This window comes from Miniopterus schreibersii (genome assembly GCF_964146895.1).
Source record: "Miniopterus schreibersii genome assembly, chromosome: 10".
NCBI classification, from domain to species: domain Eukaryota; kingdom Metazoa; phylum Chordata; class Mammalia; order Chiroptera; family Miniopteridae; genus Miniopterus; species Miniopterus schreibersii.
The window spans coordinates 50330325-50396484 of NC_138110.1; the positions used below are offsets into that span (position 1 = coordinate 50330325).

The following is a 66160-nucleotide window of genomic DNA, read 5'->3' on the forward strand; positions in this document are numbered from 1 at the left end:
GCTCAGTCCCTTGAGGCTAAATAATGCACGTGTGCATGTGGGCCTGTGGCAGCTGGAGACTGGGGCACAGGCCCTCTCTCTTAATGTGATTCCAAGTGAAAATAGCACTGATGTGTGAAGTCCTGCAAGGTCTGACTTCTTCCGTAATGAGGACTACTAAATCCATTCTCTAAAAAACGCCTATTGTATTAGAACCCTTTGAGGAGCTCTGGCTTTGCGGGTGCCCTAGGCCTGGGCTGTGGGCAGCTGGTGGAGAAGACGTTCCAGGTGCCTTTCCCAGTCCCCCTGCAGAGCTGGGGCCCTGCACCTCCTTTAACCCCCACTCCCACCTGGGCAGGAGCCACCCTCCAAGCTGGACCTCTGGGAACTGCGTTGTAGCCCAGTCCCTACTTTTCCTATCCTCTCAGCAATAACCCCGTAGATCTTTTGATCTCTGGCCCTTCCGCCTCCTTTAGACCCTCAGGCCCCTCAGCTCACCACCTGGCCTCAGGGCATGGGGCCAAAGCCCCCAACTACTTTCCCATTCAAGGCTCCACAATACATATTAATCTTAAGGCAATCTTCCAGTTGTCCATTTCTCTTCTTTGTCTCCCCTTAAATGCTAAAAGCACTAAATTCCTACTTACATTTTAAATCCCAAACAGGGACCTGCTACCCTCCCTCCCAGCCCAGGCACAAGCTGGAGCTAACTTCTTGATTTAAAACACATTTTGGGGAGAGAGCCTCTGGCCCTCAACTGTTACCTTCAGCAGCCTGGCCCAAGACAACTGGGCCTTCCCTGGCCCACGGCCCTCAGGCAGCAGGGCCCCTGAATCCATCCCCAGGGTTGGTGACTCCTGCACCACCTCTCAGCGCCCCCTACCGCAGGCTCCAGCCCAGGCTTTCAGAAACCTTCCCAGGTGGAGGTGCCTCTGTGAGCTCGTGTGCTCCTTTCACAGATGAAAACGCTGAGGCCAGAGACACAGGAGCCCACACAGAGCCCACAGCTGTGCAATCGGAGTCCCGGACTTTCCACCATATCCCGCAGACAACTCCCTGGACACCTGGGCCTCTGGTTTGTGCCCCATTCTCCAGCCAGGCTGTATTCTTCTGGGTCTGTCCTCTCAAGGCCATCTAGCTCTGTTCAGAAGTCCAGAATCAGACTGTCAAAGCTGGATGGGTCATTCAAACTCCAGCACCTTTTCACAAACTGGGGAACTCAGGCTGGGCAGTGTGGGTGGGAATAGTGGGTCACACATGGAGTTTGTGGGAGAGCCACAGTCCCAGCCAAACTAGGGACTTGACTCCAGCCCACCTTCCTGATGCCACTGCTCAGGCAAACCTGCGTAGTTCCCAGGCTCAGAAAACAGTGAGCAGGTACTGTATCAGCCAGGCAAGGTGTGCCCAGGGTTGGGGCCTGGCAGGGAGCAAGGCAGACCCAGCTTAGCTCTTAGCTCCCAATACTCAAGTAAACAGGCAAAATAGGGTCAGATGATGATAAGTGCTATGAAGAAAATAAAGTAGGAATTCTGGGGAGGTATTTTAGAACAGCTGACTGGAGGCTGCTCTGATAAGGTATTTATGTGTGGACGAAAAGGGGCCACACACTACACCTGACAAGCTCAGGGGAGGCCTGAGTGGCAGCCTTGCAAAATGAGACCTGAAGTAACCACAAAGGATGGTCTGAAGTTAAAACTTTTTAAAACTAAAAGCAGCTTATGGTGGGTAGCCGTGTACTAAGGCAGTATTTTTCCCTAACAAAGGTTAATTTTCACCTTAACTAAGGCTATGGGGTTGTCTTTTTGAATGAGGTAACACACCTGATTAACATGCCTTTGCAAAACAAAGTAATCTCCCCTTTTTCTGGGCCCTCAAAGCACAGAGCTGAGACCACAACCCCCCTCATTATCACGTTAATTGTTGACTGTTGACGATCCTGCACCTACCGAAGTAAAAGAAGTCCGTGTCCGTCATTTTACTTTTCATTCAATCCCAAAGGTTGCTCCCCCCCCCCACCCGCTTTGCTTTCTCCCGCCTCCCTAATCTATCACCAAAGGTTCCGTGTAACCCCCTTACCTCTCCTCCTCTGATTGTAATCTATAAAGCAAGGTGCAAAACGCCATTCTCTGGAGCATTATCTGAATCCGTTGAGATTCTGCTTCCCAGCATCTGTCGACAGTTTGGCTCAAATAAACTCACAAAAATTCTCCACAGGTTGGAATATTTCTTACGTTAACATGGATTGAAGTCTGAAAGAAGCCAGCCACCCAGCAAGTGCAAAGGCCCTGAGGTGGGTGCCCCCTGGGTATGTGTAAGGAACAAAAAGGCCAGTGTAGCTGAATGCAGATTTAACCTAAGTTTGATGAGAATTCATTGAAGGCCTTTTAGCAGAGAGAGGACACACAGGATTGGATTTCCAACCACTCCCTCTGATGCTGTGTGGAGAGGACTCCAGAAACCAGAGTGGAAGGGTGGAGAGCACGCCCCCGGCTGGGGATCATGCCCACAACCAGAGAGCATGTGCCTGACAGGGAATTGGACTATCTCCTGGATCACAGGTCAATGCTCAACCGCTGAGCCATGCCGGCCGGGCTAAATTCTTTATAACTTTTGTTCTAAGCTTTACAGGTTTGAAAAAATGCTGATAAAGACACCTCCTTAGTACATGTGCCGGGCTGTCTCCTGGAAAGCAAGCAAACTAGCTTTTCAAAGACAGCTCTTGTCACAGCAGAACCTCTTAACACAATTTCCTCCCTTGTCGCCTAGCAACAGCAACTGCTTGCTCTTTAAAAATGCAAGGCATGCCCTAGCTGGTTTTGCTTAGTGGTTAGAGCATCAGCCTGTGTAGACTGAAGGGTCCTGGGTTCGATTCCTGCCAAGGGTAGGTGCCTTGGTTGCAGGCTCCATCCCCAGCCCTGGTCAGGGCATGTGTGGGAGGCAACTAAAGGATGTGTCTCTTTCACATCGATGTTTCTCTCTCTCTCTCCCCCCACCCTTCCACTCTGAAAAGCAATGGAAATATATCCTCAGGTGAGGATTAAAAATTAAAAATAAAAATAAAAATGCAAGGCACTCTTTCTTCCCTGCCCTGTATTGCCTATCAACCAATACTTGGCCCTTTTCCACTTTGGAAAGTAAAATAAATTTCCTGGCTATATATATTTCTTCTTCTAGTTGTGAATTCTTTCACAAGCGTGCACCACAAGCCCAGACCCTAACAAGGAGGACTCATCCCCTCAGCTTCCTCTAGATTGGCAAGCCCTGGCCACTTCCAGATGCTCCTTTTTCATATTCTGTCATTTTTCATTGTCCACTTGAGGCCCTCTGCCCATGGTTTCCTTAGAAGGGTGGCTGGGGAGTTACCTACCTGGGAGTGCAGGGTTTGAGATATCCCCGAAGGCTGGCAAGACCCCATCCCTATCCACTAAGTCCCGCTTCCTCCAGGCCTATTCCCTCATTTGTATAATGAGGCCAGTGGGATAAAACTACTTGGTCCCTGCCAGCTCCCAAAGCCCAGAATTAGTCTTCCTGAGCCCAGGTCCACAGTTCCACAGGCGGCCAGTCCACCTCTTGGCAAAATCGCCCCCTCCACTGGCAAGCCAAGCAAACTATCAGGGCTGGAAAGGACTCTGAACAGTACTGACCTGGACCGCACTGCCTGCCTGCTGTGCCTTCTCTCCTCCACTTATGGCCAGGGCTCAAGAACCTTCCCTCTGCCCCACACTGGCTGTACTCCCTCACTGACCAGGTTCTGGGAGTCTGGCTCATCTAGAGGGGGCCCTACCCCTTTTCTCTCCCACCCAGGTCAGATCAGTTTTTTCTTTTTTTAGGGAAATCTGAAATCTGGACTGCATTTTTATCTGAAAACGCCTGATTTTCTAAAATCCTGGAACTAATTAAATTTTTTTTTTTTTAAAAAAACACTGGGTAAAATGAAGTGTCCAGCCAGGGAGTCTTGGGAGTGGTGAGCTTGGCCTCCACTCTGATGATAAGTCCACTTGCTGAGTGGGCTGCTCTGTGATGGACCAGCCCTTCCTTCTTGAAACTCCCTCCGCCTTTGCCTCTGTGACACTGGCCATACCTGGTTTCTTCCTTCCTCTTTGACCATTCTTCCTCTGACTCCAAAGGACTAGCTTACCTTTTCTACCATTGCCATGTCCTCCCTTTCCCTGGCCCAGCGTGCTCCTGCCACCAGATCCAGATTCACATTTCCAGTGACCTTCTCTCAAGTGATGGTGGCACAGATGTCTTTCTGGGAGATGCCCTTGTTGCCCACAATGGGATTCTATCAGGGACATTACCCTCTGCTTTCCCTTTGACCTTTCAGAGACCTAAGCTCAAGCCCCTCTCAACCAGTCACTTGGCCACCTCCTCTCCACACCTGGTTTCCTCTGGCCAGCTCTCTTCTGGGTGTCCCTGTTCCCATCCCACCCCCAGGCACTCTGGTCCACCCAGAGAGGGCCACCATGCACCTCCCCAGCAAGCCCTCTGCTTATTCTTGGAAGGCTCCTGCTCCCCAGCAGACACTTGTACATGGGTCGTGTCATCTGTATCTTGCCAATTCTCTCATCTCTATGAATCCTGACCCCCAAACTCCTGCCAGCACACACCTTGAATTTCAGAACTCGAGGTCTTTGTTCAAGTAGTACAGTCTCTGCAAGATCCATCCCACTCTCCAGTGTCGCTTCCAGGGCTCCGCTCTGTGGCACTTTCCGAAACCCTGGCAGATAGTTCCATTTAGGGAGTCCTTTCTGGGAGGGAGTTGGCCTGCTTTGCAGGGACCTGGACTACAATCTATTGTCCCTCTCCTAATGGCATGTACTCACTGCCCTGGGGGGCAGAAGTCCTTTCCTGGCTCCATGTTCCTGAACCACAACCACCACCACCACCCCAAAAAACAATCTTTTCACCTTTCCCAGCTTCAATTTCTTCCTTTCCTGGGGCAGTATTATTTACTAGCTCTTTCCCGGGGCAAATGGGGTCTGTGCAAGCGCTATGAAAGGGGTGAGAGCCGACAATAAAGGAGGAAACCACTATGCCCGCTCAGAGGAGCCTGCTGGGGCAGAAGGCCCCGAAACGTGCCCCGCCTTTTAGACACCTCATAGCCTCCAGCTCTCTGCACCCTGGAACCCTAATTCTCTAGCCTCCCATCCATCCAACCCTCCTCCATGCTTGGGTCTCAAGGGGCTTGCTGTTGTTTAAACCTCTGCAGCGGCGACTTGGTCCCGGGGCTAAAATCACTTACTCCAAATGGATCAGCTCTCCTCGGAGTCTCCCCATCGTCTCAGCTTCCCCAAACTGGGGGCTTCTTTGGCTTCAAGACTGTCCCGCATGCCTCCAAAGCGCCCCAGTACTGGGTCCAGCAAAGCTGACGACGGCCACCACCCTTGGTGGAGGTCTTCACCTGGTACCCAGAGAGGTCGCTCTAGGGCCCACTCGCAGAAAGGGGGGAGGGGGAAACTAAAAGCAGCCACCCAGCGGCCTTACACCCCCCCACTCGCCCCACCCAGGAGCAGCTAGTTGGATTGTGGGGGGCGGTGGTCGCTACCCACGAAATGGGAGCATCAACGGTGTGTGTGTGCGGGGGTGGGCAAGGAAATGTCCTCAGAGAGGCACTGGCGTCTTCCTCCGCTTCCTCAGGCCCCGCGGGGCATAACGAGACCGCGCGTTTACCGATGGAGGCGCGCAGAAGCCCCCCTCGAAGAAGTCCTAGCTTACGTCACAGCGCCCCCGCAGACCACGTGAGGGCGTGCCCTGTGTTAGTTCTGACAAATTAAAGCTGGACCTTCGAGCAGGCCCGGGGTTCCCGGGACGCGGCAGGGCCTGGGCGCACGTGGCGCGCTCTTGGCTGCGGGCCGCAAAGCTCAGGGCCGCGGGACCTCCCCCGGGACCTGCGCTATTCGTCCCCAAAGCCGGTGCCCCCCTCCTCTCGCTCTCTGCAGCCTAGGGTGCACCCCTCCGTTCCCCAATGCCGGGCCCTTCCCAGGCACAGGCCGTCTCTTCGCTGCCCCTTGGGCTCGGGCTCTGTCCGGGGCGCAAGACTGAGAGCGCGACGGGGCCGGGCCGGCGCGGTGCGGGAAGCCAGCGGCCGAGGAAAGGGCTCCAAAAAGCACAAGTTGGAGCTGGCTGCGGACCAGGCTGTTGTTGTTCTCAACGTGGTCCGCCGCGGAGCCATAAAAGGGAGCAGAGGCGCCCTCCGCGGCAGAGCGCAGCGCGCACGCCCGGAGAGCTCTGGCGGCTGTAGCGGTAGCGGCGGCAGCAGCTCCCTCGGGCGGCTTCTCCGCTCCGGCCCGACCCCCGCTCCGGTTTCCTCCGTCCTCTCCGGCCCAGGCCCGGCCTGGGACGCCAGCCGGCCCGGCCCCCGCCTCAGCCCTGCCGCCTGGCTCCAGGCCCGGCCGCGGCCGCTCCCGCCTGGAGCCGCCGCGCGCCCCCAGCTCCCCGGCGTCCCCTCAGCCCCTCGCTTTCCTCTTCCCGGCGCGGCCACCTGGCTTCCGCGTCCGGCCCGCCGCCAACCCGCTCGCCACTATGTCTGTGGAGCTCGAGGAGGCCCTGCCGCTGACGACCGCCGACGGAGCGGCCAAGAAGGCGACCAAGGCTAGCGGCTCGGCGGCGCTGTCTCCATCCAAGAAGAGGAAGAACAAGAAGAAAAACCAGCCGGGCAAGTACAGCCAGCTGGTGGTGGAGACCATTCGCAGGCTGGGCGAGCGCAACGGCTCGTCGCTCGCCAAGATCTACACGGAGGCCAAGAAGGTGGCGTGGTTCGACCAGCAGAATGGGCGCACCTACCTGAAGTATTCCATCAAGGCCCTGGTGCAAAACGACACGCTCCTGCAGGTGAAGGGCACCGGCGCCAACGGCTCCTTCAAGCTCAACCGCAAGAAGGTGGAAGGCGGCGGCGAGCGGCGCGGAGCCTCGGCGGCCGCCACCGTCCCCGCCGCCGCCGTGCACAAGGCCAAGAAGGCGGCCCCGGGCGCGGCGGGACCCCGGCGCCCGGAACAGAAGCCTGAGAAGCGCTCGCACAAGAAGGGCGCCGCCTCCAAGAAGCACAAAGGCGGCAAGGCTAAGAAGGCGGCGGCTGCGGGCAAGGTGAAGAAGGCCGCCAAGCCCAGCGTCCCCAAAGTGCCGAAGGGCCGCAAGTGAGCGCGCCGGTGTGCCGGTGGGGCGGGTGGTGTTTTTTTGTATCCCAGTGTATGTAGTTTTATACGGTTACTTTGGCCCAGGCCGTAGCGCCCGCTCTGAGCGCAGCGAGGGGCCCGGGGCCCGTCCGTCCCTCCCTTCCCCCCCTCCCCCCGACCGCGGTGGTAGTGGGTTTTTTTGTTTGTTTGCTTTGGATTTTGAAATGGCCCTGGCGACGCCCCCATTGGCTCTTCGCCCTTGGCAACGGCTGTCGCTATGGTTACCCGCGCGTAGGCGCCACTGGCCTGAGCCGCCGTGCCGCCCTTTCCGTCTCCCCACTCTTCCCGCCTCTGGGTGCGCGACAAACAATCGCGCGGTACTGCGTGGCGCTTCCCTTCATCCCGTCAGCATTTCGGGGGCACAATAAATTGTTTAAACCTCTCAACCGCTTTCATTTTCTTATGAGTGGAATAGGGATGGGCGCGGTCGGCTCGCCGTTTGGATGGGATGATGGGCCCCAGGGGACAGATATCCTGTGAACAAAGATGAAAAGATGCTGGAGATGGTCTCGCCCGGTCCCAGACAAGGGTCCCGGCCTTGGGATGGGGGGGGGGGGGGCGGCAGGCGGTCCTTTTCTAGGGTTTAGCTCTTACAAGGGCACATCAGTCTGGGCTTTTATGGAGGTAAATTATTCTCAATTCTGGGTGACTTGGTGTTGATGTGACATTGATACTGGAGATGTGGAGGCCCTGGGCTCCGGCGCCTCGTACACATCCCGAGGTGCGGCCTGGATGGGAGGGTTACTGTGTGCCTTAGGAAGAATGGCCCTCAGCCCTGAGACACTGGTGTCCAGCATATGGAATAATTGTTTCTCAAGTTGGGCAGCAGATTGAGGCCTATTCTGCCATGTTCCTATGAAAAGACAACCCTAAAACCCAGGGAATGTTCTAGAACAGTGAGTATTACATGTACCAAATTGGGCAGGCCTAGGCTGGGGTTAGGTGAGAGAAAAGCAGGATCTTCTGATCCCTATGTAGACTCTAGGTGGTGGTGGGGAAGGGCAATAGATTGGGAGAGGGGAGAGAGCACCACTGGAGAAGGGCCTCTGGCCTGCTGGTACCTGACCCTGGTGGGGCAGCCACTACCCTCCCCTGGCACACATGGTGGGGTCACATGGCAGACCTCTCAACCACTTACCGCACTGCAGAACCTCACAAGGGCAAGTGGCCACACCACTTTTAAAGTCTTCATATTCCTCTGGGGACTCCTCCACACTGCTTCCTTCCTCAGGGAACTGTAGGACCAGGTGCCAGTGTGAGTCTTACCTGCCTTGTCCTGTGTTGGGCCAGGAGGACACAGCAGTGGGCAAAACCAGTATAAGTGCCTTCCTTACCTGATTTTTCTGTCACACACTGCTGAGCACATTACTGCTCTAAGCAGAAGTTCCAAGCGCAAGATGGGGTCCTGACCTGAGTGTGGAGACTTGAGGTTGATGGCTGCAGGAAGCACTGTCTTTGGGGCAGAATAGGAAATGTGATTCTAGACTTGGCTGTGGCTGTTTGGTTCTGGGGAACTGTGGGCATCCAGGAAACAGGCAGGAGGCCTCAGCCTAAGACTGGGACAGTAATGGGCCAGGGCTGACAGCTCCACCCACCCTGCCAGCCAGTGCCCTGGTCACTTGTTGATCAGAACTCCATCTACTTTGCAATTTTGACTGGGGGAGAATGTGCCCTGTGCCCTGCTGGGTTATTGTACTAGCCTAGGTACTGCCTGCAGGGCCAGTGAGTAGGACAATTAGAGGCCAAGAAAGGCGCCTGGCTACCCAGGATTCTGGGGCATGGTGCTCCTGATCAGTTAAATGTGATCCTCCTTCCCTAAACCAGAAACCAGCCTAAATGCCTCCTGGACTCACCCCAAATGTCCAAATTGGAATCGGGCTGGGGCCTGGAACTTGGCTTTCTGACCAGGTTTGGGTGGCTTTGAGATTCCGAGAGTTGGGAAGGGCTCTGGCACTTGCATTGCATATTGCTCCTTCCTGCCCATCAATTCACCCAGAGCTTCATCCCCTTCTTGGAGCCCTCCTTAACCAAAGCTCCCACCCCCCCACCCAGCTGACTGTCTTTCGAGGACATCCTGTTGAGCACTAGGGTACCCCAAATGTCCTTCAGGTCATCCTTAACCTGTACTGCCTTTCCATATTTCCCACCAAAATTCCTTTGCTGTTCGCACCTCCTGGCTCTCCCGGTGGTCTCCCTCTATGGGGTATTCCTCTCTCCTGTCTCCACCTCTCCGTTCCTCGATGACTTGGGCCCCTGGCTTGCTGTCTACTCCACCCTAAGCTGCTTCCTCCAGGAGCACTGGAGCACCCAGTAGACCAGTGCTCAGGGCAGGCCTACTCTTCTGATAATAAAGAACACTTTAATTTTCCTCTGGGGACCCAACCCATCCTGCTCTCAGGCCACATGGTTCTGGGAGCCTTACCCTTTCAGTCCTGGGGATTGTTGCATGACCCAAAGATATAGCAAATGAGGGTTGATTCAATTGTTCACTTTGCCACGATGACTGGGTCAGAAAATGGTTCCTTGATACCAGTGGCTTCATTGAGAGTCAGTGTTCTCTCCCATAGGATCATTAAGGGTAGGGACATGGGGCCAGAGTGGCCATCCTTGTCAACCCATAGAAAGAGCCCACCAGAAAAAAGAGCCAAGACAGAACGTTGGAACCAAAAAATGGAGAAATGCCTGAGGATATGAATGGAGCCTCCGCCATCTGAGCTGAGACATTTCTTTTTAAATAAGCTAGTTTGAATTGAGTTTCTATCATTTGAGATCTGGTCTCTCTGACTCACTTTACCCTCCCATGATCACTTCCTGGACCTTGTTAACCCTTCAAATTGCCCTTCCCCAGAAACCACTTGTCAGTGTCCCAGTCTCTACCCACAGGCCCCTCCTTTCCTGTCTGCAGCTTGCTCACTTAGGCCCTTCAACTGAGCTGCACCTCAGTGGGTGGATCCCACATCTCTGACATGTACCCTAAGTTGAAGGATGGATGGCAGTAATCAGCCCCACGTGAACACTCAATGTGTGCCAGACACTTTGAAGAAGGCAGTACAGGCCTCATCTTAGCCTCATGACACCCCCAGTGAGGAGGTGTTCAAAACTCATCTTACTGGTGTGGGTGCTGAGGCTTATTTTCTGCCCTGACACCACACTGAGCTCCTGTATGGAGCTGGGGAGCCCAGGACACACTATTTACCTACTGTAAATAAGCCAGACACAAAAAGACAAATACTGTATGATTCTATTTTATATGAAATATTGATTCATAAAGATAGAAAGTCGAATGGTGGTTGCCAGGGCTGGAGAGAGGGAGAAAGAGGGAGTTGCTGTTTAATGGGTAAAGTTTCAGTTTTGCAAGATGAAAAAGTTCTGGAAGTCCTGGCCTGGATAGCTCAGTTGGTTAGAGCACTGTCCCAATACGCTGAGGTTGTGGGTTCGATCCCCAGTCAGGATACATACGTGAATCAACCAATGAATGCATAAAATAAGTGGAACAACAAATTGATGTTTCTCTCTCTCTCCCCTTCCTCTCTAAAATCAATAAATAAAAATTAAAAAAAAAAAGTCTTGGAGATTGGTTACACAACAATGTGAATACACTTAACACTACTGAATTGTACACTTAAAAATGATTAAGAGCTTCCTCACTCTCAAGCACCAAGGGCCCTTCCTTTGCCTCTATAACTTGTTTCCTAAGTCCATTTCTTCTAGGACTTTTTCTACCTCTCTGATTTACCAAATATTCTCTTATAAAAAAATGGTTAAGATGGTAAAGTTTGTGTATATTTTACCACAATTAAAAATAGTGTGTGGACCAAACAAAATCATGTGTGAGCTCAATGTGACCTGCAGTCTCCCCTTTGAGATCGGTCAACTTGATCTATGAGGGCCCTTCTGGCTGCTTCACAAGACAAGAAGCCCTAGATAGTGGCAGTTCTTAAGGACTGAGACAAAGAAAGCCATATAGTGAAAGCCAGTAACCCAGCCTTCCGGTCCTGAGGTTCTGCACCAAAGAGAACCACCTCTCCATACAGGGTTGTCATTAGGATCCCAGAGCCCTGCGCAACGCACCCTGCATATGTGTGCTTCCAGAAGCCCCTTTTCTCGCCCACCTTCTCTTGCCTCTCTCCCAGCTTGTCTTTCTTGTGGCTGCCTCCATTATGGGCTAGGAGTGTGGCACAGGGGCCCTGGCTGCCCTTTAAAACTTTTTGTTCAGCTTGATTGTCCAACCCCTTTCACTGATGCCACCAGCTCTTCCGAACAGTCCTCTAGCTTCTGCCTCCCACTGGGAGTTTTGCCCACAGAGCCTGCTGCATGCTTCTCCTCCCTGGAGTCCTGGACATAAGGGGGGGGGTGTGGGGGGTGTGGGTGTGTGTGTGTGTGTGTATGTCTGTCCTCAATCCATCTCCACATGAGGGACGCCAGCCCAAAGGTAGGTTTGGGGTCTCCAAAAACCAGCATCTGTTCCTCTGGGTTCCTGGGAGAGTTCAATTGTGGGCACCCACTCTCCTGATTCAGAGACGGGTAAGTCTCAGAACAAAGGACTTTGGTCAGTTTTGCACGTACTGGGAACCCTCCCATACAGCCTGAGCCAAAGCTCCTTTCCCCAATGAAGGAGTTTCCACCTTTCCCGTCCCTTGCTCCTGGCTCTTGTTGAGGGGAGGATGGGTGTACAGGCCCAAGACAGAAGTTTGAGGCTACCCATTACTCTCCCTGGTTCCCACCACCAACCTGCCCTCTGGGCTTTCCTAGCATCAAGTGGGATCTTGTCCAAACTCTAAGCTTAAACACCCCTCCCAGACCAGGAACCCCTTCAATTTGTCTTCAGCTTACCTATGCCAAACTGTGTGCCCTTGCCCAAACCTCTCCCTTGCCTGTTCTGCCTTTGTACAAAGCAGGGTTTGGCTTTAGGCACACAAGCTTTGCACCAGGAGATAGATCCAGATGTGCTGTAGACAGGAGTGGAGGACAGACACCTCCTGTCTTTTAGGACCTGGATTCCTAGGGAGCTTCTGCCTCCTCTGAGGCTACAGAGCAGGAAAGAACCCCCTAAATTAGGCCTGGAATCAAGCCTGGTCACTACACCCATTCAGTGGGGGGGGAAGAGGGGCTGTCATCAGGGAGCCCAGCACAGGGGCCAGAAAGCCATATCCTAGCTCTGTCCCAATTACCACAGAAAATCTGGGGCCCAGCCTTACTTGGCTATACCCAGACAAGGCTACCCTGTTTGTCCCTGAGATTTGTTCTTTAAAAACAAAGGACAGGATTAGATGCTCCATTGCTTTAGCAAGATTAAGTATCAGCAAAAGGTGAGAAAATGGGGATCCACGTGCTCATGAAATAGTGAAAATTTGGAGAACAATTTGTCAATACCTAGTAAAGCTGATGACCCAGATCTGGGGGAGGGGGGGAATCATAGGATGAAATGTCATTTATGTAAACCTGAAATCACAAAATATGTTCTCAGATACAAGAATGTGCTTTTAACACCCCATTTATTATGTGAAAGTATAAAAATCTAAAACAAAAAAATGTGCTCCTGAGGACATTTTACTCTTTCATATTAAAACGTAAAGACCTGTCCTGGCCAAGTAGCTCAGCTAGTTAGTGTCCTCCCCATATGCTAAGTTTATGGGTTGGATACTCAGGACACATACAAGATTTAACCAACAAATCAATCTCTCTCTCAAAAAGAAATTTAAAAAGATCCTACCAAACTGATTTACAACCCTGAGATAGTAATGAAAATAAGGGGAATTTCATTTTTGTTGCTTACTAAACCCGAAGCAAATATGACGAGTCATAACAGTTAACCTTCTGATAAGTTATATGGTTTTGTTTTTTTAAGATTTTTAATTGATTTTTAGAGAGTGGGAGGAAGGGAGGGGGAGAAACATTGATGTGAGAGCAAAACATTGATTGGCTGTCTCCTGCATGCCCCCTACCAGGGATCCAGTCTGCAACATGGGCATGTGCCCTGACCTGGAATCAAACCAGCAACATTTTGGTGCACAAGACACCACCCGACCAACTGAGCTACACTGGCCAGGGTTAGTTATGTGTATTTTTTTTTTAAGCCTCATCCAAGGATATATTTTTTTTTCCACTGCTTTTCAGAGAGTGGAAGGGAGGGAGAGAGAGAAACATCAGTGTAAGAGAGACACACTGATTGGTTGCCTCTTACACACTCCCCGACTGGGCCCTGGGATAGAACCTACAACCAAGGTACTTGCCCTTGGCCATAATCAAACCCAGGACTTTCAGTCCACTGGCTGACACTCTAAGCACCGAGCCAAACTGACTAGGACAGTTGTGTGTACTTTCAAAGTCTCTCAGTAAAACCAAAACTCCAAGCAAATCAGCTCAAACAAAACTGGAGGCCACAATGAAAACACTCCTGGCCTTCAGTGAAGGGTTGCTGAGTACTAACGACCACCGGCCAACCTTGCCTTCTCAGCTGGAATGGTGATCTAAAGATAAATTTACAGACAAGGCAGAGTCATGGAGGTCACCCCAATGGTTGGAGTCAGAGACCACCCTCCCCACCCCCTTCCAAGAGGCATCAGAGCAGCTGATTGGTGAAAATCTCAATCCCTGATTTGCATAGGGCCTGGGCCAGCGTCTCAACAGGGGTTCAGTGGTAGTGGTGGTGGTGGTGGTAGAAGGTGGCCTACACTCCAGTCTGCTCAGGGCACAGTTCCTTTCCATACAGCTGTTGGGACAGCATTTTGTGGGGTCTTGTCTCCTGGATGCCCCAAAGTGTTAAAAGCAGACTAGCCCTGGTGCTTCTGGAGATTCATTGGTTCTTCCCCCAGGATCCCTGGGAAGGCCCTCTCCTGGCACACCACAGCCTCATGTGGGGCACACGTGCATGCACACACAAATGCTTATTAACTGCCAGGTTGACATGTGATTAATGCCTGTGGCTCCTTGCCTAGCAGGGCAGGGCATGTAGTAAATGCTCACATTCATCTAACAAATATTTGCACACCTACCGTTAACACTGGGAGAACAAAACAGTGAAAAAGAGGTCTCTGCTTTCATAGAATTAATGATCTGGGTGGATAGAGGGACAATAGATAACTACCCCAAATAAATATCTAACTATAAAGCGATTCAGTGCCAAGAAGGGGCCTGCAGAGCAAATCACAGGGGCTCTGACCAGGCTAGGGCAGGCAGATGGTCAGCTCCCACCCTCACCCCAAGCCCAAGTCATCCCTCTCTGCTCTGCTCTACCCACAGGCTGGGGATCTGCAGAGGACTCGGAGGGCTGTGACTGGGATTTCTCCTTACCCAGGCTCTATGCTCCCTGTGTAACGACAGGGTCTTGGCCTCTGTACCCCGTCCTCCCCCCAGTCCCTTGTGTTTGGCAGGCAGTCAGGCTGGTTTTAAGCTAAAGGATTTGGACAACTTCCAAGACTGAGAGAAAAGAGACTCAACAAAAAAAACCCCACCAAGCCTTTTTACTGTTTCCAAAAAAGCAGTTTTGTCCAGAAAAAGCCCAAAATAGTAAGATTCAAAACTCCCCCAACCAGTAGGAGCATTTTCTGGAATGTAGACAGTTTATCAAATATAATTTATTCAGAAAAAAATACATGTTAAGAACTTAATTCCAAAAGACTGAAAGAACCCAAAGGCTGAACAGAAAACAGCCTTTTGCTAGCAGCACCAGGTCAGGTGCTGAGAACTGCCAGCAGGGTCAGGCTTTGAGGGAAGGCTCCACCAGTCCTACTAAGAAAGGGTTACAGGCATAATGAACCCCTAAGAGTTGATGGAGGTGGACCCTCCCCTTCCCAGCTGTCCATATCTCCACTGTGAATTCCTGGTCACAGCCAGGATAGCCACTCCCCCACGAACCCACAACTGTTAACTAATACTGTGCTACCTCCTCCCAAAACAAGTCTATATACACACAATGAAAGAATCTGTTATCAGCAACAGTATTTAGTGCAGCAAACCATGACCTTGGTCTCTCAAAGTCCTGCTTTACTGGCTGTGAGGGCGCTTGGCCACTGGCTCCTCCTCCTTCTCCTGTTTGAGCCACTGCTCCAGGAGTCTAGCACCACCTCTCTTGGTAGGAAATGGGCTCTTCTGCAGGAACTGGCTGGACCACTGGGGCACATCTGATTCTGCCTTTTGGGGTATTTTGGGGTCTTCCTTTTTGGGTGACTTTGTGGTAAGCCATTGCAACATCATCTGGCTGCTGCCACTTGCCTTGAGTTCCTAGGAAAAAGATAAAAAAACTCAAAACTGTTCAACTCAAGCTTCTGGGGAAAGGACAACTCCAAGGGAAAAAATAGGGGAAGAGGCATGAGGTACTGACCCAGATTTATAAAATGTTACTAAGGGCCAGACAGCACCCACTAGTCAGGAGTAGGAAGAGAGGAGCGACTGAGTATGCTCCAAGAGGTGTAAGGGGTAGAGAGTAGCTCTTAGAGAGGGCTTCATGGAGGTGTGCGGGGCCATTCAAAGAGCACTGACAGACATTCAAACATGCAGAGAATGAAGCATTCTCAGGGAAAAGAATGTAATTTAGCGAGATTAGGCAGAGTTGGGAAATGAAGCTGGGTAGATATCGCTTTAAATAGCCTCCATGAGTAGGGATTCAGCCTAAGGCTGAACAGGCTATTTCCCTCCTTGCCCAGCACTGCTCTTCTGCTTCCCTTACCTCTATCCCATCCCTGAATTGAAGGTTCTGAGTTCACATAATGCTACCTCTCCAGAATGTGAATTCTGGAGTAAAGACCATGGCAGAAACAGGGCAGTGCCTGGTGCAAAATGAATCATTTTTAGAGACATCTAATAAATAAAAAAAGTATCAGGGTTTCAGGAGTTTGCAGAGAATTAAGACAAAAGAAAAAAGGTGACACTGACTGTGGGTATGGAAAACGTTAAAAACTTAAAGAAAAATGGGGGGTAGCTGCTCTTGCAATCATTGTCCTTAACACTTCTTGGGCATTCTAGAAGCCTATTCTTGGAACACTCACAACCATGTCCTACTTCAGATCCCTCTATGCCACCTAAAAACAGTTGCGACTCCTAAGCCTTTATCCCCAAATGTCAGTGGGGGCTGGTTTTTTGCTTTGGAGCTCCCTTCCCCACTGCAGGCCATTTGCTTGTTCAACTTCCCTTCAAAATACACCTTCAGGATCCTGACCAATTCTAAGAAGTTAAAGCTTATAGCAGGAATGTTCTCAAATAGTCCTGAAGGGGAACAAGGATTAAAATTCCTCCAACTTGTGGTTGGGAAAGCAGAGGTACAGCAAAAAGATATCAGAAATCACTTGGTTATGGACAGAGATACAATTATGGTCAAAGGCTCCTTTGTCTTTCTCACAACACCATCTAGAGAAAGAGCCCTCAAATTTAGCTTATTACCACACTCACCGAAGAGATTCTCAATGATACAGAAGTCCAAGCTCAGTCCTAAACAGTGACTGACTCAGTAGGTCCAGATAGGGCCTAGCATTTAAGTTTTGAAAGAGCCCTCCTGAGGAGTCTGAATTACAGCCAGCTTTGAATCACTGCTCTGCTCACCCTTGCCATGAATAAGGAATATGAGTTTTGGGTGGTTTAAAGCCATATCCTAAAAGAAAATGCTAAACTGACAGAAGACAGAAAGCTCAAAAAGAACTGTCAGAGTCACAGACCCACCTTTTTGACCTGTAAGTCGACAGGAGCCAGACACTCAGGAGTGTTGTTTCGGGAGTTGTTCACCACGGGAGAGACAGGATGGAAAGTGATGTTTTCTGTGGGATGGATTAACTTCAGAGCTTCCTGAGTTGAGACCTCACCAAAGTCAAGCCATTTAGAGACTGCTTCCTCTCCATCTAAAATGGCAGGCATCCTAGCCAGTGAGGTTAAGACATTGGTTAGAAGAGGCAGAGTGAGGGTAGGGAGAGAAGGGAGAGAGACTTGAGTTAGTTGAGAGCACAAATCATCACAAGGAGAAGCTCGCCCTCCCCCTGTGACTCACATGCTGATTGTTGCCATGTGCTCCCTGACCACAACTTGACAGGGCATGAAATTCAACACTAGGAGAGCCAGCTTATAAAATTTTATGGCAAAGACAATGAATAGTAATTATGACTGGACCCAGTGCACCCCAGTGTACACATTAGCAAACTAGTGACTTTTCTATGATGCCCCAGCCTAGAATTAAAGGAGAAATAGATCGTGGAAAACTTGTCTATCAACAATAATCTCCAAACTTACAATCTATGATAGATTTACAGTAAAAAAGACCTATTCACATAATTGTGAACAAAAGGAAATGCCTCAGAAAGCAGAGAGGCTAAGAGTCATGATTCCTGGTACCCAGGAAGATGTTAGGAAAAGATCCTTTGTTTAGCTTCCACTTTTATGCCCTAGGCAAATGCAAAGCACGGTACACACATCATTGGTGGGTGGGGCAGTTGATTTTAGGAGATAAGTGCATAAACATCTATTTTAATAATTATTCTCATTTCAACAGATCAAACTTACTTTAAAAATATATACTTTTAAAGTTTTTGTTCTTTTTTCACTTAGCACAATACCTTCTAAGTCCATCCATATGGACTTATGATCTCACTTATGTAAAAAAATACTTCAATTTTGCCCGGCCTGGCATGGCTCAGTGGTTGAGCATTGACCTAGGATCCAGGCAGATCTCGGTTCAATTCCCAGTCAGGGCACATGCCCGGATTGCAGGCTCGGTCCCCAGCTGGGGGCATGCAGGAAGCACCTGATCAATGACGACTCCCTCATCATTGATGTTTCTATCTCTTCCTCTCCCTTCCCCTCTCTGAAATCAATAGATTTAAAAAAAACACACACAAAAACCCTTCAATTTGATATAATATACATGTATATGTATATTATAAATGTATGTCTCAACGGAACATATTTCAAATGGAGGAAAAACATGCCCAGGATTTAAGCCACAAAAGATCGTAAATTTTGCATAATCTTCCTTCTGCCTTTTCACAACTTATAAACTGCAACTCTTCTGAAAACTCATTTCCACAGGCAAACTTTGGGGTTTTTTTAAAATATGCTTTTATTGATTTTAGAGAGAGGAAGGGAGAAAGAGAGAGAGAAACATCAATTGGCTGCCTTCTGCATGCCCCCTACTGGGGGTCAAGCCTGCAACCCAGGTATGTGCCCTGACCGGGAATCGAACCACTGACCTCCTGGTTCATGGGTCCAGACTCAACCATAAAGCCACATCGGTTGGGCAAACTTTGGGTTTTTTAAAGGTAAGTGAACATATTTATTGTAGTATTTATGTATTTCTTAACCACCTAATGTACATAACTGTGGTGGTTTTTAATAGAGTTCTAATTTTTTTAATGTGTCACTGACAAAGTTTTTAAATGTAATTTTTTTTTTTTTTAATATATCTTTATTGATTTCAGAGAGGAAAGGAGAGGGAGAGAGAGAGATAGAAACATCAGTGATGAGAGAGTCATTGATTGGCTGCCTCCTGGGGATAGAACCCGCAACCTGGGCATGTGCCCTGACCGGGAATCGAACCCCAATCGTCTGGATCCTAGGTTGATGCTCACCCGCTGAGCCACGCCTGGCCGGGCTAAGTGTAGTCTTCTTAACTCCACTTTTCCCATAAGGTTTGTGGTTTCCATTGTACAATTTTTCATAATGTGGTGATTTTTAGGAATGCATGTCATGTTATAGCCAAACTGACTGTAACAGCATTTTATGAAGCAACTGTCTTAGTTTCCCACTGTCTAAATTTATGCATAGAGACTTTAAATTCCAGAAGCTATCTATCTAAAAGCAAAGAGAACAAACCCTCCCCTGAATCCTTTTGGACCCAAGGATAAGAAATATGACTTGCCTATGGTGGATGTCATTTAAGCCTTTGCAGGAATCCACTGTGATGATGCTGTAGGAATATAGGCAGTCTCCTCCCTCTGGTGGCTCCCAGCAGTCAAAGATCCCTGCCATTGTTAGTAGCCTCCAGTTGTCCCAAACTTTCTCCCAGTCCTCAGGATTATTTGCAGCACCAATGCTGCCAGACTGGAAGCAAAATACATGGGCAGATTAGATACTCAGCGGCCTTCTTCTACATGCAAGTTGGGTACTACTACAGACTTAAGAGCATTGCAATCATTTTAGAAGTAATTTAGCCCATACCTTATTAACTTCTCTTTCAAAGGAAAGAGGATTGATGGTAAATACCCACCACAGCTATAGATTTATGGCTATTTCAATGCTTTCAGAATACAATTTAATACCTTCACCAGGCATTCAGGCCTTCTATGATCTGGCCCATCATTCCAGCTTTCACTTAATGTTAACCTGAACCAAACCAAGCTGAATGTAATTGAAGCTATCATGCAGTTTCGTTCCCACTGTCTTGCTCAAACTACCTTCCTTGCCCGAAGTGTACTTCCCACCCTTTCTTATCATGCCACCTCCTACTTGCCATTTAAGATTCAGTGTAAGCAACCCAAGGACATGGACAATGATGGGGAGAGGGACTGGGGAGGGGGAAGGAACGGGGTGGAATGGGTCATTGGGGAGAAAAAGGGACATCTGTAATATTTTAAACAAAACAAAACAAAAAAAAGATTCAGTGCAAGGCCTAGAATACAGAAAGCCAGAAAGGTGTCACTTTCGTCTTAAACAATTAAGAAAATAAGCTAGGCCGTCTATCAAATCGTAAGTTTTCTTAAATTCATTAGAAAGCTGAGGTCACAGAGCAACCAATTAGTCTAAACTTCATAGAAAGACAGGGGCCTCCATGGGGAGATGAGATATAAGCACTGCTTACCAGTGGCAACAGGAGGAAGGCAAGTCCTTCATACAGCATATAAGAATTCAGATAAAATTATTATCAAATTACTATATGCAGAGTGTGGGCTAGCCGAAGAGTACAGAATCCCTGGAGGCTACAGACATCAGAGTGTTTGCATCAGTTTGCATATTCTTCTCCACAGACCTCCCAGGGTGCTCACAGGAAAGACTGGGGGCAGGGCAGGAGACTGGAGAAAGCCTTCCTTGCTGGCGTATGCCTGAAGGAGGGGAGCTCTCTTGCTTCAGGAAAGGCATGAAGCTTCACCTGATCACTTTTCCTCTAAGAAATAAAAGCTTTAAGGGGTCAGGGGAAGAGTAATAAACCCTATCACCTCTAAGATACAGGTAAAGACTCATCGAAGCTAGTAAAGAGTAAAAGAAAAAAACCCTCTACTCCCCTTGGGAGGGAACAAGATCACTGAAAAAGGCTGAGCCTGAGAGCTAGTGGTACAGTTCAGCATAAGACTGAGACTCAGTGAAGACAACAGAGAACATGCTGTACTCCCCCCCTTCAGATTAATGGCACCAAGTGACAAGTAACAGCAGTCTAATTCTGGATAAGGGGCAAGAGCATGGGAAGGTCCTCTCTACGGCAGAGGCTCAAAGGGCAATACTACAAGTGAAGGGAGCAGGGGTACTGAGAAAAACCCTCCAGAAAATCAACACTTACTCTAAACACAAGGTCACATCAGAGAAATTTAAAACCAGTGGTGAACAAAGGTAATTATAACAACTGTTAGGTGGGGCAGGTATAGAAATCCAGGCATAAAAACTCAGGTACAGAAACACATCAGGGCAGGAAGCCCCGAATGCCTATCAAGGGGCAAAACTGGGAAAACAAGAACTTTGTCCCCAGGGTAACCCCTCCTCCCCTAGCATGTCACTGGTCTTACAGTTTAGATCTCCTAAGCATTCCTCCCTAAAGATAACATCTAGGCATCAGTTGTACTTCAGCTCCAGGCCCAGATAAGCAGCAAAATCAGACAAGTGGTGCTATAGCTGACTCAGGACCAGATACACTGACTAATGACCCCCTTCCCTAGCACCAACCAATCAGTGGAGACCATGACTCTCAAAGGGTGCACCTGGAAGGCTGATGAATATTCTATTAAGACCCTCCCCTGAGACCTCCCCTAAGACTCCCACCTGCAAGAAAGAGATAAATATGCTCAGGACAAAGGACCCAGTGCGGTGGGGAACACACCAGTGCCATCTCCAGCCCTCTGAGGGGACCCCACAAGACTTGCAAGCAGGAGAGCAATGGGCAGTGGCAGCTCCTCCTGGGCTTACCCCCCTGAACCTGTCTTCAAGGCCTACTTCTCTCTCTCTGACTTCTCAGTGAGCCAAAGCAGCCCAGCCTAGGTTCTCCTGTTGATTATTCTACGCTCTTTCTTGTTTCACTGTCTCAAGTATAGTTTTCTGCCATTATGGACCCAATACTTTTGGCTCAGTGCTGTGTAGCCCTTCCCCTTGGGTATCCCCATCCCCTTTAAATAAATTTAATTTTTCTTTATTTGCCCGTTTGAGATGGCTATTTAGTATATTTAAAGTTGTGCAACCATCACCACTATCTGATTTTTAGAAAATACTTATCATCCCCAAAAGAAACCCAATATCCATTAGCAGTTACTCTTCATTCCCTACTTCTCCAGCCCTGGAAACCACTAATCTACTTTCTGTCTCTATTGATTTGCCTATTTGGGACATTTCATATACATATATGGGATCATACAATATGTGGTCTTCTGTGTCTGGCTTCTTTTACTAAGCATATTGACTTCCATAATTTAAAAAGGTCAATTATACCTCAATAAAGTTATTATTTAAAAAAAATCCATGAGGGCCCTGTCTGGGTAGCTCAGTTGGTTAGACCGTCATCCTGGTACACCAAGGCTGCAGGTTTAATCCCGTCAGGGCATATACAGGAGTCAACCAACGAATGCATAAATAAGTGGAACAATAAATCTATGTTTCTCTCTCTCTAAAAATCAATTAAAAAAAAACCTCTATGAGGGAAGGAAAGAATGCCCTTCTTTGGATTAGTTCTCTGTATTTGAGTAAATTTACTGATGATACCTTTTCTGTTTTGATTTGGGGAAAGTAGATGAAGTATGGCTGCCTCTGGTTTCCCTGACATCGCTGCCACTCATAGAATCCATCTGCTAGAACAACACAGCGTCTTCCCTTTCCAAGAGGCACCTGAGGGAAAATGAGAGCAAGACATAGTCTTAGTTTTAGAATTAAGTTTCATGGACTTGGGTTAAAATCTTAGATCTGCCAATGTGTGACCTTAAAAGCAGTTATTTAATTTTCTCTGTACCTCAGTTTTCATATGTATAAAGTCACCATTCAACAGATGTTGAAAAGATTAAATAATGTAAGCAAAAGCAACAGCTCTCTAACAAATAGGCACTTGTGGTAGCTAGTCTCCAAAGTTGGCTTCTCAATGAGCCATGCATCCCAGTATTCACAACCATGTAGTTCCCTCCTACACTGATTTTGCGCTGGGCCAATAGAATGCTATAGAAGTGATGTTGTATGACTTCCAAGGTTAGGTCACAAAACCTTGCAGTTTCTTCCCTGGTGTCTTGCATGAGCTTTGGGTAAGCCAGATACTATGTAAGAAGCCTGACTACCCTGACAACCCCCAGCTACGCACCTGGAAAAGTTTCGAGTTGTTCTACCCATCCCAGCTGGGGTGTCAGACAAGTGGGTGAAGAAGCCATCTTAGACATCCAGTCCCAGTTGTCATCTGATTATAACTACACAAGAATTTCCAAGTGAAACTGTCCATTTGAGCCCAGTCAACCCACTGAATATAAGAAATAGTACAAATAGGTGATTTGTTTTAAACCACCACCATGGTTTGTTACACAGTAATAAATAAAACAGTACTCAACACTTTGGGACTTTTAAGGGAGGTTCCAAAGAAAACCTTATTTTATTTTTCTGGCATATAAGGCACATATAGCTCTGTTCATAAAAAGAACAGAATATGTACCTTTTCCCTAGATAAGCTACCTACCTTGAAGGACCGTTTCTCCATTATGGTATCACTACGACAGTTGCTAGTGTTGAACTGCAGCTTGGAAGGATCACCTTCTTTGAACCAAGATGGAACCAAGCCCCATCGCATAGGAGCAATGATACGCTCAGATGAGTCTGCACCCTGCCATGGAAAAAGGTTAAGATCCAGTGAGGAGATCATAATGAAGTTTTTAAAATCAAGTTTAGCACATGCATTATATTACTAGTAGTACCAAAATACAAAGAATAGATTATTATTAAAAAGGAAAGATTCTATCTGAAAACAATTTTAGTGATTTATCATGATGTAACTTGTGTTCTTTAGCAATCTTTTTTTTTTAATCCGCACCCGAGTATATTTTTTCCACTGCTTTTCAGAGAGTGGAAGGGAGAGAAAGAAAGAGTGAGAAACATCGATGTGAGAGAGACACATCCTTACATCAATTGGTTGCCTCCCACACATGCTCTGACTGGGGATCAAGCCTGTGACTGAGGTACATGCATTGGCCGAAATCGAACCCAGGAACCCTTCAGTGCTCGGGCTGATGCTCTAACCATTGTGCAAAGCTACCTAGGGCAGCAATCATGTTGATTGGAATGTAAGACATTCTGCTTGGGTAGAGTAGGGGCTATGAAGAGTTTCGGTTCCTGCAAACATTTAATTAGTGCTTACTAAGGAAGGTGCTTAGTTTGTCCCCTCACGAGAAGAAAACATAAGGAGGCACGTATGCAAAATTTCCAGGTTTCTACTTGGGTCTTTTTCCCTTAGTGATTCTATTGTGTATCCTTTCACTGTTATAAGGCGTAGTCACTATATATCTTATATGTTGAGTCCTCCTAATGACTCTCCAAATGTGAGGGTAGTCTTGGGGTCCCCCAACACACAGTTGTTAAATTTTTTTGCATTTGGCCCTTGAGAATTTGATGAAATCTACATATTAAAATTCACATACACACTATTCTGCATGGCACAGTATGCTACAGGTTGGAAGAAGCCAGTGGTAGAGAGTGCATAATGGATGCTACTACAATAGTTCAGGGGTCTGATGATAAGGATACAGTAGCTCTGGTAACAGTAGTGAGAATAAAAGACATCCAAAAGACAGAAAAATGAAATTGTGGTGCAAGTGGAAAAAGAAAACAGGAATGATTAAATTTTCAGGCCCAAAAGACTGAAATAATGATGCACTATGGAACAAAAAATCTTAAGAAGGGTTTGATTTGGGGAAAGATCACATGTTGAATTTCTGATAACAGTGGGAAGTCTGTGGCAGTTTAAAGAAATGGTTGAAAAATCTTTACCATTTTCCCCCTTGAGAGCTGGGATCTGTGTTCTCTTCCCTTGAATTTGAATGGACTGACTCGCAGAATCTGGCACAAGCGACACTATGATTTCTAAGGCTAAGTCAGAAAAGGTTTTTCAGCTTCCTTCTTATTTGCTGAGACATTGCTTTTGGAACTCCGAGCTGCCATGCAAGAAATTCAACTATCCTAAGATTGCCATGCTGTGAAAAAGCCCAGGCTGTGTAGAGAGACCACATGTAGGTACTCTGGCTAACAGCCGAGGTTAAGACCCAACATCAACTGTCAGACAAGTCACTAAAGATGCCTCTAGATCAGATGTTTGCAAACTTTTTAAAATAAAATGCCAGATACTAAATACTTGTCAGGCCATACAGTCTCTGCTGCAACTGTAACTACTGTTACAGGGACAAAGCATCCATAGGTGATAAATGGATACTTCTGTATTCCATATAATTTCATTAAAAAAATGGTCAGTGGCCCCTAGTTTTCTGACTCCTGCTCTAGATGATTCTAGCCCCAGATGTCAAGTCTTTTCAGCTGAGACCCCAGACTTCAGGGAAGAGACAAACCATTATCTGCAATGTTTTGTCTTAATTCCTCAGTGGTGAACATAATAAAGGTTATTTAGTCCCTGGCTGAGTAGCTCAGTTTAGAGTGTTGTACCGATATGCCAAGGTTGCAAGTCCAATCCCTGATCAGGGCACATACAAGAAGCAACCGATAAATGCATAAATAAGTGGAACAACAAATCGATGTTTCTCTCTCTCAAATCAATTTTTAAAAATAATTAAAAATTATTTTAAGTCACTAGAATAAAGTCCAAATAGTGCTGTTTACTATGTCCAAAAAGCACGTGTAATTAAAACTTAGGAGGCAGCATGGTAGAGAGAATGGGTTACAAAACGTTTTCTGTAATGCGCCACATATTAAATATTTTTGGCTTTGTGAGTCTATATCGTCTGTTGCAATGACTCAAGCAACTAAACTGTCACCACTGGTAGTGTGAAAATAGCCAAAGAACAAACAAATGATAGTGGCTGTGTTCTAATAAAACTTTATTTGCAAAAACATAGTGAGCCAGATTTAGTCTGAGGACCATAGTTTGCAAACCTCAGGTACAGAGTTAAAAATAAGGCCTTTGTAAGACTCTGATTTAAAAACCTCTTCACTGCTACTTATGAAGTTGGACTAGTTTCAACTTTGTGGACCCTCAACTTTCCTTTTCTGTCAAAATAAAGCAAACAATGCCCAGCCGGTGTGGCTCAGAGGTTGAGCATCAGCACATATATGACCCAGGAGACAGAGGCTTGATTCCCGGTCAGGGCACATGCTCCGGTTGCAAGGCTTGATCCCCAGTAGGGGGTGTGCTGGAGGCAGCCAATCAATGACTCTCATCATTGATGTTTCTCTCTCTCTCCCCCCCTCCTTTCCACTCTCTGAAATCAATAAAGATTTTTTTTTAAAAAAGAGTGAACAATACCTACCTTGCGGAATCATTAAAATATGTGGCATGGAATACACATACAAGTTGTAATTCAGTATTTTTCTTTAGGTTAGAATTATAAAGGTGACTGTTAAAGCCATTAGCATAAAGTTTCTTAGGGAGTAAATCAAGCACAGGATTTAACTTGGGGGGTACAAAAAAAGAAAAGGAGAAACAAGGGAAAAGTAGAGTCCAAGAAAAAGTACCTAGAAAAAAAAAGTAGAAATGAGAAAAGTCAAGAAAGGAATCATCAGCAGTAGTGTCTCAGAAAGGCTTCCCTTTTATTTAAAGCTAATCCTTCCACTATGTTCTTGATAAGATCCTGTCTTCTTTCTTTCAAAATCTTGTCTGTACAATCCCCTTTTTCTACACACACAGGTCCATTCTCATTATTCACCACAGGTTCTACAATGTTGCTGCAAACACTGAATTAGTGAACACTGAACTGCTGCTCATAGGGGAAATGCAGGGCTTGTGTCCCATGAGCCTATGGTGACATTTTCATCAACTGATTAGTATGTCACCTTGTTTTATGTGTATTTCTGTTTAAAGACACTTTATTTCATATGTACTGTTGATTCATTAATGTTGAATTCATGAGCAACAGCACGGTAACTTATGCTGGAATGAAGCTTATCTAACACATGTATTTTCTCTGTAAGGCACACTACAACCTTCTTACACTTAGGAATACTAGCCAGAAAGCACTCCAGGACTATGCTTGGGACAGTTTTAAACAGTGAAATCACAAATGCATAAATCGTAACACTAAATAGACTGCAAAAGGGACACTTGTTTATAGTATAAGAGCTGGAACAAGAAGATAGAGATTCTTTATTTTTGGTTTTTTAAGAGCTTTGTTTTATTCAATCAGGTGACTCAAATTTTCACCACCTGTATTGTCCACAAACATGGACAAGAGTAACATGGGTATATTTTGAGGGTTACAAATACATTTTAACAAGTAGGCAAATTTACAAACACAGAATCTATAAATGAGGACCAACTGTGCGTGTGTGTTTTTCCCCCTTAAAGACAGAGGCAGCCTAGGTATATTGTGTGGACCCCAAGAAAGAAGATACCTACTAAGAAGGGCTCCCAGTGGCTAATTGAGCTCAAATTTAAAAAACAGAGTCTAGTAGCCATTTCTATACAAGAGCCTCTCACTCAAACTTCACTTGAGGGAGAAGCCTGCACTAAGCTGCCTTCCTCCTGCACTGAACTCCCTACCTGCACTGTTTCTGCCCTCTGAGCCAATCCTTATAAAGGAGTTCCTCCTATTTCAACCAATAGGACTGAGGATTTCCTCATCCAATCAGGGTTGTGCAGCTATATCCCCCATCAGCTTCTTCACTGCCTAATCAGAGCAGTTCCATTCTAACCAATCAGGACAGTATCTTTTGGACCAACTGATCTTGGAAGACTTGGCATCCTCATTTGCATGAAGATAGACCAATCAGGGACTAGGAGCCAGGACTTCTGTCTACATTGAGTTAGCTCCCCTCTGGCTCTGAGAGCACTTACCCTTTCCATCAAAGACTGAAGACTGTGTTTCCCTGCCTGGAGCTGAAACACCTCCCTGTCTAGAGCAGAAACACCAAACATGAAACACTGAAGATCTCTTGCTGGAGCAGACCAGTGAAGACAGAACAGAGCTGTCCAGCTAAAGAGGAGCCTGGCCCCAGGGCCACCAAACAGCCATTCGTTTTCACTGCTGTGCTGAGTCATAGTTGAGCTGTTTGTACTGAATCAAGTTTCCTTCTTCCCCCACTCCAAATTGGGGATTCCTGTTTGTGTTTAATTGACATCAACAACATTTGGTTGACAATTCTATGCCAAAAGAAAGAACACACACAAAAACAGTAAGTGTGCAGGATAACTAAAAAAAGAAAACCCTGGAAGAAATGGTAGGGCAGAGGACATAAACTCAAGTGTTAACTCTCATCAGGGAGAGGAAGAAGAAAAAATATGTGGAAACACAGAACCTTTATAAACCTAACCCTAACCCTAACCCTCTCTTCCAGAATCAAACGTGCCTTCCAAGCAGAAGGGACCCCTGCTTAAAGCAGAAATGAGAATAAGAAAGATAACATTATATTTGGCCAACTAAATGATGTCTCATCAGAAATTTGCAAGACAATACTCTTACATCTGAGGTTCTCAACATGGGGCAATTCTGACATCCTCCCCCCAACCAAAACCTGATGCAGGTGGGGAGGGTGATGTGCAACATCTAGTGGGTATATCTGGCAACATCAGTTGTTGTTTTTGGTTGTTAGGACCTGGGTGATACAAATGGCATCTAATGGGTAGAGGAGAGTAATATAAACATGTTACAACGCACAGGACAGCTTCTCACAACAAAGAATTATCCCACACAAAATGTGAATAGTGCTGAGGCTGAGAAATCCTACTCTTAAAAAATTCCAGTGGTCACCTTTAACTTGAGTGTGTTCACTGGACAACTGTAAATCACACCCAAACATGAGGGTTCGCTCTACTGGGAAAAATGAATAAAAAGTGGCAGCAGCCCAGCCGCTGTGGCTCAGTGGTTGGGCACTGACTCACAGACCTGGTGGTCACAGTTCGATTCCTGGTCAGGGCACATGCCTGGCTTTTGGGCTTGATCCCTGGTAGGGGGCGTGCAGGAGGCAGCCAATCAATGTTTCTGCCTCTCTCTACCTCTCCCTTCCTCTCTCTGAAATCAATAAAAACATTAAAGAAAAAAAAGTGGCTGCAAAGCCAAAATACTGAAAATATTGCTCGATATTAGTCATCTTTTCCCCTACCTTTTTGGACTTATGACTAGAACAGCTAGTAGCTATGAGGGAGACAAATGAAAGAGGAAGTAATTTGCAAACCAGTGGTTTCAAATGTAAATGTTGCAGTCTATACATATGTGCTGGCCGTTAATGATATGGATTAAATTAACTGCCGAAATGGTTCTAATTTTGCTTTACAGTTTACGTGTTTGATAAAAATAAAACCTCAACTATTTATCAAAATTAGGGAACCATAGCAATCTTAATAAAATTTATTAAAGATGTGGGGTCAAAACACTACCATCAATCAGCAAATTCATACCGCTGACAGAAAAAGAGGGCTATACTTGCTAGGGTCTCCACCTCCCTCATTCCTAGTTCCAGGAAGCATCTACTAGAGCAGGGACAGTGGTCTGGACCTCAGTCCCAGTTCTATCCATCACTGATTGGGTAACCTAGGACAAGTCACAATCTTTCTACACTTCTGCCTTTTCATCTGTTTAACAAATTTTTCTTCCAGCTAACATTCATTCTATAATTCTAAAGAGGTAGTACAATAAGAACCAAAGCTAAAAAAGAATAAGTCCCATACACTTAATTCTTCTCTTTTCACTTCAAATTATACCTTCTTTTAAAACATGTTTTATTGTCTCCTTTCCAAGTCAAGGTTCCCCTTGATATTCGTTTTATTTTCATTATCCTCTCATTTAAAAAAGCTTTCTTGCCCAGCCGGGCATGGCTCAGCGGTTGTGCTTTGGCCTAGGATCCAGGTGATCGGGGTTCGATTCCCGGTTATGGCACATGCCCAGGTTGCGGGCTGCAGCCGATTAATGACTCTCTCATCACTGATGTTTCTATCTCTCCCTCTCCCTCTCCTTTTGTCTCTCTGAAATCAATAAAGATATATTAAAAAAAAAGAAAAAAAAAAAAGGCTTTCTTAAATGGCTCAAGAATAAACTATTTTATATAAATGGTTTCATTCAACCAAAAAGATCAATGTTATCAGGTTTGTTTATTTCAAAATAATGTGATCCCTGTAATGTAGAAATGAGTCTTTTTTTGCTACCATATTTTCACAAGAGTTCTAAAGATTATGTAGCAATGGTATAATCAGCTTTATAAAGTGATTTAAGCATTATGGTTCAAAGAGAAAATCCAGCATGGAAATAATCATGTTTTTAAAAATATATCATAGATATTTAATATTTGAATTTAAAAAAAAAGACATGGAGAAACTATTAACTTCTAGAATGAAGTTATTCATTCATCCAGAATGAAGTTATTTATTACAACCATGTTTATAATAAAAATAAAGCAAAGAACCAAAACATGATTATAAATTATTGGTCACTCCAACACTATAATCGGTGAATACTATAAACACAATGAATGCAATTAAACTTCAAATAACCAAACCAAATACATCTATTTCTAGCTTCAGTAAAAGATAAACATAAAAAAATTGAAAAACAAAAAGAACAGAAACTTCAATGTTCAAGAAACATCAGAGATGTTTTAGATTAGCTAGTCTTAATCCTGCTTTAGGCCTAGAGAGTCTGATTCAGCATGACTGGTAAAGGGCATGGAAATCTTACTATTATTTTTTTTTAAAAAGTTTTTAAAATCCTTATCTACAGATATGTTTATTGATTTTAGAGAGAGAGGAAGAGAGGTATGGAGAGGGAGGGGGAGGGAGAGGAGAGGAAGGGAGCGAGAAAGAGAGAGAACAAACACTGATGTGAGAGAGAAACATTGATGTGAGAGAGACACATTTATCAGTTGCCTGCCATAAGTGCCCCTACCAGGGATTGAACCCTCAACCTAGGTACGTGCCCTGACTGGGAGTGGAACCTGCAACCTTTCCAGTGTATGGGACGATGCTCCAACTGAGTCACTTGGCCAGGTGTGAGTATTTTTTTAAAGATACTCAAATGACCCTGATGATCAGTGTAGTTGGAAAGATGCTGTCTTAAAAAAAGTATCCAAATACAAGGCTGATATAAATTTGACATGCATTAAGGGTAGTATGCCTTGTATAAAGAAGACACTTAAATTGAGCCTGAAGAATATGAATTACCTCGAAAGATTAAAAGATACCAATAAAAGTACCTGCAGTGGGGCCCAGAGTAGTTCTCAACTGGGGGTCAAATAAAGGCTGGTGTGTTTTTTTTAACATGTCTTTACTGATTTGAAAGAGAGGGAGATAGAAACATGAATGATGAGAATCATTGATCGGCTGCCTCCTGCATGCCCCCTGCTGGGGATGGAGCCCGAAACCTGGGCACATGCCCTGACCAGGAATCAAAAGTCCATCTCCTGGATCACAGGTCCATGCTCAAGGGCTGAGCCACGCTGACAGGGCTAAAGCTGGTTTTTAAATGTCATCTCAGAGGCTGAGCATACACCAAACCAAATACAGTTGACCCTGAACACGGGTTTGAACTGCATGGGTCCACTTATATGCAGATTTTTTTTCAATAAATACTGTAAATGTACTTTCTTTATGATTTTCTTAATATTTTATTTTCTCTAGCTTACTGTATTGTAAGAATACAGTTTATAATATATGTAATATGCAAAATATGTGTTAATCTACTGTTTATGTTACAGGTAAGGCTTCTGGTCAACTGTAGGCTATTAGTAAAGGTTTTGGAGAGTCAGAAGTTATGTTATATGTAGATTTTTAGACTTTTGCGGGGAGGGGGGGGATTGTTGGGGACCCTACCTCCACCCGCCCTCGAATTGTTCAAAGGTCAACTGCAGAAGTAGATGACCATTACCATTCTGGGCCAGAAGCTACTCTAATGCAGATAAAGTGGTTGGTTACCTTCTCAAAGTGTAGTCGAGACAGAAGCACTGGGCTGTTTGACTGAGGGCTCTTGTTGTAGGACGGGCAGTACTTGTCAGGGTCTCTCCATTCCGGGAGCCGCTGCTGGCCCTGCCGATCCTGATAGGCGCAGGCTCTGGTGAGAACATCTCTAGGTAAATGGCAGGACGTTCGCCCACACATTCTTCAACGCTGCCTCTCACCACCTTTGGGTTACAAAACATTAGGAGGAGGTCTGAGCCACGAGCTCCTTCCTCTCTTTGTCCTCACTACTTTTCCTTCTCTCCCTTCCTGGGATTAATTAGGGCCTCACATCAGCGAGCAGCCGGCTCGCCTCAGTGATGAGGTAAGGGTGCCAGCCCTCGGCAGTATCCAACTCAGCCTCTTCCCCGTCCGCGGCTCCTCTGCTCCGCAGTACCGGGGACCCCCAGGCCACACCCAGTCCCCGGCGCCAAGTCTCGTCGTCGAGGTGGCCCCAGGCCACCTGTTGGCGCGACCTGGCCCCTCCGCGCCAGGGCTAGGGTCCCGCCGCACGCCCCCTCCGCCCCGCCGGCCGCCCGCGCCGCCTCACCCCGCACCTCAGCCCGCGCCGCCTCACCCCGCACCTCAGCCCGCGCCCGCCGCCCGCGCCGCCTCACCCCGCACCTCAGCCCGCGCCCGCCGCCCGCGCCGCCTCACCCCGCACCTCAGCCCGCGCCCGCCGCCCGCGCCGCCTCACTCGAACGCGGCCTGGCCGCCCGCGTCGTCTCCCGCTACCTCCACCCCGCCCGCCGGCCCGCGTCGCCCTCCTGCCGCGGGGTCACGCTCGGCGGGCTCACGCTCCCAGCCCCGGCCCCGCCCAGCGACGCGGCCTAGCCCCACCCCAAGCAGACGGCGGCTCCCGTGACCTCCCGCCCGCCGGCAGTCCGGGCTTGTTTCCTCCCCCGCTGTGACGGGAAGTGGCTCCGGGAGTCTGAATCTTCTAGAAGTGGCCCCGGAGACCAAGGATGCCTATGGGGACTCCGCGACCTTGCGGTTCTTGGAGTGCGCTTTCCTCCATGTCTGTGAGGTCCCCTGCGGGGCTAACTGCCCTTCCAGGGCGGACCGCAGGAATGAGGCTACGGAAGGAGTCGCGAGGGCACGGCTCGGCCCAGCGGGGCTGGCAGAGGTCCTAGCACCGTCCCAGGGCCCCTGAAGTGCCCCTTTGTGTGGCGGGAACCATAACTCTAGGGCACCAGGTCTTTGTAGGGGTGAAATCAGGAAATGTGTCTTGAGGATATTACTATTTTTTAAACCTCACCCAAAGATATTTTTTCCATTGCTTTTCAGAGTGGGAGAGAAACATGGATGTGAGAGACACATCATTTGGTTGCCTCCTCCCAGCCAGAGCCTGCAACTGAGGTACATGCCCTAGACCCTTCAAACTGCAGGCTGCTGCTCTAATCACTGAGCAAAACCGGCTAGAGCAGGAAATATTTACTTCACAGTCCTAATAACTGCCTCAAAGTTTGGGGCAAAAAGTGGACCATCGGGAAAACTTTAATGAATCACACAAGTCACTCTAACTTCAGTGGGCACCAGAATGGGCCTTTCCAAGGCCCTCACCTTCATGGCACAGCCCCTCCTCCCCCCATTAAGAGTGAGGGCCTGGGGGTTTTTGATTTAAAAACTGATCCTTAGAAAGGGAGAGGGAAACATTGATATGAGAGTGAAACATGGATGGGCTGCCTCTGGCACACCCCATTACCAGGGGTGGAACCTGGGCATGTGCCCTGACCAGGAATCAACCTGATAATCTTTCAGTGCACAGGATGATGCCCAACCAACTGCGCCACACTGGCTAGGGCTGGCCTGGATTTTTAAACATGGGCGTTGCAAGTGGATTTGTCACAGGTTGGTATACCACCTAGCTTGAGTTTGCAAATGCAGCTGAAGTGGCCTCTGAGCCTGCTCCCTTGGGACATAAGCCAGGGATTTCCGCATCTAGAGCTAATAAAGTGTGCTCTCTAAAGTTTGTTTTTCCTGTGTATTTCCTGAATTGGACTGATGCTAGGGGTACCCAGGTTATTGATCCAAAACCCTCAGGGGCCTCCATCTATCACCTAGAAAGGAAGGTGATTGTGGAAGTGCAAGACTAACTGCAAAAACTCAGTCTGTCAACTGCTGTCATTCCCTCAGCAAACCTGCACTGCTCCTGTTCCTGGGTATGGGGCTTGGACAGAGATGAGTAGGAGAGGGTCCTGCCTCATGGTAAGTACAGCAGCGAAAGGTCTATGGATGCAAAGGGGATAGAGTAGGTGTTCTTGGTGGTGGGGAGGCCTAGAAAGGGAAGGTGGAGCCCCTAAGCATGAGTCAGCAGACATAGCAGTCATTCAATAAATACATGCTGATTTATTTATAGGGATAAACTGGTTTCTTTGGGGATAATTTCAAGAGGAGATGCAAGCATTTTATTAATTTGTGATGTCCTTCCCTGGCAGGCAGGGCAGCAAGTTCTAGGATAAAATAAAATGATCCTTAAAGAAAAAAAAAAGTATCCCCCCCTAACAGTCCTGCGGCAAAGGCAAAATAAAAAAAAATAAAAATCCCCGATTATTCCTAATTGTTTTTGAATCCAGAGGCGTAGGAAGGAATTTCCACTGGGTACATGAGGAAGGTGAGACTTCTGTGTAGTGTTGGGGGGAAAGGGTAGGAGTAGGGCCTATGCAGGCTAGCTTCAGCCAACAGAGGCTAAGATGATGTCTACTGGCAACTCCTCTGAACTTCTCGCTGTCACCTGCATTGTAACTGTGTCCAAAAGCAGCAGCCGAGACCGCACCAGGATGTCATGACCACCCCGGAACACACCTAGAAGGGAAGAGAGAAGTACACGTACATAAGGCAGAAGGGGGCTGCAGAGGCTATGCTGAAGTGGCATTTGCAGCAACTGATCAAGGCAGCTCTGGGATAGTTAAGTGGGAATAGGCCCAGAACCAGGAAAACTGGGCTGAAATCCCTGAGTGAGGCCTTGCACAAGTCACTTACTCTCTCTGAGCTAAAGTGGAGATAACACTAAACATATTTTAAGCTTCTGCCAAGATCAAATGAATTAACGTACATATAACAGTGTACCTGGTATCACAGAGGCTTTCACACATGTTGGCTGAATCTAATAGCACAGATGAAGGGACAGCCCCACCATGACAAAACCGCAGAGCAGGTGTCTGCAAGACCCAGGGGACTGGGTTGCTTCACTGTGGCCGGAAACATGGGTTTGGGGGTTGTCAGCTGTGTTCAGGGCACTGAAGCAGAGCTACTGTTTATAAACACTCAGAAAAAAACAAAACCCTCCCATTTCCTTTTGTTCCCTGTTTTAGGAGTGATAATTATATTGCCCCCAACTCCTTGTTTTTTTTTAAAAAAAGGGTCATTATCTCTTAGAGGAACATACAGATACAGGAAGATTTACACATATGCTATATTTGTAATTGGCTTTTAAAATACTTGGGCACACCCAGTCAGGCATGGCTCAGTGGCTGATCATTGACCTAGGATCCAGGAGATTTCGATTCCCAGTCAGGGCACATGCCTGGTTGCAGGCTTGATCCCCAGTCAGGAGTGTGCAGGAGATAGCTGATCAATGATAACTCTCTCATCATTGATGTTTCTATCTCTCTCCCCCCTCCCTTCCTCTCTCTGAAACCAATAAAGATATATTTAAAAATAAAATAAAATACTTGGGCGAGAAAGACAACGGTGGGGATATAGATGCTGTAGTTGTTGAATCAGGAAGATGAGAACATGGGTGTTTATTACACTATTCAATTTTTTTTGTTTAAATATTTCCATGATACTTAAAATCCCATTCCCATTAGGAAATTAGACAAAGACTATGAAAATGATTCACAAAACAGGAAATAAATACAAATGGTACTTCACATTTGACAAGATGCTTAATGTCTTTCAGTATACAACAAATGTAAAATAAAACTACACCAAGATACCATTTTCCACCCAGACTGGCAAAGGTCATAAAGTCTGATAACACATTGCATTATCCAGGGTGTAGGAAGGCATACAATTTCTATGAAAGGCGGCTGGAAATATGTATCAAAATGAGAAATGCACTTTGATTTCAGTGCATTTAAGGTGTGATTATTCACCTTAGCACTGTAATAGCAAATGACTAGAACAATCTAAATGTTCATCAATACAGGCTGGTTCTAATAAAATATGGTATGTCCACACAATGGAATTCGAGGCAGCTACAAAAAAGAATGAGGATTCAGTTTGGAAAGATAAAAAAGTTCTGAAAATGGATGATGGTGATAATTGCACAATAATATGAATGTACTTAATGCCACTGAACTGTACACCTAAAAATGGGTAAAATGGTAAATTTTATGTTATGTATAATTTTACTACCACAATTTGAAAAACAAATGAAACTGCTGATAGGGAAGATTTCCAAAATGTACTGTTAAGTAAAAAGTAAAACCATTTGTACATAAACATTTGAATTAAAAAAGGAAAATATGTACTTATTAGCTTTTATATCCATAAAATCACTGAAAGGACATACTGGCATTGTTAGTAACAGTAACAATGGTTGCCTGTTGGGAGGGATCTGGAAGACTGGCAACAAAGGTCGGGAGGGAGACTTTCACTGCAGGTCTTTTTTTACTTTGTGAATTTTCAACACCTGTGTTCCCAGTGGGATCCTGCAGTCCAGAATGCAGTAGCATCCAGGCTACAAGCTACCCAGGCCCTTCCCAAGAAATGCTGCTTACCGGCCAGGAGTAATGTGTGGGTGTTTTTGTTATCCGGGACTTTGTCTGACCTCTCACAAGGGTGCATTCCCAGGAATTTCACAATATTTCCCACAGCCTCTGTAGAAAGAAATCTTAGTATCATTAAGCCATATATCTTTTTTTTTCTCATTTCATTTTCAATTAGCTTACATTTAATATTATTTTGTATTAGTTAAGCCACATAACTTGTCTCCCCTTTGTGCCACCACAACTCCCCAATCCCTAATGATGCTCTGAAGGGCTTTTAATGAAGTGGCATCTGAAGTATGTGCTGTAGACATGGCCCTGGATCCTAGGGGGGCAGGGGCAGGGAGTAAATATGAGGAGTAGTTCAACAGTAGCCAAGGATTTTACCTTCAAGTGTCTTGGTGGTAGACAAGGTGAATGTTTCCTCCTTCTCAAACTCATCCCCTACCTCATCCCAGGCTGCTTCAAAGTTCAGCTTCATGACCTTTTGGATGTGATCAGCTATAGTGACTTCCAGATCTTCTAGCTGGGGAGATGGAGGTTAAAAGTTAGGTTCACACCTCCAGTGGAGAGAGTCCTTGCTCCGCACACATCTGGGCCTCTGCTCTGAATGCACTACTCACCCTTTCCTGCAACACACTGAGCAGTTACTTCCTAGGTGCTGAACACTGCTAGGCTCTGGAGACACACAGCAACTTGACCGGGTACCTGTCCTCAAGGTGCTCACAGCCAAGTAGTCCCTTGGAAAATGCCCTGACCCAAGTACTTACCTGAGGGTGTTAGCTGTAAGATCACATCCCCTCTGAAACCTTCCTAGAATCAGTGCCTCAAAGATCCAGGGACTGTACAGGAGAGCACTCACAGAGGTCCGACTCCTCTGGCTCTGTCACTCCTATGACCCAGGAGGCCCTCCCCTTTACCTCAGCTGTCTTCTTGGCCTCACATATACTTGATCCACACCTCCATCTTAGCTGTGTCCTCCCTGAACATGACACATAATTACCCCCCTCATCTTGGACTAAGTATACATAAAGATTTCCCATTCATTCACCCAACAGATCTTCACCCAGCCCCTACTCTTGCAGATGTTTAAGGTGTGCATAAGTAGGATTCAGCTCCTATAGTAAAAGCAATGTGTCAGACCCAGTTCTCCCAAGGAGCTCATTTGGTCCTAGGACAGTTCCTGCTCACTGGGTCATTGCAGGCTCAGGGAAGGCCTTCCTCTACAATGGTTTTAAGATGACATAACACAACAGTGATGTCAGTTGTATTCCATAGCGACTGACTGTCTAGTTACGAGGAGCTCTAACAATCTCCATTCCCAAACTGAGCATCATGGTCTACACTCAGGTGGCACTGAGCCACTGCCCCATGGTCAAACCCCAGAAACATTCTATCCAAGCTCAGAAAGGTAGAATTGGAAGGGCTGTTTCTGAGTAAAAAAGGACTGGCTGGCAAATGCAAACTCATCTAATTTCTCTAGAAAGCAATTTGACAATATGAAAAGTCAAGTCTTAAAATCATGCTTACCCTTTGACTCACTTATTCTACTTCTAGGAATCTATCCTAAGAAAATATTCTGAAAATTTGTACCCAAAGGAATGTTTAATACAGCATCTATAAATAGTAAAAATGTGGAATCCCAAGTACCCAACATTAAAGGAATCAAGTGAGTTATGATATAGCTATATAAGAATATTTTAGTCATTAAAAGCTGTGTTTATGAAGTATTTGTAATGATATGGGAAACTACACTATGGTTTTAAGTAAAAACAGCAAGATCTATAATGTACAGAATGACCTCAATTATATAATACCCCACCCCCACCCCAAAATAACTCCCAAGGGACTATGGGTAATGTTTTATACTTTGTTTTTATATTTTCCAAGTTTTCTTTTTATACATGAGCATGCATTTTTTCCATTTCTTTCAAAGAGAGCCATAAAGCTCAAAACAGCAAGAAAATGCTTCAAGTCTGGTTGTCACTTTCTGGAGGGAGTTATTCTCAGCTTCAGGCACAAAACTGAGCCTCCTGACACCAGTTTCTTACCACATATTCATCCTCATAGCCTTCATCGTCAGTCTCCCCAGTGGTGGGGTCACAGTCCTTGACAGTGAACTTCATCATGCAGCTGAATGTGCAGGCCACTGAGAGAAAGAAAGGCTGGGTGGTCAGGATGTTCCTAGCCACTACAGGGAATGCTCTCCTCCATAGGACAGGTGGCCACAGCAGGCTCTCTAGGCCTTTGCCTCGTTATAAGTAGTGGCAACATGCCATCCAACCCCACAAATCTGGACAGAAGGCACCACCTTGTTGAAGGGCAGGAGAGTTAGTCATGAGTTTAAGGAGTCCCCTTGTGGGGAAGGAAGAAGAAAGCAGAAATGACTCAGAATGGCTACGTCCACACAACAGTAATAGGCCACCTAGAAAAAGAAGCTGGTGGTTTCCTTGGGAGGAGTAGACCTGGGACGTTTCAGTGTTTGTGCCTTTGTACTCTTTCATGGTATAATAAAAGGATACTGGTTTGAAGACCAGACAGACCTGGGTTAGGCCTCTTACCACCTATTTGAGCTTAGGTAAGCCGTTTAACCCAAGTCTGTTTCCTCACCTATGAATAGGGATGGCAGTACTTATCCCATAGGTCTTCTATGAGGAGGAAATGAAAAGTACCCAGATTAGCCATCTTCCTTCTCCTCAGGACTAAAATCAAGGAGTTGAAGCTCTAATAAGAGATAAATGGCCAGTGTACAAGCTGCCCACCCCATTTTGATTCTGAGGGCTACCATGAGGTGAGGTTGGTATCTAGAGAAGGGCTCACCAGCTGTGGGGTCTTCCTTGGGTAGTGCCACCAGCGTGTAGCAGGTCCCAGGCTGGTTGTAGGGTAGGCTCCAGGCAGGCACATAACAAAGCACCTCATAGCCCTCAGTGGGCTCCATCTGCACTGTGACATTCTCCAAGGTCTGGTCGTTGAGTGTGTTTGTGCAGTCAAACTGGACCGGGGGGGGGGGGGGTAGGCAGTTACTTAGACAGTGCTCTAGGTCAAAGCCCTGTTGCAGTAGAAGAGCCAGGAGATTCTACCTCTCGCTGCAAGGCCCAAGCTGACTCCCATCCCAGTCACCCTGCTTAGGTTCCTTGTCTCCATGCTAACACTCAGGAGCCAAAAAGGTCCTGGATCAAGGATGCAGGAGACGTACCAGCTGGTGACAGACCCAGTCATCAAGTTGGGCTTGATGACCAGCTCAGTATGGGGGAAGCCATTACCCTAGAGGACCCATCAGATCTGGTCCCAGAAGGTTTAGCAGGGCCTCAGCCCTCCCTGCTCACCTGGAACACCATGTGGTCAGTGAAGGTGTGTTTGGTGCAGTGGATGACATACTCTGTCTCTGACTCAGTGAGGGCCACGGGCTCAGGCGAGGACTTGAAGAGGGGCCCCAGCCCATGGAACTCTGGCACTGCTGCCAACTGCTCTGAAAAACACAGGCCACACATTTACTCAGCTTCTCAACTCCCAGACCAACTTGTGATGGTTTCTAACACATGCTCATGCCCAATTCTTAAGGTCTTTCATCCTACCGAGATGGGTGGATGTGTACATATAACTATTTCCTACTTCCTAAATATACTGATACATTTTCTCATCTCCCTAATTTTGCTCAAGTTGTACTACCCACCATAAATACTCTCCTCCCCTTGGTCCCACAAAAGACCTCAGAAGAAACAAACTGACTGGAGACCTCAATGCTCTAGGCATGATCCATTTGGAGACCGCCCCTCAACTTTAGAAGCTCAAGTAGGAAAATACTAAGAGGATAAGAGGATTAAATGAATGCTGTTATAGCTACAGAATCTGGTTCTATACCTCTGTCACTTAAGACAAATGCTCAATAAAAAAAATGTTTCATTGTATACCTGAAACTAATATTGTGTGTTAACAATAATTGAAAAATACATTTTAAAAAAAGAGCAATGTTTCAGATTCAGAGTGTTGCAGAAAACCCAATTTAGAGTAAGTCTATGGGTATCTGGTAAAGCCTAGCCCCTCGGACCCCCACCCAGGCCTATCCAGGTGAAAGGCATCTGGCAGGTACCTGTACATGGTGTCTGCCTACAATGGCTAAAGCTGCCGCTCTCTTTCCTATTCTATAGCAGGGGCAGGATTTCTCAAACTACGGTCATGGATCACCTATGTCAAAATTACCTGGGGGTGGGGGCTTGTTAAAAACTCCAATTCCTGCCTGGTTGGTGTGGCTCGGTGGTTGAGCATTGATCTATGAACCAAGAGGTCACGCGGTTCGATTCCTGGTCAGGGCACATGCCCAGGTTTCGGGCTCAATCCCCAGTGGGGGGCATGCAGGAGGCAGCTGATCAATGATTCTCATCTCTCTCTCTTTACCTTCCTCTCTCTCTGAAATCAATAAAAACATATATATTTTTTTTAATGCAGAAGCTTCTAGCACTTTTTATTTATTTTTATTTTTTTAAGTATGTTTTTATTGATTTCAGAGAGAGGAAAAGAGAGGGAGAGAGAGAGAAAGAAACATCAATGATGAGTCATTGATTGGCTGCCTCCTGCACACCCCCGACTGGGGATGGAGCCTGCAACCTGGGCATGTGCCCTGACCAGGAATTGAACCCCGATCGCCTGGATCCTAGGTCGACACTCAACTGCTGAGCCACGCTCAGCCGGGCAAAACGTATTTTAAAAATACCACTCAAATATGCTTTATCAGAATCTCTGGGTTTGAGATCCAGAAATCTGAGGTTTCTAACAAGTTTCTCAGATGACTGATAGCTACTGATATTTGAAGACCACTGCTCTAAGACTTCAACTTGTCTTCCCAATTAAACTAACTCCTTAAGGACAGGAATTGTACCCTGAGGCCAGGGATCTAGTACTTAGTAGGTACTCAATTCATATTTCAGGGAGAGACAGAAAGTAGGCATTACTGTTATTTTGGTTTCCACCTCACCATAAAGAGCCTACATGATTGCTTCAGCCCTCTGCAGCCTGAAGGACCATTACCTTTAACTAATGTGCAGGCAACAAGACCTAGCTCACCGCTGGAACCTGGTTGTAGGGTACAGGGACAGGCCTTACCAGATGCCCAGAAAGAGCCAACTTACATATTAGGAGGAACTTTCAGGCTACCATGATCATCAGCCACCAGAATGTTTTTCTATGGGAATTGATTTCACTGGGCCTCAAGTTTCTGGACCTGATGCTTACTTAACTGCCTGGGGGATTTTGCTACTAGCTATCAATTAATGCCTCTGAGTTTGAGTCTTCATCAGTAAAATAGATACAACAATCTTGTTCACAGAGTTGTTGTACAGATAAATGAGGCAATAAATGTCAAGATCTAGTGAAGTTCCTGGAACTTAACATGTGATTAATAAATGTTAGGTTTTGGAAGACTGTTTAAAATGGAATTGATAACCTCTAAGAGGCTTAGAGGCAATCTTCCTAGGAAGGTGTGGCAGAATGATCACCCCCAAGATATTAACATGCTAATTCCCAGAACCTATGAATATATTTTATCACACGGCAAAAGGAACTTTGCAGATAAAATTAAGTTGGATCTTGAGTTGGGGAGATTATCTTGGATTACCTGGGTGGGCCCAAATGTAATCACAAGGGTGCTTATGAGAGGGAGGTAGGGGGTGGTCAGAGTCAGATTTGAAGAGATTGTGCTGCTGACTTTGAAGATGGAGGAAAGGGTCACTATGCAAGGAATGTAGGAGGCCTCCAGAAAGTAGAAACATCAAGGAAACTGTTTTCCACTATAGTGTCAGAGGGAGCTCAGCACTGCCAATACAACAAAACCCATTTTGGACTTCTGACCTTAGAACTGCCAGATAATAAATTTGTGTTGTATTAAGCCACTAAGATTGTGGTGATTTGTGACAGCAGCATGAGGGAACTAATACAGAAGGAAATGTTTTAGGTTAAAAGTGATTCCAGCCCTGGCGGGGTGGCTCAGTTGGTTGGAGTGTCGTCCCATACACCAAAAGGTCGCCAGTTTGATTCCTGGTCAGGGAACATACCTGGATTACAGGTTTGATGCCCAGTAGGGCGCATACGAGAGGCAACCAATCAGTGTTTCTCTCTCTCCCTTCTTCTCTAAAAAATCAATGAAAACATATCCTTGGGTGAAGATTTAAAAAAAAAAAAAAGTGATCCCAGTTAGCTCAGGATCCTAGTTTTCCTGAATCTGAAAGGTAACATATTGACAGGATTCTGCAATGGAATGGAAAAGGGGGGATTTAATTCAGTTCAACAATAACTGGGCCTACTCTAAGGAAGGCACTATGCTAAGTGCTATGATAGAGAAAATAAAAGACAGAACACGTGGACAACCACACAGAACTATTTAAGAGAAGACAGAAGAGATGGAATAGAAGCGATCAGACAGAAGAGCTTAGGAGATCAGGGAGGGAATGGAAGAGAGATATGTGCTAGTCCTTGAAGGTAGCAATTCAATGGATAAAATGGTCTGGCAATTAGATACACAGCCTTGTCCCTTAAAAATGCAAGACCAGAGGAACAGATAAATACTTAACCAAAATGTTGTATTATAATGTGGACTGAACACATCTGGAACCCAAGAAAATGTACCTGTGTCTTTGGACCCCAACTGTGCCAAATCAAACATCCTGAACTAGCCTGGGTTCCAGGAGTTTGAGCCTTTAGAACCAAGGTTGAGAGGTAGCTCTAAGCCAGTTTTATTTGCATTTTAATTCCAGCCTCTTCACTTTCTTGCTGTGCATCCTTGGGCAAATTACTCTCTCTGAACTTCCAATTCCTCAGATCCCAAATGGACCTAATATCCTCCACATGAAGATCAAATGTACTATCTAAAGTACTCTCAGGGCCTAGCATCCAGGACAGACACAATAAACAACAGTTCTTGCTCTGAATTCCCCTGAGGAAAGCAACTACTCCAAAGCTGAGGAGACTGAGCCCTGCTCCTAAGAGCCCCACCGAGTACTGTTACTCACCCTGGAAGATCTCCTGCCGGGTAGCTGCCACTTTCTCAGGTTGCTTAGCTGCTGTGATGGGGGTGCTTTCTGTAGAAGCAAATACACATGCTGATCAACAACTCCAGTAATGGGCAGTGTGGTGTTGAGCACAGCGCTGTTATTTAGGGATTACAATTTCCTACGAGTCTGTAGTATACAACATGTAAGAAAGAGAGCAAGTATTTGTGTATGTATGTCTCCATTTCCTGGAGCCGGAAACAAAAAGGATTATTCCCTCCTCCCAGCACAACCCCATCCATCCTGGTTAGGTTTAATAGCTTCATTGCCAATGGAGGCCTGAACCTGAGGGCCTCTGAAAGGAGCACAAGTGTTACTTACCTGTCCTTTGCTCTGCCATGGGTGCGGTGGCCAGGGGCACAGACTTGAGGTCAAAAGGTTTTTCCGATGGTTCTAGAGTATACTGCTGTAGAGCCCTCTCCAAACCAGGGATGGACACGGTCAAACCTAGAGGAAAGTGGGAAAGAGGTCACTCTGCTTGGAACGCATGACAGAATGAGCACCAGGAATCCTTCATGGAAAACTGAGGCCCTAGGGTCTAGGCTGTACAACCCTGAAAAAGCCACTTAACTCGCTGAGCCTCTACTTCCTCATCCAAACCCTCCTTGATAGGATTGGTGTGGGGAATAAACATACATACTAGAGTGCCTGATAAAGGATAAAGCACTATGCAAATAGAGGGGTTTTTTTATAATTAATTACTAGTGTTCCAATTCACTGGGCTGTTTCCACCCACACTAGTGTGAACCACATGACCTGAGGTCTCCTGGGGTCACAGGGATGCTATGAAGCTGCCATGAAAGTCCAGGAAAGAGTCTTGACTCAGATTACCCCTGCCCAGCTCCAGAGTGATGAGTAGAGTCACAGCTCTGGAAGAAAGTGAAAGACAGAGAGGGAAAAGCTCACCATTTAGGATATAGCCTGCGTTGAGGGCCTTCTGCTTCTGCTCCAGGACATTGAGATAGAAGGTGGCTCGGTCCCTGACTTCATTGTCATCATCCATCACACACCTACAGCGAGAACACAAGGTACTTCTGATTAGGGCCCCATAGCGGTGAAAGGAGGGGTCCTACAGGGCTTCATCAAAGAATGGTGAGAGAAAGCTGGTCTCTTAAAGCTCTGAGAACACAGTCCCCAGATGTGGTATCCAGCCACCAAATCCACAAAGGGACCCATAAGACTCTAACTAATTAACAGGAGGTGACGATATTCATATTCCCTGGATCCTCCCTAAAGCCCACCCAGTGAGGGAGGCAATCAATCTCCTGTATCCAATGGCATATGTAAAATAAAAAAAATTTTAATATGACCCTGCAATTTCGCTTCTAGTTAGTTACATCTTCAAGAGAACTGAAAACATATGTCCATACCAAAAACTGTATAGGAATGTTCATAGCAGCATATTCACAAGAGCCAAAAAGTAGAAACAACTCAAATGTCCACAAACTGACGAATGAATAAATAAAATGTGGTATAGCCAAACAATGAAATATTAGTCAATAAAAGGAGTAAAGTACATAGGAGTAAAGTACATGAAAACATTTTGAAGAATCGAGACACACAAAAGGCCACACAAATTGTATGACGGCATTTATAAGAAATATCCAGAACAGGCAAATTCATAGATAGAAAGTAGATTAGTGGTTGTCCAGGGCTGGTGGTGGTGGGGTGTTAAGGAAAATGAGGAATGACTACTAATGGACATAGGATTTATTTTGAGGGAGGTAAAAATCTTTAAACTTAGATTGTGATGATGGTTATACAACTCTGTGAATAAAAACCATCATATTATACATTTTAAAAGGGTGAATTGTAAGGTTCACAAATTATATCTCAGTAAAGTTCTTTTTTTTAAAAAAACACAAACCTCAAATGAACAACGCTCACATCTGGGTGAAGGCATTTTTGTATACTGCCTCTTTCATGTTCTTCTATGCCTTCTATTTTCCCCCTTCAATCCATAGTTGTATAATTCACTGCCCCTCCCCTTTATAGTTAAAAAGAGACAAAGGAAAGTTGTCTGAGCCTGAGAGAACTCTGCCGTCTACCAGGGTCCTTAGGCATACACTCACCTCTTCAGCAACACCAAGATACTGGGTAACATCTCTTCATTCTGGGCTCCAAACTTGGCCAGAGCACTCACAGCACCTGTGTTTATGAAACACATTATACCTGATTCACCAGAACCAACACAACAAGTGGCTCTGGGTGGATCTTGGCACCACCCGGCCTCAATTTCCTCATCCATTTCATGGAGAAGGCAGCCTCAATCCAGGGCTCCAGGAGCCATTTTCAGCATTAACTATGATGAGGCCCCAGAAGCTGGCCACAACGTCAGGCTTCTCAGCTTATATATCCAAATGGCCTTAATTCACAGTTAAGCATTAGATTAACATCAATAAGAAAATGAACTATTACTTCATGATTATCAACTGCTGAAAGAGGAAAATCTGTCAGTGGGCATGAGGAGAAAAGAAAAGTAAATTAAAAATAAAATTAGTATGTTTGGATGGCGTGGCTGGGTGGCTGAGCATCAACCTATAATCCAGGAGATGGTGGTTCCATTCCCAGTCAGGGCACATGCCCAGGTTGTGGGCTTGATCCTCAGTGAGGGGGGCGTGCAGGAGGCAGCTGATCAATAACTCTCTCATCATTAATGTTTCTCTCTCCCTCCCTTCCTCTCTCTGAAATCAATAAAGATATATTTATAAAAATAAATAATATGATGGTTGCACAATAAATTGCACTTATTTAAAAGAGTGAATTTTACGGTATGTGAATTACATCTCAAAGCTACTGTTTTAAAAAAGAAATAAAGTTAAACACTAATATAAAGTGGGGGAAAAATCAATAAAACAGAGAGGTTAAGAAACCATTCAACTAGATGACCTCTAAGCATCTAAGGTCCTTCTGCAATATTATAAAAAACTGAGCCTGTGAGGCAAGAACACCAAGTGCCCTGTCCCCATTGGGGGTTCAGTCCCCTTTGCCAGGGCAGTCTACTTAAGAATAAGCAAAGAACCCAAGTTCAGCCTTGGCTCACACCCACCTGCCCGGACCTCTTCATGCTCCAAGACCACTCGGTTATAGATAAAGCGAATGTACTTGGAGGGGTTGTTGGTCTTGGGCCCCTCCTGGCCCAGGAGATGTAGGATGCGGGTGGCCAACACAGTGAATTCGCAGTCCTCAATGAATTCGCACAAGTGTGACAGTCCTGTCTCCTTGCTCTCTGAATTCTCTTCAATGATGCTGATGATGCAGTCCACAATGGCCCGCTTATACTCAAATCCACCCTGCAATGGGAGGGGTCAAGCTGAACAAGGAGGCTGCTTGCTCCAGAATGAGCTGTGAGGCTCAGGGCCTAACCAGAACCAAAGACAGTGGTCCAAACACAGAACGTGAAGACAAGGGACCTGGCTCTCACACTCAATCTCCTTTCTGTGTAAAACAAAAGACCTACACTGAATGTTTGCTGGGGCCTTTCCAGATCTAACAGTATTTGGTTTAACAGAAACATTTTGAGTCTTATTTGCTTCCTACCTTTGAGGTAAAAGGAAAAATGGGCAGTGCAGATGCTATGGCAAACAGTACTGACCGATGAATGAATAAACAAAATGTAGTGTATATACATATATACACACACAGTGGAATATTATTCAGCCTTAAAGAGGAAGAAAATTCTAGCCCTGGCTGGGGAGCTCAGTTGGTTAGAGCACTGTTCCAATACGCCAAGGTTCAGGGTTGGATCCCCAGTAAGGGCACATACAGAATCAACCAATGAATGCATAAATAAGTGGAAGAACAAATCAATGTTTCTCTCTCTCCCTCCCTCTCAAAAAAAAAAAAAAGATATGTCTTTTAAAAAAAGAAAGATAATTCTGACACATGCCACAATATGGTATAACCTTGAGGGCATTATGCTCAAGAAATAAGCCAGTCACGCCCAGCCGGGCGTGGCTCAGCCGTTGAGTGTTGACCTAGGATCCAGGCGATCAGGGCTCAATTCCTGGTCAGGGCACATGCCCGGGTTGCAGGCTGCAGCCAATCAATGACTCTCATCATTGATGTTTCTGTATCTTTCTCTCCATCTCCTTTCCTCTCTCTGAAATCAATAAAGATGTATTTTAAAAAAATAATAATAAGCCAGTCACAAAATGACAAATATTGCTTCATTCTACTTATATGAGGTCAAATTCATAGAGATACAAAGCAAAAAGGTGGTTGCCAGAGGCTTGGGAAGGGAGTGAGGGAAGGGGGAGCTGGTGTTCAATGGGTGTAGAGTTTGTTTTACAAGAGGAAAAGGAGATGTTACATAATTTGAATATATTTAATACTTAAAAACGGTTAAGATGGTAACTATTTAAAACGGTTTTCTTGCCTAGCCGGGCGTGGCTCAGTGGTTGAGCATCAACCTAGGATTCAGGAGATTGAGGTTTGATTCCCGGTCAGGGCATATGCCCGGGTTGTGGGCTCGATCCCCAGTGGGGGACGTGCAGGAGGCAGACGATCAATGACTCTCTCATCATTGATGTTTCAACTCTCTCTCTCCCTCTCCCTTCCTCTCTCTGAAATCAATAAAGATATATTTAAAAAAAAAACAAAATAAAAAAACCCACAAAGAAAAAAAACAGTTTTCTCCCTTTAAAAATCAGGGATTTGAGACTCAGAGAAGTGAAGCAACACACTTAAAAACAGTTAAGAAGGTAAGTTTTGTAATGCATGTTTCACCATAATTTTTTTAAAAAGGCAGATGAGGTAGTAGATAGAAGATCCTCGATCAAATCTATGTTCTGCTACTTATAGACTTTAATGACAAAGGTGGCAAATGAGATGCCCATAGATGCCAGGCATGTGACCTGACAATATAAAGCAGAATGAATGAGAACGGTGGGGCAAAGAACAGTGCCTGCCCCATCTAAAGAATAAAATCACCGCTCAGCCTAGTACTGCCAGATCTGACAAGTTTTTCAGGAGAAACTGGAAATCTGTTATGGTGTTAGTGGTAGTGTTTTCCTGATTTTTTAATAATGGCTACTAATCTGAAATGTTTAAAACTTTGTACAATCTACGTAAGACTTATTTGTGGATGAAATCTGGCCCCTGTTCTGATTAGTTTTTTATGCCTCTGAGCCACTTTCCTTGCCTGAGCCTTACACTCCTTATTTTGAAGGATAAGATGCATTTGTACATTTCAATAAGGCTGTAGGTACACTGTAAACCTTCAAGCACTATTTTCATTATTAGTTCTATAGTCAGTCAGTCAGCCTGGTAGGCACCAAGTTCAGAGTAAGTACATCAAGGCATTGCTGGCAGCTGCTCTAACTAAACAATAATAAGCCTGTCTGGAGAAAGCTGGAAACAGACTCATTTCTAGAAGACAAGGTCTCAGTGTCTAAGTGCTACACTCTAATAAGTGAAGGTCTTACACTCAACTGTTATATTGAACCATGAATTTGTCTAGGAGATAAGGAGATGTGGGACAAAATCATGGGCTTTGGAGTCAGACAGATCTTGGCTCAGACTTGTATTGGTCAGGTGACCACAGGCAGGGTACTTCACTTCTGAGTCTCAAATCCCTGATTTTTAAAGAGAGAAAATAATGTCAATGGACAGGGCCTGTTATGAAGATCATAAGATTGTATCCCCTGTGTAGCGTCTCCAAAGTGCCCATTAGCTGAAGGCTCCCTAAATATTAGTGCTCTCCTCCCTTCCAATATTCCTGGGAACCCCAAAGACATCCAAGGCAATGGCTCCTCTACTGCCTCGGTCCAAGGGCCACTCTGAGGCTGGGGCAAAGGAGCACCAAATATCTGGGAACCAAATCTACTCCACAAACACTTTGCTTCTACTCCTCTGAATTAACTGGTTTTGTTGAGACATCCAAGAAAGGTGGTGTAACTGACTCACTAATCCATGTCAGGAAAAAATTTATAACAAATGTCACATATTAGCATAGATTTCACAAGAAACCACCCCATGGAGCTCCTGGAATGGTCCAGAAAATTTCTACACCAGCTACCAGTACAAAACACGGTATCCCATTATCTGCACAAGCACTGCCCCAGGGCACCTACTGTATCTTTAAAGCCAGGATACTAAGTCATTATAGTTATTACTATAATTACTAGTAATTGCTACATGTTTATCTGCTGGTTCAAGAGGAGTTTAAAGGGCCACAGGGATCAGGAAATCTACCCAGTTAACAGGTTGATCTGGATACACCCAAACTGACATGGAGCCAGCAACCAAGATGCTCCCAGCATCAGGAGCCCTGGCATGCCCTGCACGCCCCCTACTCTTACCTCTTCCCGCAGCATGGTAAACAGGAAGTTCATGAGGACAGCGTGTTTGCGAGGATACTTCTGACACAGGGCACTGATGGCCTGGACAACCACCACCTGAGTCAAACAGACATGCATAAGCAGCAGCCTCCTGCCACCAGGCTGGAGTTACTTAGTTCAATAGGTGCCAATGAAGTCCTTCCTTAGGCAAGGCCAGACCCTGGATGTGACACAGGGCAGGGAAACAAAAGGAACTCCATCCCCACTCTCAGGGAGCACACAGTCCCTGAACCCATCCAGGGCAGGGTGACAGGCAGAGCAGTCCCATCAGTCCCAAATCCGTACTCGAGGACCCCAAACTCTCTTTTGCTACTGAAACCTCAAGGTAAGTCTACAAGCCCCCTCTCCATCTCACTTGTCCTGCTTCTCTTCCTACCACCCCCCATTCCTTTGAGATTCCCCTCGATCAGCTTTTCAGACTCCTCTTTGGGTATTCTGTCTCTTCTGTACTCTTCTCTTCCCTCAGTCTCTTTAGCAATCTTATCTCCTCCCATAGTTTTAACTACCTCTTCTATGCCACTGACTCCTGGATCTTCATCTCTTGTCTGAGCTCAGTGTTTCCAACTGTCTACCAGAAAACTTCACCTGGTGCCCACAAACACAATATGTCTGCAGTCACCATCATTACCTTCCCCCTTCCTTGATCCAAGACATAACCTTCTCCCTCCTTCCCCAAACTAATCAACGGCACCACCATCAACCCAAAATGGAAAGCAGCAGCATCTTCGACAACATTTACTCCCTCAGTCCTCACACCATGCCCTGCCAACTGGCTATAAAAGGAACAATGTAGACAAACACCAGAGGCAGGACTGTGAGCAACTCCCAAGGCCAAACCCGATGAAGGGTTATGTACCAGCCTTCTCCACTGAATCCTCAAGCCTGAACTGTCCATCAGGGTCAATCCTGGCCCAGTGGCTAGGAACATGGAGAGGGGGCACAGAGCATCTTCCTGACTCTGGGGACTGTGGGTGTTCCCAAGGTGCCCTGGGTACCTTGAACTCATCCGAGATCTCTGACATAAAAGAGGAGATCTGCTTCATGAGGCGGTCAATGCTGCTCTCACTGCCAGTCTTGAGGAGGGTGGTAATGGCCAGTGTGGCAATGCTGCGATTTGAATCTGTGACCAGGTTCTCTAGGTCCAGATTACAGGCTGTCACTGCTGAAGGATGCTTCATGGCAACCTATTTTGGGAGGAAAGAGATAAAGAGGACAGGGACAACAGATTAAAAAAAATTGGAATTCTGTCATTCCACTGGATGGGTTTGGCCCAGTCAGAGCTCCTTTGGATGAACTCATCTCACCATCTGGCAGAAAGTAACTGTGACCAGGGCTACACTCATCCAGGTAAGGCCTGGAAATACCTCCAGCTGGATCAAGCCACCTCCCGTGACCCTCAGAAGGCCAGGGCCCCCTTCTGCTACCTTGGACCCTTACCTTATTGAGGGTGCGGACAGCGGCATAGCGAAGAGCAGCCTTGGGTGAGCTGCAAAAAAGCTGGAGCACTGCGGGGAGACAGACAGATGCCATGTGCCAGGCTGCCCTTACTGCTTGGCATCTGGGAAAACCCAGGTAGGCCTCCAGGGGGGGTGGGGGAAGGGGAAGGGGCAGGTACAGGGCATTGAGAGCATGTAAGGGCTTTGAGGCTGTTTCAATCCAAACCCTCTGCTTAGCTCATTTCCCAACTGGCACCCCTACCTCAACCAAGGAAGCAAGTTCTCTCCCTGGGTATTTGAACTATGAGCACAGAGGCCTTAATATGCATGTGAGAGCCTAATGGATCCTGTGAATGACGAGAGCTGCTGTTTACTGAGCACCTGCTGTGTGTCAGGCACTGTGCTGAGGAGCTGCCTGCTTTGTCTCATTGATTCCTCACAACCTTACAAAGCAGCTACTATTATTATCCCCATTAATAGATAAGCAGACTGAGGCAAAAAGGGGTTAAGCAACTGAAGTAACTCTAGGTTAGCAGTAAGTAACTAGCAGAACCAGGACTGAAATCCAGGACTGCCTGCACCTGAATGAAGCCTGAGCCCTGGACCCCTGTGAAGTAGAACTCCATTCCCCTCTTCTGAGACACATACAGAAACCAACAGAACTTCCTTAGTCCTGGCTTAAACAATGACCTCGGTTCCTATACTATGCGGTGCATGTCAGGCAGCATATCCTACCCTGTGCCTTAGCTGTCAGGAAGCTCAGGGCTCAATTCTGCACTCCTGGTGCAGAATTGACTACTGTTTTCTGAGGTAACCATGTTCCTTTCTGTTACTTGGCTTTTATTACCTTATACTTTTTCAGGACTTTTGTTTTTCTTAAAATAAGATAACTCTTATTTTGAAGGTTCTATCTTATTTATGTCTTTCATTATTCTGGAAATATGGGGAATACAATAAGAATGAATGAATACCTAAATCAGTGAATAAATTCATTTGGTTCTTGTATTTTTTGTCTCCAAGAAGGAAGAGAGATTTTTCTCTTCAAACATGAACTCCAACTCTCTGACTGGACAGGTTATACCATTATTATGGCGATTAGAAAAACAGGTCCATTCCTTTCAAAATAGCTGCAACTCAAACTCTCCTGCCATAACATCTTGGCTGTCATTGGGTTTGTCCTTCTAGAAGACTCTCCCTCTCTCTGAATCTGTGTTTAGTACCCCTAAGAACCTCTCCTCTTCTAACCTCTCAACATACCCACTTTCCAGTACCAACCACTTAGCACATCACATGCTTGCCATTCTGATATACAGTGAGATCACAACACCTAGCACAGGCACTTGGCAAAGCAATGAATGGTTAGACTAGATCTGAAACAACTCGAGGCAAGTGGCTTCTCCTTACTAACAGCAAAGAACGCTTTCGCTGTGTTCACCATGGTGCTAAGCACTCTTCCAAGCCACGTGTACAGATCACACAAGTTCACTGCCTACTGTAACCTTATGTAACAGGCACAATTACTATCCACACTCCAGAGAAGGTGAAGCATGGAGAGGATGGATGACTCGCCCAGGCTCAGTTGCTAAGTGGCAAACCCAGGACTCCCACGCTGGCTATCAGGCTCCAGTGTCCAGACTCTACCCTCTGAATTGCTTTCTTCTTTACCTAAGCCAGCTCAGCCCCTAGGAAGCATGCACTGGTTTCATAATTCCTGGGTTCCTCCACCAGGCCTTCTTGCCATGGCTAGCCAGCCCGACAGGCTGCAGAGCAGATTTGAACCTCACCTATGCCACTTACCAGAACCCCAGCCTCTTTTACTGGTAAGATGGAACTAAAAGTACCCCACCCCCCAAATGTAACACATGTGAGAGGCCCCAGTAGAGTGCCTAGCACAGAGCAGGTGCTTACTAGGTACTAATTCCTTTTCTTAACATTAGACTGTGGCCTATTGGAGGGGATTTTCTTTCTTCCCCTGGCCCCTAGCTCCGGGCCTAGTTCCCGGCAGGCACAAATGTGTGAGGGTGGGGTGAAGGAATGTCTGGTAACCTGACACAGCGGGGGCCAGCTCTTTAGCACTGCAGCCTGGCAGGTTGACAATGGCTGAGGCAGCTTCATAGACCACCATCTCATGCTTGTTCCTCAAGCAGCTCTCGATGAAGTCAAACAGTGGGCTGTCACGGCTACAAAAAAACAAGTGATAAGAAGTTGGAAATGGCCCAGCAAGGTAGGTTAAATGAGGCATCACCTAGCGAGGGGAGACAAGAGCCATTACCTGCTGTCCTCCTCCTCTAGCTGCTTGCTGGCCACCCGGATCATCATGCAGTAGGCAAAGGGAGACTTGAGGCCATGCCGGGTGAACTTGCTGATCATCTTACTGACAGCCAGGCGGTCATTCCTACGTACATGGTACAGGAGCCCCAGTGCATGGTACTAGAGGACAGAAGACAGCAGCAGAGTACAAATATGTGAAGCCTAGGTCTACTAGCTGTGTGGCCCAGGGCAGGCCACTGCATCTCTCTGGGCTTCAGCCTTCCTTCTCATTTTTAAAATGGGTATCAGCCCGGCCGGGCATGGCTCAGCGGTTGAGCGTCAACCCAGGATCCAGGCGATGGGGGTTCAATTCCCGGTCAGGGCACATGCCCAGGTTGCGGGCTCGATCCCCAGTCAGGGGTGTAACAGGAGGCAGCCGATCAATGACTCTCTCATCACTGATGTTTCTATCTCTCTATCCCTCTCCTTTCCTCTCTATGAAATCAATAAAGATATATTAAAAAAATAAAATAAAATGGGTATCAACAGCAGCTGACTCATGGATAGCTCCTGACACAGTGCTCAACAAAGCACATGAGTCTATCTGTAGTTCTTGTTCCTGCCCCCAGTTCTGGCAAGGGCTCTGACAGGCATCATGAGTACAGATGTGAAGGGGAAAACAGATACCACAGAGATGAAAGAATGGGAAGAAACTCAGTGTCTTTAGACAAGAGAGAGAGAGCTGGGCCCTGAGCATGGACATGTGTTGTAAGGTCTCAGATACAACAATGGTAAACCCTACACAGGTAGATATTCTTAGTCTACTGACTCGTCCAAGGACTCATGGCTGGTACTGGCAAAGCAAGATCTAGAGGACCTGAAATCCAGGGACTCCATTCTAGAGATGTAAGGTACACGAAGTCATTTCCTGTCCCTTCTGCTCTTTTCTGTTTCCTTACCAGAGTGGCATTCAAGTGCTAAGAAGACTGTGGGTGCCTTCTATGTGAGAAGTTTCTTGGACCCTGGGAAGTGCTTTGAGGGGCCACAGCTGACCCCGGAGATGAGAATCAATGTAGAGGGAGAAGAGAAAGACAAGAGAGAAATACACAGAAACTGCGCACAGGTATGCGCCAGATGTTGTCTCATTCTATCCTCTCAGCTTTGTGAAGCAGAAACTTTCATCCCCATTTTACAGACAAGCAAACTGAGACCCACAGAGATAAAAGGAGTTCCTGGCCTAGATCACTAAAGAAGAGTTACGTAGACAGGAGTCCCACTAAGATATTTCCATGCATCACTAACAAAGCAAGCTGGACAAAGGCCTTCTGCCTGCCTGGGCCAGGTTTGCTACAGTGCATACCCCAAAACTTTATCAAAATACTTTAATATTCTGGCACCAGAATATTAAAGCCCCTTCCCCAAAGCACCTCAAATCGCCCCATAATCCAGTGACAAACGGATTAAATCCTGCTCTGGTTAGGGGCCACCAGGACCTCTTCGATTAGAGCCCATTCTGACTGGCCAATGCCATGCCATCTGCCAAAGTATTTTAAATACCACTGCTCCACTCACACCTCACCTGGACCATGATGTTATCGCTGGATGCCGCCTCCTGGGCCTCATTCACCCAGCGCTTGACCACGTCAAAGCTGCACTTCAACAGATGCTGTGGGCAACAGGGCACATTAAGGGGCAGACAGGCAGTAGGCTCTCCCACCACATCTGCTGGGCCTGGCTCACCATTCAGCTGGGCCCTGGTTTTTCCCTCAGACAAAGCCCAGGACCTTTCCATTGTCCTGGTCCTCTGAGATGGTACACAAGCACAGGATGGCTCCTACCCACACTCTCCCAGCCACAAACTCCTACAATATGTCACCCTAAAGGATGGATCAAGGCCATTCAACTGGCCCCTCCTCTATCAACCCAGAATTCCCCAGTGCACTTCACTGAGAAGGTAAGTGGGACTCTCAGATCTAGGGATACAGGAAACACTTTTTATTACCTACTGGAAAGCAACTCTGGTATTTTCTTCAGTTTTCTGATCCTGTCCACCCCACACCCAACCCAACCCCTGGCCCTGCAGGGCCCCGGTTACAGCTACACACCAGGGAAGACACCAGGGCAGAGCTGGAGACACTGGGCACCTTGTCCACGATAGCCTGCTTCATGTAGCGCTCAATAGCCTGCAGCATGGTGCTCTGTAGGGACAAGGAGTGGGGCAGGAGGGGACCCAATCAATCCTCAGTAACCTTTAGGAATGCAGGTGACAGGTGTGGAGAAGTGAGGCGAGGAGGGACAACCTAAAGCATGCAAAGGATGAAACTGAACCTTGACTGAAAAGCAGAGAAAGGACAGATAGCTAGGTAGTGGCAGTAGACTCACATCAGTGATCTGGCAGAGGGCTCGCACGGCTGGGCCCCGGTAGTTGTCTTCTTTCCCAGTCATGTCCTTTGTCAAGCTGCAGGGGGAGAAGGTGTTGTCCACACTCAAGAGCCTGGCCTGCCCTTCCCAAGCCCAAGTTCTCACCCATTCCTCTATAGCTCCCAGCACCACATTTGCCTGGATTACTACATGAGTCTCCTAATTAGTGTTCTCTATCCAAGCCAAATTCCATGAAGCAGCCAGATGGAGGATTTTTTATAAAACTCAAAAGAGACCAGGTCACTCCCCTGCTTTTACTCTGAATGACCTGGCTGCCTGGTTATTTCTCTCTGAATTCTGGGGCTGCAGAGGCCATGTCTGTCTTGTTTGCTGCTCTATTCCCAGAGTTAAACACAGGGACTGATAGTCAACAGATATTTTCTAAATGAACCTACAAATAAATATGACATCCCCTCTATACCCTCCAAAAAAACTGTGACAGCCTGGCCAGGCGTGGCTCAGCGGTTGAGCGTCGACCTAGGATCCAGGCGATCGGGGTTCGATTCCCGGTCAGGGCACATGCTCAGGTTGTAGGTTCGATCCCCAGTCGGGGGCGTGCAGGAGGCAGCCAATCAATGACTCTCTCATCATTGATGTTTCTATCTCTCTCTCTTCCTCTCCTTTCCTCTTTCTGAAATCAATAAAGATATATTTTTAAAAAACAAAACAAAACAAAACAAAAAAACTGTGACAAGGAGAAATAAGAGACCTGAGCCCTAGTTTTTAAGGGCAGGGATATACTTCAGTCACATCTGTCCCCTGAATCACTCAAACTAATGTAGAAACCAGCACTTAGTAAGGAAGCCTATTTGTGTACCTCTTACATGCTCTATGTTCATTTTTCTTGTGTTCTCTCTTGGTACTCACTAAAGTCATTGTGAGAGTTCAGGCTGGCTCAGGTGACTAAGAGGAATCTAAGGGAAGCAAGTTTATGCCCGAGCTAAGGCCAGAGAATTAAAAGGGAAATAGCACACTCTGGAGGCTGCCATGGGTTGGGCAGCGGTAAATGAAGGATGAGGGAATCAGAAGGTAAACGGGCACCTAGAAATATGCCAATTAAATATCTCATTGTCTAGTATACGTGAGAAAAAATGGTCTCTGTATCAACAGAATCCATCAGAGGAACCATCCACAGACCCAAGACTTGCCTACTGGTGACGATAATGACATCCTCTGCAATGCAAGACATCTCCTTGATGGTCAAGTAGCACATTCGACGAAGGGTAGGCTGGGAAAGAAATGCAAAAAGCCCTATGACCCCTAGCCCAGCATGAGGGCCAGGGTTAGAAAAAGGAAAGTCAAGGCTACACAAAACTCCAGACTTTCCCTCTCAAGTAAAGCTGGGGTTGTGGCACTTACATCGTTTGACTGAAAGAGCTTGGTCATGGCAAAAAAGGCTTCAGTTGCTTCAGTGGTCCCCAGGTGCTCCCCCTATTTTAATCAAAAAAGAAGTCTCAGCTTGGGATGGAGGAGCCAGAAGGCTCTTCCTGCTGGATCAGCTCAGGCCAGATCCTCAGACCCTGCAGAAGCCCCATCAAAGGCAACACATCAGAGTTGGATGCTGAGGGGACCAAGAGTTGGGCCACTGGCTACGACGAGACATGGGCTGTTGCATAGCCTAAGGGCTCTTTGACATGAGTACTCTGACATTTCCCAACACTGTTTTCTCCACCCTTAAGCCTCACCCTGTTACCTGGTTTATGAGGTACAGGATCTTGGTGAGAATGTGAGCACATTTCCGAGGGTTGATGGGAGTTTCATTAAATACACGGGCCTAAGAAGAAGTGACCAAGGTTATTACTTTCTAGCCCTGTATATTTCCCTTCCATTGACTACCATCAAGCACATTCAAGGACTGTGAGGTCCCAGAGTAAATAAACATACTTGCTTAGATAAGCTTATTTCCATAAGGAAAGAGTAGAGTTTGGGTTTTTATTTCTTTAATTCATCTATTAACAACTCCTGAAATCTTCCTTAATTTAAATGTTAGGAATGTACTCATTTATTGACTAACAGATACTTAGTAAATGCTTGTTAAACAGAAAGAGAAATGAAGAACCACAAAAATGTAAGCATAATGAACTCTCTCCAGGAACAAAGTTTTCCTTTCTTTCCAGAACAGGTTTCTCCCCTGTTGTTCTTTAAACCACACTTTGAATGTGTTAGTATATCAATCGCATCCATCCTGAACATGATGATGAAAGAGAGAGGGGATCAAATGACACTTGCCTCCTGGAGTACTGCACTCTTCTCAAGGTGCTGGAATGGGTTGGAGCCTCCACCTACAGATAGAGAACAGAGAAGACTGAGTACGAGTTGTGACCCTAAATTTCAAAACTCTCCCAAAGAGAAGGGACTGATGTATGCCTCTACTGTCTACCTAATCAAGTTCAAACTCCTCTGAATGGCAATTAAAGCTCTACAACCTGCCTATAAATCATACCACTCTCCTGTAAGGGTTGCCCTGTACCCCAAAACCACTTAGTCACAAAGCAGCCCTGGTTCAGTCTTTCTGTCACATTTGTCATTAGCTACATGTTTTATTATTACTTCGTTTATGTCTCTCGCCTCCATTATGCCTGTGACCATTCTAACATTCCCGGTTTAGGCAGTAAGTGTCTCACTTGTTCTACTGCAGTGTAAGACTCAGTAAAGTGCCTGGCATGCAATAAGCACTCAATGTCTGCTGAATAAATGAATGAGTACAGGTCCTCATCCGCAGGACACTGGCTCCACAGATAACGCCCCAGTCTGGCCAGCACCAACGCAGCCCCGGCGAATCCCAAGAGATGCGATGGAAACAGGAGCATCTGCTACCCCCCCTGACAGATGAGGAAACTGAGGACCAAGGTCACCCAGCGAATGGCGGTCCGATCTTACGAATGGGGGGCAGTGGAGCATGCCCGGGCTCTCCGAGGCTTGCGGCTGCCCAGCTGCGGACCTTCGCACAAGCCTCTGCACCTCCCTGGGCCTGCTCGGCCTCCGGTAGGACAGAAGCCCCGAAGGAGGGCTCCCACGAAGGGTACTGAGAGCCTGCGCGATGGTCCAGCTTTCCCTAAACCTAGCTCCATGCCTGGGCCCCCTCACCCGATTCCTCGTCTTTCTTGTCGAATTTCTTTAGCATGGTGGTGCCGGCGGGGGCGCAAAGCAGCAGCCCGGCGCTGGAGTGGCGAGGCTACCAGTGGTGGTCCGACTGCCGATCCACACAAGCACTTCCGCCGGCCACGTAACCCTCCATTCTGCGCAAGCGCGCTCCGCGCTCTGCGCATGCGCACATGCCGGCCGCCCCGCTTTGTCCGGCTTTAACCCTGTCTTTGCCGGGAAGGGGCCTGGGGCGGGGCTGCGTTAGGGGCGCTGGGAGAAGGGGCGGAGGCCTTAGGCTCAGAACCGACGGGCACCCCAGCTCTGCACCGTACGCTCACCTTGTCTCTGCAGAAGAGAACCCCAGAGATTTGGATTATGTTAAGACGGTGAAATACGGATGAACTGTGCTGAGTAAATAGCCTTTTATGTTATGCTATTATAGAAAACTATATACAATGAGAATTGTGGGTTGTGACTCCGGCTTTAAGTATGGGCTTATAAATAATTGTAGGGTTATTATTATTTTTTTGTTATTTTTTTAAATCCTTACCCAAGGAGATATATTTGTATCCATATCTATATAGCTAGAGATAGAGATATATATAGATATATGGATAGATATATAAAATTCTCACTCCTACCTGCTTGGAACAGCCCCCAGGCGGATGCTCTAACCACTGAGAAAAACTGGCTAGGGCATTACTTTTTAAATGTAATATACATTCTTTGTGATAATTGTTAAGTCCTTTGTAGAAACTCAGAATACTGAAAGTACAAGAGAAATTGGGGAAACCTGGATAATGGTGATAGATTATATCAATATCAACATCCTAGTTGTGATATTTTTATTAATTTTACTACTTTGAAAAATTGAGACAAAATCTACATACCTTAAAATTCACCTTTTTAAAGTGTACAATTCAGTGGTTTTCAGTATATTCAAAAGATTGTGTTCCCATTACCACTAATTCCAGAACATTTTTATCAGCCCCCAAAGAAATTCATGTTCATTAGAGGTCATTCTCCATTCCTCACTACCCTTCTCAGGCTCCCCCAACCATTAACCTACTTTCTGTCTCTATGGATTTGCCTATAGTGGATATTTCATATTAATTGAATCATACAATATTTGGCCTCTTGTGTGTCTGGCCTCTTTTACTTAGTGTAATGTTTTTAAAGTCCACCAATGTTGTAACATGGATCAGTACTTCTGTTCTTTTTTATTGCTGAATAACATTACATTTTATGGATATACAGTACCACATTTTGTTTTTCCATTCATCAGTAGATGGACATATGAGTTGTTTGTACTTTTTGTCTGTTGTGAATAATGCTGCTATGAACATTTGTGTATAAGTTTTAGTGCAACATATGTTTTCATTTCTCTTGAATATATACCTAGGAGTAGAAATGCTGGTGATATGATAACTCTGTGTTTAACTTTTTGAGAAACTGCCTGTTTTCCAAAGCATCTGCACCACTTTACAGTCCTACCAGCAATATAGAAAGGTTCCAATTTCTCCACATTTTTACCAACACTTGCTATTGTCTTTTTTATTATAGCCATCCCAGTGAGTGGGAAGTGGTATCTGTGGCTTTGATTTGCATTTCTCTGATGGCTAGTGATACTGAGCATCTGTTTAGGTGCTTACTGGTCATTTGTAGATCTTCTTTGAAGAAATATCTATTCAGGTCCTTTGCTCACTTTTCATTTAAATTAAGGGTTAGTCTTTTATTGTAGAGTTTTAAGAGTTATTTATATATTCTGGACACTATATCCGTATCAGGTAGATATATGATTTGCAAATATTTTCTCCCATTCCACAGGTTTTCTTCCCACTTTGTTTATAGTGGTCTTTGAAGCACAAAAGTTTTTTTATTTTGATGTGGTCCAATGTATCTGTTTTTTCTTTTGTTGCTTATGCTTTTGGTATCATATATATGAAGTCATTGCCTAAGCCCTGGTCATGAAGATTTATCCCTATGTTTTCTCCTAAGAGTTTTATAGTTTTACTTCTTACATTTAGATCTTTGGCCCATTTTGAGTTAAGTTTTTCTATATGGTATAAGGTCAGGATCCAACTTCCTTCTTTTGCATGTGGACATCCCAGCACCATTTGTTGAAAAGACTATTCTCCGCCCCCCCCAATGAATTGTGTTGGCACTTTTGTAAAAAACAAAAACAATTGGCCATAAATGTATGTATTTATTTCTGGACTCTTAATTCTATTCCATTGATCTATATACTGTAGTTTTATAAGATGTTACCATTGGGGGAAACTGGGCAAAGGGTGCCAGTGAGCTCTCTGTATTTCTTACAACTGCAGGTAATCTATAATTATTTTAATAAAAATTTAAAAAACAGAAATTACTTTTATGGTACCTTCTCACCACCACCACCACTAAGACTGTCTTGTTCTAAGAATATCCCCAGCCTTCCTCTGAGATGCCCACTTTCACCCTCCAGGTGGCACCAACTCTCTTTTTACCTCTAGTTTTTCAGCAGTTAGAGCAAGAAGAGGTTCTTCCAGGTACTCTTGCCAAGAGCAGAGCCCCTTGACAGTCCCTGGCTTCCCACCAAAATGATTCAGAGAACTTTTAGAGTCCTGAGCCTGCCCCGAGGGTTCCCAATATAACAGGGAAACGTACTTTAAGTCTACCAGTGACTTGTCTCTATAACATATTTTGGTAGTTCTTGCAATATTTCAAACTTTTTCATTATTATATTTGTTATGGTGATCTGCAATCAGTGATCTTTGATATTACTATCTTAATTGTTTTGGGGCACCATGAGCAACACCCATATAAGATGGTGGAATTAATAAATAAATGTATGTGTGTTGTGACTACTTCACTGACTGGCCATTCCCCAACTCTCTCTCCCTCTCTTTGGGCCTCCCTGTTCTCTGAGACACAACAATATTGAAATTAGGCCAATTAATAACCCTACAATGGCCTCTAAGTGTTTCAAGTGAAAGGAAGAGTTTCCTGTCTCTCACTTGAAATCAAAAGCTAGAAATTATTAAGCTTAATGAGGAAGGCACGTCAAAAGCCAAGGTAGGTCAAAAGCTCAGCCTCTTGCGCCAGTCAGCCAAGTTGTGACTGCAAAGGCAAAGTTCATGAAGGAAGTTAAAAGTGAACGCATGAATGACAAGCAAGCAAAACAGCCTTATTGCTGATGTGGAGAAAGTTTGAGTGGTCTGGACAGAAGATCAGATCAGCTGCAACACTCCCTTAAGAAAAGCCTAATCCAGAGCAAGGTCCTAACTCTCTTCAACTTTATGAAGGCTGAGAGAGGTGAGCAAGCTGCAGAAGAAAAGTTTGAAGCTAGTAGAGGTTGGTTCATGAAGTTTAAGGAAAGAAGCCATTTCCATAACATAAAAGTGCAAGGTGATGCAGCAAGTAAGTACTGATGTAGAAGCTGCAACAAGTTACCCAGATCTCGCTAAAATAATTCATGAAGGTGTCCCCACTAAACAACAGATTTTCAGTGTAGATGAAGCAGCCTTATATTGGAAGAAGATGACATCTAGGACTTTCATAGCTAGAGAGAAGTCAATGCCTGGCTTCAGAGCTTCAGAGCACAGCCCGACTCTGTTGTTAGGAGTTACTGCAGCTGATGATGTAAAGTTGAAGGCAATGATCACTTACCGTTGTAAAAACCCTAGGGCCCCTAAGAATTATGCTAAGCCCTGGCTGATGTGGCTCAGTTTGTTGGAGTGGCATCCCATAAATTGAAACGTCAAGAGTTTGATTTCCCCCTCCTTTCTCTCCCTTCCTCTCTCTCTCTCTCTCAAATCAATAAAAACATATCCTCAGGTGAGGATTTTTAAAAATTAAAAAAAAGAATCATGCTAAATCTACTCTGCAGGTTGGCTCTAAATGGGACAAAAAAACCCTGGATTACAGCACATCTGCTTGCAACATGGTTTACTGAATATTTTAAGCTGACTATTGAAACCTACTGGTCAGAAAACAAGATCCCTTTCTAAATATTACTGCTCAATGACAATGCAGCTGGTCATCCAAGAGATGTATGGAATTAATGTTGTTTTCATGTCTGCTAACACAGCACCCATTCTGTAACACATGGATCAAGGAGTAATTTTAACTTTTAAGTCTTTTTTTTAATTAATATGTCTTTATTGATTTCAGAGAGAGGAAGGAAGAGGGAGAGAGAGAGAAACATCAATGATGAGAGAGTCATTTATTGGCTGCCTCCTGCACGCCCCCCTGGAGGTCCAGCCTGAAACCCGGGCCTGTGCCCTGACCCGGAATCGAACCCCAAACTCCTGCATCATAGGTTGATACTCAACCCCTGAGCCACACTGGCCGGCCCAACTTGGTGTTCTTAACCTTATTTTTTACCAACCTGATGGGTATAAATAGAATCTCATTTTAGGGTCTAATCTGTTTTTCCCTGAAGTTGAAAATCTTTTAACCTGTTTATTGGACAACCATGATACTTTTCTGAAATGCCCACTCATGTCTTTTGCTGTTGTTTGATTGACAATATATAGGCATTGTTTATATATGGTGAGTGCTAATCTTTGTGGATTGTATTTATTGCAATTATTTCTCCAAGTTTGTGACTGGTCTTTTTATTTTCTTTATGATATGTACTGGGGGTCCAATGGGTGCCAAGCACTGTGTTATGTGTTGCTCAGCACTCTCATTTAACCCTCAAGGTGGTAAGGGTACTGTTATTATCCCCATTTTGTCCAAGTTAACTGAGGTTTACAGAATTATATGACTTACCCAAAATCACCCTGGGGATGCAATTGAAGAGCCAAAGTTTGAGCCCAAGTCTGTTTAACTTCAAAACTCTAGCTTGACCAAAGCTTTATTTAAACCACCCCCTACCAGAAATGTAATTGTTTTCAGTTTTTCCATGTATAAATGACATTATGATAAACATCTTTGGTACATGTTTTGTTCCTGTTTCCCTTTGTTTCCCTAGGCTACAATCCCAGTAGGGCAGTCCTTTGTCAAAGGGTGTGCTGTATTCTGCCTTCTAGAAATTCATGTCAGTTCTACTTCCCCAGCTTGTTTTAGTGTCAGCATTTATCAATCACTGCCCCTAGAGAACAACCAGGAAGAGAAACTGAAATTTTTACAGCCACTTCTTTGGGCCAAACACAGTACTAACTCATGCTCTTATATTATCTCATTTGATCTTCACAACAGTGCCAGGAAACTAAAATTCAGAGAGACATATGCATTTACCCAAGATCACATAGCAAACTAGGGACATAAAGTAGTCAGAGTGTTACATGGCTGTTGCCCTCCCACTCTGGCTCAGCTGAAAGGCCACTTCCTAAGAGAAGTATTCCTGATATCTGTAGCTAAGGTACCAGCCCCTCTCTTTTCCATCATCTTGTTTTATTTTCTTCACGGAAATTTATCACTGTCCAAATGATAATTTATTTGCTTGTTATATTAGGGTTCTGCAGAGAAACAGAAACAATAAAATGTGTGTGTGTGTGTGTATATATATATATATATATATACACACACACAGAGAGAGAGAGAGAGAGAGAGATTTATTATAAGGAATTGGTTCATGGGGCTATGGGAGCTGGCATATCCCAAGATCTGCAGTCAGCAATCTGGAGACTTAAGAGAGCCAATAATTTAGTTCCAGTCAACCTCCAAACGTCTGAGAACCAGGAGAGTTGATGGTGTAGTTCCCATTCGAAGACAGGCAAGCTCAAGACTCAGGAAGACCTGATGTTTCAAATCAAGTCCAAAATCAGGAAAAAAACTGATGTCTCTGTTTGAAGGCAGTCAGGTCCCTCTTATTCAGCCTTTTTGTTTCATTCAGGCCTTCAGCTGATTGGATGAGGCCCACCCACATTGGGGAGGATACTCAGCTTCACTCAGTCTAATTTAAATGTTAATCTCCTCCGAAAACACCCTTGCAGAAACACCCAGAGTAATGTTTGACCAGATATCTGGGTGCACCATGGCCCAGTTAAGTGGACACCAAAAATTAACCATCACAACTGTCTATCGGTCTCTCTCCACCTTTAGCTGCTAAGGCAGCTCCTTGTCTGTCATATCCTTGACACCTGAAACATAGTAGGTGCTCAGTAAATGGCAGTTGAATAAATAAATGACAGAGCCCAGATTCGAACCCTGGCCTTCTTAGTAACTCCATGTTTATTCTTTTTCTGCAATAAGAAATTCCTTCATGTTGAACACTGATTTACTAAAAGGAAAAACATTACATCTAAAGCCAAACCAATATTTGTGTACAAATGCATGATATTCTTTTCGTATTATGAAAGAACCCTGGGCTGGGAGTCTGAGGGCACATTAGATTCTTGTGGATCCTCAGTTCCCAAGAAACAAAATAAACGCCCATCTTGCTCTTCTCTGTGTGTGTGACTGTAAGTCTAACGGGCCTGCCACAGAGTTACAAGGTTACTGAGAGTTTGCCTGTCACTACAAAGTCGGAGGAGAAGCAGCCATCTTCAGGCTCTCTCCACCCTCCAGGAGGGGTGGTGTGGCTGAAAAGTTATTAAATGACTCACCAGAAACTTGTGACAGTGAATAGGAACATCTCCACCCACCAGCAGACTGAAGAATAATGACTGTCTAATGAACCAAAAGGGAGTGACTATAATGAGCTCTGAGGCCTGCACCCACCCCTCTGTGAGTTTCTTTATACAATCCATAACACTTTGACACAGTAAACTTGGATTGAGCCTGAGTCTGGGGACTTTGCAGTCAGAAGGCCCCCAGAACAAGTTTGTTTTTACATAAACAGCTAAAACACACACACGATATGGTGGAGTGAACACAAATCATCCTTGTATAAATATAGAAAGAACATATTTCATGTGTAAGGACCCAGTTCTGGCATCCCAGGACCCTGGAGGGGATTATGATGTACTTTGTGAAGGGCATTTGACTCGGAAATCCCCAGGAATTTCAGTTACAGGGGTGAATTGTTTTCTCTTTCAAAAAATGTCACTAGAGCCCAGCCAGCGTGGCTCAGCAGTTGAGGCTCTATCCCCAGTAGGAACTGTGCAGGAGGCAGCCAATCAATGACTCTTATCATTGATGTTCCTATCTCTCTCTCCCTCTCCCTCTCCCTTTCTCTCTCTGAAATCAATAAATACTTTTTTTTAATGTCACTAGAATTGGAAAAGACCCGAAGAAGAGTTGTGTGTGGCAGAGGAAGGGCATGGAACAGAATCGACCAAGAGAAAGATTAAACATGTATTTGCATCCCAGCCAAGCAGGGGCACCAAGAAAAGAGAGGGATGAAGAGGGAATACTTTAAATGATTAAATATTTAATATTTACCACCCAAAAAGAGACTCAAAGTAGTCACCAAGGAAAAAAATCAGAACATTGCTGGTTTATATTAGTCTTGTTTTTTATTTTGCTTCAGAATTGGGCAAGCCAGCAAAGTATTCTAGTAAATGTACAAACTCAGGAGCCATTCAGCCTGGGTTCCAGCCCCAGCTCTACCATAGGTGCCA

The 66160-nt window shown here is 45.7% G+C and overlaps 3 protein-coding genes across 11 annotated transcripts; 1 reads left to right on the forward strand and 2 right to left on the reverse strand.

Annotated features, from left to right (window-relative positions):
* The first annotated feature begins 6015 nt into the window (after window positions 1–6015).
* On the forward strand, window positions 6016–7540 carry H1-10 (H1.10 linker histone). Its single transcript, XM_081148516.1, has one exon. The coding sequence runs from the start codon at window positions 6505–6507 to the stop codon at window positions 7117–7119; it is 615 nt and encodes a 204-aa protein (XP_081004642.1). The 5' UTR covers window positions 6016–6504; the 3' UTR covers window positions 7120–7540.
* A 7155-nt stretch (window positions 7541–14695) lies between these two features.
* HMCES (5-hydroxymethylcytosine binding, ES cell specific) lies at window positions 14696–32449 on the reverse strand. 9 transcript variants are annotated; one of them, XM_081148510.1, is made up of 7 exons: window positions 32247–32449; window positions 31360–31565; window positions 22981–23124; window positions 22032–22154; window positions 18994–19175; window positions 16809–17001; window positions 14696–15377 (listed from the first exon to the last, which is right to left on the reverse strand). In XM_081148510.1, the coding sequence occupies exons 2-7, from the start codon at window positions 31540–31542 to the stop codon at window positions 15141–15143; spliced, it is 1062 nt and encodes a 353-aa protein (XP_081004636.1). In that variant the 5' UTR covers window positions 31543–31565; window positions 32247–32449; the 3' UTR covers window positions 14696–15140. The 9 variants fall into 9 exon arrangements, with proteins under 9 accessions (XP_081004636.1, XP_081004631.1, XP_081004630.1 ...); XM_081148505.1 differs by lacking the exon at window positions 32247–32449 and adding an exon at window positions 32116–32183; XM_081148504.1 differs by lacking the exon at window positions 32247–32449 and adding an exon at window positions 32045–32175.
* A 1260-nt stretch (window positions 32450–33709) lies between these two features.
* Window positions 33710–58848, reverse strand: COPG1 (COPI coat complex subunit gamma 1). Its single transcript, XM_081148503.1, has 24 exons — window positions 58671–58848; window positions 57813–57865; window positions 57277–57357; window positions 56943–57014; window positions 56732–56811; window positions 55545–55620; window positions 55268–55360; window positions 54742–54828; window positions 53185–53342; window positions 52959–53092; window positions 50914–50981; window positions 50472–50660; window positions 49438–49533; window positions 46185–46428; window positions 45208–45283; window positions 44042–44145; window positions 43457–43582; window positions 43097–43165; window positions 39422–39564; window positions 38916–39087; window positions 38147–38244; window positions 36483–36621; window positions 36108–36206; window positions 33710–34185 (listed from the first exon to the last, which is right to left on the reverse strand). The coding sequence occupies exons 1-24, from the start codon at window positions 58705–58707 to the stop codon at window positions 34055–34057; spliced, it is 2625 nt and encodes an 874-aa protein (XP_081004629.1). The 5' UTR covers window positions 58708–58848; the 3' UTR covers window positions 33710–34054.
* Between the last annotated feature and the right edge of the window lie 7312 nt (window positions 58849–66160).

Bases quoted from the DNA above. Each gene is read 5' to 3' on its own strand.
- H1-10 (XM_081148516.1), top strand. From the start codon at position 6,505: ATGTCTGTGGAGCTCGAGGAGGCCCTGCCGCTGACGACCGCCGACGGA.
- HMCES (XM_081148510.1), bottom strand. From the start codon at position 31,542: ATGTGTGGGCGAACGTCCTGCCATTTACCTAGAGATGTTCTCACCAGA. The intron at 17,002-18,993 runs GCAAGTCATATT...CTCACTGGCTAG, and splicing joins TTAAATGACATCCACCATAG to GATGCCTGCCATTTTAGATG. The intron at 15,378-16,808 runs GTGGGTCTGTGA...TCTTTTTCCTAG, and splicing joins TCGACTTACAGGTCAAAAAG to GAACTCAAGGCAAGTGGCAG.
- COPG1 (XM_081148503.1), bottom strand. From the start codon at position 58,707: ATGCTAAAGAAATTCGACAAGAAAGACGAGGAATCGG. The intron at 50,661-50,913 runs GTAAGGGTCCAA...CTCCCAAAATAG, and splicing joins CTGTCCGCACCCTCAATAAG to GTTGCCATGAAGCATCCTTC. The intron at 39,088-39,421 runs GTGAGCAGGGAG...CCCCCGGTCCAG, and splicing joins CTGACCACATGGTGTTCCAG to TTTGACTGCACAAACACACT.